This window comes from Pseudophryne corroboree, chromosome 11 (assembly GCF_028390025.1).
Source record: "Pseudophryne corroboree isolate aPseCor3 chromosome 11, aPseCor3.hap2, whole genome shotgun sequence".
NCBI lineage: Eukaryota > Metazoa > Chordata > Amphibia > Anura > Myobatrachidae > Pseudophryne > Pseudophryne corroboree.
In genome coordinates this window covers 242687426-242759514 of record NC_086454.1, presented here as the reverse complement: position 1 = coordinate 242759514, position 72089 = coordinate 242687426, and the positions used below count along the sequence as shown (strand labels likewise).

General features: G+C 43.8%; 1 long non-coding RNA gene across 1 annotated transcript; it reads right to left on the bottom strand.

Annotated features, from left to right (window-relative positions):
* Positions 1-27930: 27930 nt before the first annotated feature.
* On the bottom strand, positions 27931-58773 carry LOC134970132 (uncharacterized). Its single transcript, XR_010189683.1, has 3 exons — positions 58504-58773; positions 54493-54551; positions 27931-28149 (listed from the first exon to the last, which is right to left on the bottom strand). It is a non-coding gene; the product is annotated as an uncharacterized LOC134970132 (long non-coding RNA).
* Between the last annotated feature and the right edge of the window lie 13316 nt (positions 58774-72089).

Below are 72089 nucleotides of genomic sequence, written 5' to 3'. Positions count from 1 at the left end.
ATAATATTGTGAGGTGTGAGGTATTCAGAATAGACTGAAAATGAGTGGAAATTATGGTTTTTGAGGTTAATAATAATATGGGATCAAAATGACCCCCAAATTCTATGATTTAAGCTGTTTTTTAGGGTTTTTTGAAAAAAACACCAGAATCCAAAACACACCCGAATCCGACAAAAAAAATTCGGTGAGGTTTTGCCAAAACGCGGTCGAACCCAAAACACGGCCGCGGAACCGAACCCAAAACCAAAACACAAAACCCGAAAAATTTCAGGCGCTCATCTCTACTTTCTATAGCTTCTATAATGCTTGTCAGGACACGTGTCACAGTTACACTGCTCTGTACTGATATATATATATACAGTAAATGTAATATATATACTATTCTATAGCTTCTATACTGCTTGTCAGGACACATGTTTCACAGTTACACCGCTCTGTACTGATATATATATATATATACACAGTAATAATATATATACTATTCTATAGCTTCTATACTGCTTGTCAGGACACATGTTTCACAGTTACACCGCGCTGTACTGATAGATAGATAGATAGATAGATAGATAGATAGATAGATAGATAGATAGATAGATAGACAGTAATAATATATATACTATTCTATAGCTTCTATACTGCTTGTCAGGACACATGTTTCACAATTACACCGCTCTGTACTGATATATATATATACAGTAATATATATATACTATTCTATAGCTTCTATACTGCTTGTCAGGACACGTGTCACAGATACACCGCTCTGTACTGATATATATATATATATATATATATACACAGTAATATATATACTATTCTATAGCTTCTATACTGCTTGCCAGGACACATGTGTCACAGTTACACTGCTCTGTACTGATATATACAATAATATATATACTTTTCAATAGCTTCTATACTGCTTGTCAGGACACATGTGTCACAGTTACACTGCTCTGTACTGATAATTATATACAATAATATATATACTTTTCTATAGCTTCTATACTGCTTGTCAGGACACATGTGTCACAGTTACACCGCTCTGTACTGATATATATACAGTAATAATATATATACTATTCTATAGCTCTATACTGCTTGTCAGGACACATGTTTCACAGTTACACCGCTTTGTACTGATATATATATATATATACAGTAATATATATATACTATTCTATAGCTTCTAAACTGCTTGTCAGGACACATGTGTCACAGCTACACCGCTCTGTACTGATAGATATATATATATATATATATATACAGTAATATATATACTATTCTATAGCTTCTATACTGCTTGTCAGGACACATGTGTCACAGTTACACCGCTCTGTACTGATATATACAATAATATATATACTTTTCTATAGCTTCTATACTGCTTGTCAGGACACATGTGTCGCAGTTACACTGCTCTGTACTGATATATACAATAATATATATACTTTTCTATAGCTTCTATACTGCTTGTCAGGAAACATGGGTCACAATTACACCGCTCTGTACCGATATATGCAATAATATATATACATTTCTATAGCTTCTAATATTACAGTGCAGCATTTTGGTGACCAACAGTATACATATATAGTACAGCACAGTAGGCCATTGCTATTGATATATTACTGGCATATAATTCCACACATTAAAAAAATGTAGAAAAAAAATGTGGAGGGTAAAATAGGAAAGATCAAGATCCACTTCCACCTCATGCTGAAGCTGCTGCCACTAGTCATGGCCGCGACGATGAAATGCCATCAACGTCGTCTGCCAAGGCCGATGCCCAATGTCATAGTAGAGAGCATGTAAAATCCAAAAAACAAAAGTTCAGTAAAATGACCCAAAAATCTAAATTAAAAGTGTCTGATAAGAACCGTAAACTTGCCAATATGCCATTTACGACACAGAGTGGCAAGGAACGGCTGAGGTCCTGGCCTATGTTCATGGCTAGTGGTTCAGCTTCACATGAGGATGGAAGCACTCATCCTCCCGAAAGAAAAATTAAAAGACTTAAGCTGGCAAAAGCACAGCAAAGAACTGTGCGTTCTTCTAAATCACAAATCCCCAAGGAGAGTCCAATTGTGTCGGTTGCGATGCCTGACCTTTCCAATATTGGACGGGAAGAGATGGCGCGTTCCACCATTTGCACGCCCCCTGCAAGTGCTGGAAGGAGCACCCGCAGTCCAGTTCCTGATAGTCAAATTGAAGATGTCACTGTTGAAGTACAGCAGGATGAGGATATGGGTGTTGGTGGTGCTGAGGAGGATATTGACAAGAAGGATTCTGATGGTGAGGTGGTTTGTTTAAGTCAGGCACCCGGGGATACACCTGTTGTCCATGGGACGAATATGGCCATTGACATGCCTGGTCAAATTACAAAAAAAAAATCACCTCTTCGGTGGGGAATTATTTTAACAGAAATGCGGACGACAGGTGTCAAGCTGTGTGTTGCCTTTGTCAAGCTGTAGTAAGTAGGGGTAAGGACGTTAACCACCTAGGAACATCCTCCCTTATACGTCACCTGGAGCGCATTCGTCAGAATTCATTGACTAGTTCAAAAACTTTGGGTAACAGCGGAAGCAGTCCACTGACAACTAAATCCCTTCTTTCTCTTGTACCCAAGCTCCTGCAAACCACACCACCAACTCCTTCAATGTCAATTTCCTCCTAAGACAGGAACGCCAATAGTCCTGCAGGCCATGTTACTGGCAAGATTGACGAGTTCTCTCCTAACTGGGATTCCTCCGATCGATCCTTGAGTGGAATGCCTACTGCTGCTGTTGCTGCTGGCGCTGCTGTTGTTGCTGCTGGGAGTCGATTGTCATCCCAGAGGGGAAGTCGGAAGACCACTTGTACTATTTCCAGTAAGCAATTGACTGTCCAACAGTCCTTTGCGAGGAAGATGAAATATCACAGCAGTCATCCTGCTGCAAAGCGGATAACTCAGGTCTTGGCAGCTGCGGTGGTGTTAAACGTGTGTCCGGTATCCACCGTTAATTCACAGGGAATTAGAGAATTGATTGATGTACTGTGTATCCGGTACCAAATACCATCTAGGTTCCATTTCTCGAGGCAGGCGATACCGAGAATGTACACAGACGTCAGAAAAAGAGCCACCAGTGTCCTAAAAAATGCAGTTGTACCCAATGTCTACTTAACCACGGACATGTGGACAAGTGGAGGAGGGCAGACTCAGGACTATATGACTGTGACAGCCCACTGGGTAGATGTATTGCCTCCCGCAGCAACAACAGCAGTGGTGGCACCAGTAGCAGCATCTCGCAAACGCCAACTCGTTCCTAGGCAGGCTACGCTTTGTATCACCGCTTTCCATAAGAGGCACAAAGCTGACAACCTCTTACGGAAATTGAGGAACATCATCGCAGAATGGCTTACCCCAATTGGACTCTCCTGGGGATTTGTGAAATCGGACAACGCCACCAATATTGTGCGTGCATTACATGTGGGCAAATTCCAGCACGTCCCATGTTTTGCACATACATTAAATTTGGTGGTGCAGAATTTTTTTAAAAATGACAGGGGCGTGCAAGAGATGCTGTCGGTGGCCCGAAGAATTGTGGGCCACTTTCGGCATTCAGCCACCGCGTGCCGAAGACTGGAGCACCAGCAAACACTCCTGAACCTGCCCCACCATCATCTGAAGCAAGAGGTGGTAACGATATGGAATTCAACCCTCTATATGCTTCAGAGGATGGAGGAGCAGCAAAAGGCCATTCAAGCCTATACATCTGCTACGATATAGGCAAAGGACGGGGAATGCACCTGACTCAAGCGCAGTGGAGAATGATTTCAACGTTGTGCAAGGTTCTGCAACCCTTTGAACTTGCCACACGTGAAGTCAGTTCAGACACTGCCAGCCTGAGTCAGGTCATTCCCCTCATCAGGCTTTTGCAGAAGAAGCTGGAGACATTGAAGGAGGAGCTAAAATGAAGCGATTCCGCTAGGCATGTGGGACTTGTGGATGGAGCCCTTAATTTGCTTAACCAGGATTCACGGGTGGTCAATCTGTTGAAATCAGAACACTACATTTTGGCCACCGTGCTCAATCCTAGGTTTAAAGCCTACGTTGTATCTCTCTTTCCGGCAGACACAAGTCTGCAGAAGTGCAAAGACCTGCTGGTGAGACACTTGTCAAGTCAAGCGGAACGTGACCCGTCAACAGCTCCTCCTTCACATTCTCCCGCAACTGGGGCTGCGAGGAAAAGGCTAAGAATTCCGAGCCCACCCGCTGGCGGTGATGCAGGGCAGTCTGGAGAGAGTGCTGACATCTGGTCCGGACTGAATGACCTGCCAACGATTACTGACATGTCGTCTACTGTCACTGCATATGATTCTGTTACCATTGAAAGAATGGTGGCGGATTATATGAGTGACCGCATCCAAGTAGGCACGTCAGACAGTCCGTACATATACTGGCAGTAAAAAGAGGCAATTTGGAGGCCCTTGCACAAACTGGCTTTATTTTACCTATGTTGCCCCCCCTCCAGTGTGTACTCCAAAAGAGTGTTTAGTGCAGCCGCTCACCTTGTCAGCAATCGGCGTACAAGGTTACTTCCAGAAAATGTGGAGAAGATGATGTTCATCAAAATGAATTATAATCAATTCCTTTGTTGAGACATTCACCAGCAATTGCCTCCAGAAAGTACACAGGGACCTGAGATGGTGGATTCCAGTGGGGACGAATTAATAATCTGTGAGGAGGGGGATGTACACAGTGAAAGGGGTGAGGAATCGGACGATGAGGAGGAGGTGGACATCTTGCCTCTGTAGAGCCAGTTTGTGCATGGAGAGATTGATTGCTTATTTATTGGTGGGGGCCCAAACCAACCAGTCATTTCAGTCACAATCGTGTGGCAGACCCTGTTGCTGAAATGATAGGTTTGTTCAAGTGTGCATGTCCTGTTTATACAACATAAGGGTGGGTGGGAGGGCCCAAGGACAATTCAATCTTGCACCTCTTTTTTCTTTAATTTATCTTTGCATCATGTGATGTTTGGGGCCAATTTTTTTAAGTGCCATCCTGTCTGACACTGCAGTGCCACTTCTAGATGGGCCAGGTGTTTGTGCCGGCCACTTGGGTCGCTTAGCTTAGTCATCCGTCGACCTTGGTGCAAATTTTAGGACTAAAAATAATATTGTGAGGTGTTCAGAATAGACTGGAAATGAGTGGAAATGATGGTTATTGAGGTTAATAATACTATGGGATCAAAATGACCCCCAAATTCTATGATTTAAGCTATTTTTGAGGGGTTTTTGAAAAAAAAACCCGAATCCAAAACACACCCGAATCCGACAAAAAAAATTCACGGAGGTTTTGCCAAAACGCGTTCGAATCCAAAACACGGCCACGGAACCGAATCCAAAACCAAAACACAAAACCCAAAAAATGTCCGGTGCACATCTCTAATTCATACAACTCTGCGTTCACACTATTCTGTCAACACACCCTACCAGAATTTTGCCTACATGCTAACTCCCCATTACAATGTACAGTCGTTACACCCATTCAGCTGTTAGTAGGGATGCGACTGTGTTGCATTTGGGCAGTGCAACCACACACATGGAATGCTCTGTTAATTGATTTTTATTCAACTCTGCATCATTCTCAAATATCCAAATGGAAATCAAGAATACTGTATGGAAGCAAGTGATTGCTATTGCTGACACTAATGTATGTAGTTTAAATTTTTCCAGCAAGGGTAGCTTAAGGGATGGGCTGACAGGGTCGTCACCCAGATTGCTGTATCCTGGAAGGGCAGTGAGCCCGGCCCCTCAGTCTCCACATTGTTCTCTAGGGAAGGAGTCCGTGCAGCTGCTGCCTCTCCATCCCACCCCATAGTTTGTTCCGCCTTCCCTACTGGGCTGTGCAGCTGCTGTCTTTCCTCTTCTCCCTCCTGCCCCCTTGTCTTCCCTCCTGGTCAGTGCAACTGCTGCCTCTCCTTTGCATCTTCCCACCTGTGATTCGTGCTGCCTTCCCCCGCAACATACTGTCTTCTCTTTTGCTACATACTGCCTACTGATTCTCCATACCTCATACACCTTGCTCTGTGCTTCCCCCCATATATCCTACCTTTTTTCCTGGTACTGACTGTCTTTTCCTTACTGCATAGTGCCTCTTCCTTGCTCTGTGCAGTTGCTGCCTCTTCTCTGGTCTGTGGTCAGTGACTGACTGACCTCCTTGGGGTTTTCCTGTGGTGCGCAGCCCCAGTGACATGATGGGCTGCCAAATGAAGACAGGAGCCATGCAGCCTAGATAGCAGTCACGTAGAACATGTAAACTACATGTAGTGCTTCGATTCACTTGCAAGGATGCACAGGTTAGTGGACCAGGACCAAATCGAATTATTTATGGTGAATGTGATAGGCAAAACCAGTGTTGATGGCTGCCAATCATAAAATATGTGGACAAACAGAAGCACAACCCTGTCTGCCACCACATAAGTGAACATAAGGGTGACAGGTAAGCACAATTTATGTACTTGAAATATGTTTACTGAATGACTCAATAAAAAATTTTTTTGTGGCCTAGGGGTGTCGTGAAAAAAATGATGATACTCTAGAGTGCCATGATTCAAGAAAGTTTGGGAAACGCTGGTGTACATAATAGTTACTAAGCTCTAAAGAAAGGAAAAAACTCTAGTTTCACGTCCAGTGTGAAAATATTTCACAGTGCAGGTATTTGCATTCAGTAGTCATCGGCTTGGTGTATAGAATTGTGTGATGCTCATAAACAGTTAACATGATTCACACATGTTATGCTGTGTCGTAAGCTGAGGTCAGTGCGTCCCCAGAATCTTCAGCTCACACACATTGACAGCCCCTAACCTCTAACTGGGCCTTTTTTGGGCTCCTGCGTTGCAAAGCTTTAATTAGGAAGTTTACAATCTATCTTTAAATGCAAGCCCTTGTCGATGATTAGCACGGAGAGCTGAGTAATTCTAGGGCCTCAAAGTAGAGATTTCAAATAAAAGGAAGGAAGAAAACCTATTACAGTCAACAATTAAAGAAACACAAAATGAACATAATTATCATGGTTATTTTTACATTATATGCATGAAATGATATCTAAGAATAAATGGAGCGATTTAGACCTTAATGTGGTGAAAACAAAGTAGTAACAGTAATGTAATGTAAATTTAGCCATAGTAGAATAAATCCCAAAGACCATGTAAAAGGACAAACATTATAATGGACATATTGAATTTACATATTTTGATAAAATCTTGAAGTAGTGTTCATAACAGGTGATGGTCAAAACTATACCAGTGATGTTGCAAATATTTTTATTTTGTGTTTACTATCATTTGATATTTGATGTTGTAAATTTGAGGTGAGCCCTTCCGCATAATCACTAGAGTCCCCTATACCTTGAGATGTTTTAATTATTTCACACACCTTCCAACAAATAGCACCCATCTAAGGGGGTAATTCAGATACAATTAATGTTACTGTAAGTGAGATAACCTCTACAAACCTTTACTAGGGCCTAATTCAGATCTGATCGCAGCAGCAAATTTGTTAGCTAATGGGCAAAACCATGGCCCTCATTCCGAGTTGTTCGCTCGCTAGCTGCTTTTAGCAGCATTGCACACGGACCATTGTTTTTTTAATGCTGGGCAGCGTTGAGCTTCCTCAGGAGGCTCGGATGCTGCCCTGCTCCCTCTGCGCAGCGTGATGTGAAGCGCAGCAGGATGCCCGATCACCGGCTGCATGGATCTCCCGCTGAAGGAAGTGACCCACCCGTCCTCCCAGGTATCATGGTTAGTTATGTGTGCGGGGTGGTGAGGGATGGGGGGGGGGGGGGGGGGCTACACAGTAAACAAACCAATCCCGGGTATCCAGGACCGGGATTGACCATTTTTCAATCCCGATACCCAGGATTGAAAACAATGGGCCGGGATTGGCCACCCTAGGGGAGATGTACTAAGCAGTGATAAAAGTGAAGAAGTGAGCCAGTGGAGAAGATGCACATGGCAACCAATTAGCATTGACATAACATTTATAATTTGCATACTATAAAAGTATATAGAGCAGCTGATGGCTCACTTCTCCACTTTTATAACTGCTTAGTACACGTCCCCCTTAGTGTACTTTGTGAGTAATTCAGAACTATCAGCATTGGTTTCAACCAATATGCATTCTTAGAATTGCAGTCGTTTATTTGCACTTGATTCTAAAGACACTACTAAGAAGTCAAATACAGGTGTAAAATTGTATATATATATATATATATATATCTCCACGTGTTATAATGGCACTCACTGTCCTGCTCGCAGCCACCGGGGTGCCTTCCTCCAATACTATAGCAAAAATCAGCTCTCTGGGATGGATTGCTGCTCCTCTCCTCTATGCATCAAGAACCAGGCGGCACTCCATGGATTTTGGTAAATAAATTGTGTATTCAAAGCATATCAAATAATTAGTACACTATGTCCACTATGTCTGTATTTATTATTTGATATGCTTTGAATGCACAATTTATTTAACAAAATCCGTGGAGTGCCGCCTGGTTCTTGATGCATAGAGGAGAGGAGCAGCAATCCATCCCAGAGAGCTGGTTTTATATATATATATATATATATATATATATATATATATAAAAATAAATTCCCAGGCGAGTTGGCACTCAATAAACCAAAAACAAATACCTCGGTGCTCCATATCCAAACACGTGTACCGTGAAAGCATATATCCATATATATATTTTTTTTTAACAATGTCAAAAATCATTTGTTGGTAAATGTGTAATTTAGACCCTTAAACACAAAATCGATCAAAACAAACATCGGGCCTTATTCAGAAATCGGGCCTTATTCAGACAGCTGTGTTCACATGCCTGGGCCATGTCCATTGGGCCCATCACCATGTGATCACATCCGGGAAGGATGTAGTCACATAGTAATTGACAGCCGCGGGGCGTCAGGGGGTTGCACCGCTGCATTTAGGTGGCGTGGTCTGGACAATGCAGGTGTATTGGGACAGTTTTCAGGGTGGCTGCGTGATGTCACACGCAGCCTCGCTGAGAAAAACGATGGCACCTGACCGCCTGCCATCGCAGCCAGTGGTCGTCCTCAAATTGGTGCATTCGCAATTAAATTGTGAATGCATTGTGGGGCGTTGCAACACACATGCTGGGTGGCCTTGCCCTGTGCTGGGTGTCCCACAGCATGTGAGTAGATAGACTCAGATCTTGCTGTGGAAGCAAGATCTGCATCCATCCTTGCATAACACCCATCGACCAAACATTGACCAAAATCGACTTTTAGTAAATATACCCCCAGGTGTCTCACCTCAGGAGCTAAGTACTGTGCATCTGCACAGCACTATACATCAAAGAAGATGGCTGCAGTCTGTACATGTGCAGTAGCACATCAGGCCAGAGGTTGCACATCCCTGTAGACTCTTGGTCCTAGTTCCCAGCATTTATGCACAGAGAGGAGACATTGTCGGAGCACTCTGCTCCCTAACAGTTAATACAGAACCATAATAACTTGACTCTCTACACATTCTAGAAATCTTGTAATGTAAAATAGTAATATTTTACTTCCATTATCTAAAATACGCAAGAATACTATTAACATAATCCATTTTTCTTAGTTTCTTTAAAATCCTAAAAGCAAAATTACTCAAAGGCATATTTTAACATGATTTTTAAAGTTATGATATCACAATGAAGGGTGATGGTGTACATTAGTATGGTTCAAATGCATATATTTCCTACATATTCCTTTGACCCTTCCAGCTTTATTAATATTAGCCTTTCCTATGATCTTTGTAAACATAACAGCCGATTTATGCCATAAAGGCACAATATAGAGACATTTCTGCAATGCACAGAAAGAAATCTCCATAATTAGAGGGAGTGTTACAAGTTCATTTCCGTGAGGGGGAAAGAAAAGGGAGCTTAAAGACAAGATGTTTAGACATCGCAGCAAGTCCCCTTGTGACCTTCCTCTGATATGTAGCAAAACATTAATCTTCTTGCCAGCAATTATACAGAATACACAGGGATGAAGCTACAGATCAGCCAGTGCGTAATAGTAATTGTATTGTTCTCTTTTATTTATGCCTAAACTGTACCAGTTGGATGAGGTAAGTTGAAGCTTTTTATATGTATTTATTCTCAACTGGCAATACATAAAGGCTGATTATACAAATATCTGTCTATTTCTTAAACACTGTTTCACACCTCTTTACAGTTGCGATCAAAGCGCTTCAACATTTTATTATGAATTAGTGAAATTTCCCTCTCTGCTTTGCATATGAATTATAGGCTTTTTCTTTATTTCAAGTGACAGTGCCTTTTGAACCTAAGAATAACACAAGGTGATACATTTTCCCAGTCGATAAATAAACTTTTTGGCTGGGAACCTGCAGCCCCTCAGCTGCTAAATAGAAAAGGAACAACTAGAGGCAGGTTATAATTAGTACAGTTTTACTCATAAAATTGCAAATGCAAATCATATTGGATTTAATTGTATTTTATCTATGTAATAATTGGGGGCTTTAATCCTTTCTGACCAGACCAATATGAATATTTTCATTGTGTAGCGGTGTCACCAAGAATAATCAGAGACAGACCAAGGTTTTGCAGGGTACTAGGCGACAAATGAAAAGGGCCCCAAAAATAATGTTTTCTGGGTACCTTAATTACAACTTATTCATACCCAGACTCTGAGCCCCCTTGTTCATTACAGACGTTACAAGTACGACTACTTGGCATCTCCATGGTGGTATAACACCATACCTGCAATTGTTGCAGCACCCCAATGCAGCGGCTGGGTATGTTTTGTTGACATTCAAAATGTTGACATGAGAGTGTTGATATGGTCGGAATATCATCATGCATCATGTCAACATGCTTGGCAGGTCAACATTCTATGTCAGTACTGATGAAAGGTCATCATCATTATGTCAACGAAACATTGTCACAAATATAAACCTTACATAAAAAAATTACATTTTAAGTATTGTCATTAAAAGGATATCTAAGAGGCTGTGTAACAGACTTACATAAATTACATAAATTACATAGCTGAAAAATGTTTTTTAAGGTTCAAAGGCCAGTAAATATATTATTATTTAAAATAAACACACCCTGTTATACCTCTCTATTCTCTTTTTATTAAAAGATATTTTCCTATACTATGAAAAAAAATTAATGGTTTTGACGGCTTTGTTGAAATAACCGCTCACTCTGGCAGGTCACTGCCAATTACTGTCTGCATAGTATGATTGCATGCAACAACAGGCTTTGTGAGTGGACAGAATAAAACAGGGGAAATAAAAAAAGAATGGCTTGACTTCATCAAGAGGTGTAGCTAGGTGCCATGGTGCCTGGAGCAAGGGTATGTTTCAGCGCCCCCTCCCCTGTCCTGAATTGGGGGCATGTTACATTTGAAAATAAAAAATATTTTAAAATCCTAAATTGGTGAGAGGGCCGGTTCTAGACCATGTGGAGTTCAGGGCAAAGGTTTCCTTTGGGCACTCCCCATGTTTAAAATAGGGACAGTGCACGCCAAAGGCACACACACAAAAAGAATAGGGGCATGGCTTTATGGGAAAGGGGCATGGCCACAGAATAGTACCAATTCAGATAACACAGCACAGTATTGTCCATCAATCCTATTACACCACACAGTAGTACCCGTTATTCACATTACACCACACAGTTGTGCCCATTATTCACATTACACCACACAGTAGTTTCCGTTATTCACATTACACCACACAGTAGTACCCCTTATACACTTTATGCCATACAGTTCAGACCCTTATACATGTTATGCCACACAAAAGTACCCCTTATACACATTACGCCACACAGTAGAGCCTCTTATACATGTTACTCTTCAGCTTCTAATGCAGAGAGAGGTGCTGCAGCATCAAAGTTGAGAGAGGTGCCATAGCAGCCAGTGCAGATATGGGCACTGCAACAGACAGGGCAGAGAGAGGTGCTGCAGTAGCTGGTACAGAGAGAAGTGCTGCAGCAGCCGGGCCAGAAAGAGGTGCTGCAGCAGCGGGGGGCAGAGAGTGGTACTGCAGGACAGAAGTAACCCTGCTGCACAGCTACAAGCCGACAGTGAGACATATAAAGAGGGTGGCAGAGCTCTGGCATGTGCTGGCTGTCAGTGTCTCCTGCTGTCTCCTCTGGCCTACCCTGTTTCCTATCAAGTCTCCGAGTCTGAGTCATTGTGCACCCCCTCTGCTTCTTCTTCTCCTGCTCTGTGGCTGCCTGTACAGTGGGCCATGGTATAACAGGTGGAGGGAGGGGGGGGGCAGGCAGTATCATGCCCTCTAACTTTTCTGGCACCCAGAGCATGCGCTCCACCACAGCCACCCTCGCTACATCCCTGCCTCCTTTTCCTACCTCTGAAGAACTCCTACAGGATTCAGCAGCCCTGCATAACCAATATGGTGATAGTGAATAATATAATGATAATAAACTCTCTACATGCACTGTAAATTATAAGGATATTATTAATTAGTGAGGAGTGTGGTTACAGTATAAAGGCGCCAACAGGCAGGATGCTATTATACGGGACTCAGATCTCCGCAATGATTTCTAATACCCATCATATTTTCCAGTAGCAGTGCATTATACCAGGTGTCTTATTGAAGAAAAGAGATATATAAATAAAATGATGATGATGACGATGACGACGATGATGATGATGATGATGATGATGATGATGGTCTGCATGGAACAAGCACATTACAGAAGGCAAAGGCATCCCAGTGTCCCAATCTATAGTGGGTCATCATCCCTTGTTATTTGTCAATTGAACTCCCCATGTTCCAGTGAATTTGTGCCTCCATTTATTAAGCACTATATTTATTTTTGTCAAATTATAGTGAACAGTACAACATGTTGCACACAGTGAGCCTATCTCCAATGTACTTCATTACACCTCTGACTGGTGCTGCTTACATAATGAACAACATTGGCCGTTATGAAGTTGCCATATAGCCACTACAGCCCAACAGTCAGTCGTTGGCAAATTGAGACAATTCTGTGTGCACCGATTGGGGAATAGCCAGGACTTTCAACATATTGGACTGTTTCCCTGTCCCGTGGCCTTCTTTTGGAATGCCGCACATACTACCATGAAGTACCATGAGGGTGATTCATCACAGCTTCCAAAGTAGAGAAGTGTAGGTGTCCATAGCACCCAAACAGACACTAGCTATAATTTACATTCTATAAAGTGATTGCTATGATCTGGAAAAGGGGGTGTGCTCTCTTGCCTTGAAGTAGGGACCAGGCTGTCCCGAAACGCGTTGGAGATACCTCGTGGCGCTGCCCACCCCCTGGACGTTTGGTGGACTGTTTTCCTGATTGCCTGGAAGGGAATTCGATCAGAGGATCCACCAGCAGGGTATTTCCTGGAGTACCTTGCCTTTATTTGACATCTGCAGCTCCTCCACCTGCATCGGTAGGATCACATTCCCCCATGGCCTGTTCCCAGTCCACTTGTGTTTTTTTATGTATTGCTTGTTTTTAGACATTGCATGTTAGTATTGTATTAAAGTCAATTTTATTTACCATACCAGTATGTTTCAACATACACTTTCACACCTAGGTATTATCCACATACATAGGTGACCGTAAGAGAGACCAGCGCCATTGTAGAGAGAGCACACCCCCTTTTCCATTTTGCACTTTTGTACTGAGCCCTTAGGGAGCTCTGGCACTCTCCACATGGCCAGCTGTCTCAGTCCTATACAGCGCAGACTTGCTACCCCCGCCTTCCAGTTTGCACTGATTGCTATGATCTGACTGGTTGCTATCAGCAACATCTCTCCTTGTCCTCTTTAGATGGTTTGATACTAGTACTCGGGGTGATGAGGCTGTTAGAATCTGATTGTTTGGTACTTAAACTCTCTCCACTGGGTACTGTGAAAAAATTGATAAGGGCCTAAGGGATTGGGTATGGGTGATCGGCGGTTGGGATACAGCCAGTCACCAAACCGACGCCGGTATCCCGGTGTTGAGATTGCCGGTGGGAAGGGGGGATGATGAGCACAACGAAGCACCTTGCAGGTTTGCTGTGCTCACCGTGTAGTGGGCTTAGTTGCTTGCTGCGCTCACCACCGGTTTTATTCCCACTTTATGGGTGTCGTGGACACCCACGAGTGGTAATAGTCCCTGTTAGTCAGCATGCTGACTGTCGGTCTTTACACTAGGCTGGATTCCGGAGATGGTATGGTGAGCGGCGGTCTCCAGCTGCCGGTCACATAACCGCATCACAGGCCTAAGGATGCCGTGGAATGGGAAGCTGCCCTAACTATACTATAAGTATAATTATAACTAGAGATGTTCATGTTTTGGTTTTGGAAATGGGTTAAATGTGTTTTTTTTGTTTTGGTTCTGGTTTTGCAAAAACACCCTCACTTTTTTGATTTTGGTTTTGGAACCTGTATTTAAAAAAAATACTGCTAAAAACATCTAAAATCATCTACTTTGGGACGGTTTTTGTTCCTATAATATTATTAACCTCAATAACTTTAATTTTCAGTCAATTTAGACCAACTCCCAGCTCACAATATTGTTTTCACCAATATTAGCAGGAGGCTGCAGCAAGCTGGTGCGGAGCAGATTGACACTGCAGCGGAACAAACACATGGCAGTTTATAGCACATCTATGGAACATTACCACACAGCAGTGGCAGAAAAACAGTGGTGCAAGATGGAATTGTCCTTGGGCCCCAATCTCCCGCCCTCATATTGTAAATTAAAACAGACATGCACAGTGTTATGATCCTGTCTGCAACAATCAAGTTCTTGCATTTATTATCGGATTTATCTTGTTGCCTGGCCTGCAGGTCAGGTTAACTGTTTGTCTTGTGAACTGTTGCTGTTGGAGTATGTCAGCTGATTGCATTCACTCCAGTCAGAATGCTCCTTGTCTCATCTGACATTGGCAACCAATCAGAGACTTATGATCCCTATGTGTACCTTGTCTGCATTTTGCCCTAGGCCAGTGCATACGTCATTCTGACTCCTAGCAAGTCACAGTCTGACTCCCTGGCTCCTGAGTGTATTCCACAGTTCCCGGTGATTTAACTATGTCATGCCGTATTCCTGGTCTGCATTGTCTGCATTGTCTGCAGTCAACATGCTTCCCTCTGCTTTTTCCACAATAAAATTACACAGACCTCAGCCATTAATACCTTCAGTAAACCTGTAAACTTCCTGGTCCTCTATCTGCAACAACTACAGCTTGGTGCCTGTGTCTCTCGCTCACTACAGGCCAAAGTTCTGCCTGAGACTCCACCTGTGTCTGCAGCCTGCTATTGAGTACAGTGCTCACCTCAGTCCTCCAACAAGGCTGTTGTAGTGATCCTGAACTTTGCCATGTGATTAACCTCCATGTCCAGCCATTGCACCAGCACCCAGCAGCACAGTCTCTCTCCACCAACATCCAGTGACAGTTTGCTCCTATTCAAGCACATCTATTTCCAGTCACTACAGTGTGGCACCTTATCATGTTTAATCTTGCACTCCTGTATTCCTCAGGGTACACCCAGTGCAGTATCATCCAAGTCTGTCTCCATTCCAGTTCAACCCAGTATCCTGTCAATTCCAAGTTACTACCACAACTGCCAGAACTTCTTGATTTTGTGTCCGCTGACTATCCTGATGGATCTGGACAGGTTAGATCCAATCACACAGTTTAACAAACCAAGAACTTCAATGACAGGGACTGCCACTTTTGTGGCTGAAGTGCTTATTTTTTTTGGAAGGACTACCTCCGATCATTAATGAGGATGTTGATGATGATGGTGTTGGCGATGGAGATTTCATGTGCTTGTTCAAACTGGTAGCTGATACTGGGCTGCTTGTTGTTATTTTACAAATTATTATAATTTTTAAAAAATAAATTTCATGAACTGGCTGCAAATTACGTAGGAGATGCCTAGATGGTTAACGTCACTACCTCTACTAACTTTGGCCTCATAAATGGAACAAATGACTTCACAAATGTTGTCAGGATTTGGGTAAAAATAATTCCACACTCAAGAGGTGGCTTTTTACGTCTTATGCCAAAGCATGACAATGGATTTTGTTTTTATCATGAGCAAGAACTGCTGCCACTTACACAAACAACATCCTAATCATCAACATCCTTTTTAGCATCAGATAGTACACAAATATCCCCCTCATCCTCTTGCACTTCCACACTAGCATTCTCAATTTCTGTTAGGTCATCACCATCTTTACTTATACTGCTCATCCCCACATTTGCAGAGGGTGCAGAAATGGTGGAAGGGGGCTTCTATACGACTCACATATAGCTACCAGGGACACTCCTAGACTTTCCTTAGTGGTTTGTGAACACATAGTTTTTATCTTTAGCCTTAGTGTTTTTCTTGTTTTTTTTTGGCTGAAGTGAATTTGTGCTGTGGCTCTGGTATTCCTGCCAGGATCTGATTCCAAAAGGAGGTAAAATTACATTTTCCTGGTGTTGGTTCTCATGTTTTGGATTTGATATAAGCCCCTTCAGCCATTTAACACAGGACCACTGGAGAGCACACTGGTGTTGTAACTGTCCGCAGTGCAGCCCAGAGCACCTAATACAGGGCAGCATTAACCCTCTATTGGTGCACACTGATGCTGTAACTGCCCATAGTGCAGCCCTACAGGGGCAAGATTAATCCTTTACTGGTGCACCTTGGTGTAAAATCTAAAACAGGCAAATCTGTGGTAAATTTGGGCTGATTCAGTTTTCAGAAAACCGAATCCACATATCTCCAATTATAATACATAACCAAATACAGAAGGAAACAAGAGGACAACTTAAAGAGAAAAATTTCCATATATGATTTTAGAGATATTTGGCTATATTTCTCAGCGGGTTTCAGCGAAAATTTAAAGAGGCACTATCATTCAGTGTACAGTCATGCATGCTTTACACTAAACCAGTACCACTTTACAATTTCATAAATATAGCCCCCCTGTGTTTAGATTTGCTTGCCTGTCCTTTGTAACATCTTCTGGGTGGGATGCACTAATGGAAAAATTAGGTGAAAACTCAATTTTCAGGGTAATACAGCATTTCATGTATGCACTAACCCCCGGCTGCCTGGTTTCCGATGCGGATGGTAATGCCAGCAAAAGCTGGTGTTACCATATAGAAGCCTATGGGCTTTTCTCCTCATTGTATGCTGTAAGAGGGATCTGATTGGATTCCTCCCAGCATGCCCAGCAGCCATCGCGCATATCAGAAGAGCTGTCTTTCGCAATACCAATCACATATGTTACTGCATATGCGATTGGTATCAGTGTGATCTCCGGCGATGTGTGGTGGGATATACACCGCAAAGTTAGTACATCCTGCCCTCTGTGTATACATTTCAGGAGGGAGACTATAAAAAGGTCAGCATTTCACATTTGATTTCAATGCAAAACCTTCTGCATGTATTCATGCAGAAGGGCCCTTGCAGAGATCCTTCTGACACCAATATTAGGTCATTACATAGAACCCCATCTTGTGCTTTGCTGCAGAGTAAATGCTAATAAAATGCTGTCCAAGACAATTGATAAACCCAGTTCTTTCAAAGTATATTGGAGACTTTTGTCTATATAATAAATGATGACTGTTTATAATGGATCAACCGATATGTTGGGGTTAGAAGCCCTTTTACAGAGCTAGGACAACATTCATATCACTTCATTTAGATAAAAGGTTATCAATAAGATAAGCATAGCAAATGTAGAAATGGCCTACACAAGCAGAGCCAAATACAAATGGCCAGATAAAAAAATATAAAAGGGTAAAGGGGGGTACTCACGGGAGAGATGTGTGCTGAGCGATCTTAACACAGACCGCTCAGCACACATCTCTCACCCCGCTCAGCACAGCGCGATGTGCTGAGCGAGGGGGAAAGCCGACGGGGGGGCCGCTCACTTCACACAACGGTGAAGTGAGCGACCCGCTAGATTGAGCCTGCATGCAGCTCAATCTAGCATCGGCGATAGCGATGCGCGGGGCCGCGCATCGCTATCGCTGGAGGGCATACACACGGCAGATCCGTGCTTAAAATCTAAGCAATCTAGCAAGATTGCTTAGATTTTAAGTACGGATCTCTCCGTGTGTACCCCCCTTTAGTCACCGTCGGTGGCAGTGCAACTCCAAAGATTTTTATCGGACGAACATGCTGGATGATTCACCATTATTATTACAAGTTATTTATATAGCACACACATATTCTGCATAACTTTTCAGAGAATATTTTGCCATTTACATCAGTCCCTGCCCCAGTGGAGCTTACAATCTATAGTCCCTACCACATGTACACACATGCACATTACTTTTTGCTTAGAGCAAATTAACCTACCAGTATATTTTTGGAATGTGGAAGGAAACCGGAGTACCCGGAGGAAACCCACGCAAGCACGGGGAGAATATACAAACTCAACAGTGCTGTGAGACAGTAATGCTAATCATTACATCATCTGTGCAGTCCAATGGATCAATATTTTGAGATTGGTTGCACAAATACATAGTACAATTACCGTATCTGAACAATCTACCGATATTAGGCAGATCGCCCAGATGATTATATAATATACAGTATGCCCAGCATTACTCAAGTTACTTTCTGTTTATTAACATGATCTTTATGTTCTGTACAGATGTGTGGTGAGGGAGTTTCAATTAGCTGCGGTAATTTATCGCAGACTAATTTATACCCCAAGGCTATCCAATTAGCCATGAAGTGTGGCCGCCGGCAGCTACTATCAGGCATTTCTTTTTCAGGACCTCAGCAGGCACCGAAACCCCCACCCCCCAAAAATGCCCATTTTTGCCAATTCGGAAGTGTAAATACGTAGGTCCATGAAGTTATCATAGATTCTGTGTTTTTACCCCAAAATTTATATTTTTTCGGGTGCAAAAAATGGGGGCTGATAACCCCCCCCCTCAAAAGAAAAAAACAAAAACCTCCCAGTTCTTGTGCCTGGGGCAAATTGAATTTCTGTCTTGGTGCGCTCTGTAAATTCCCCATGGAACCCAGATACTGAATACTTTGTATACAACCTCTTTTTTGTTCATGGTCCATTTTTGCTGCTTTATACATCTACAGCTCCCATAAATGTCTAAGGGGGCACATGTAATATGATCCGAGTTTGCCGGGGGTGCGTGATGCCGGCCGATGGTTTTGCCTTGTAAACGATTGCCACTTTAAAAAAAGAGTCTGAGATCGGACGGCATCCCGCACCTCTGGCAAATAACTCTAGAGCTTGTCTGCGTAAAGGTGAGAGGTCCATTATCATTGTATAATTGTCTATTGCACTGTTATAATGGTTGTGGTGAACGGAAAGGGGCATAGCTTACTGAGACGTGTGACCTAAACGTTCAGCCCAGTGCATTTTTTAATTGTAATTTAACGTGTATTGTATCTTTCTTAAGCCTAACATGCTTAAAATTTGGCAGTGCCTCAAATTATCCATTGTTAGATTTTCTCTGAGAATCAGCCACTAACTAATTTGTGATGATAATCTATGGCGCGTTGGGTATATGATCCTGGCGGTCGGGATCCCAGCGGTTAGAATACTGATGCCGCCAGAATCCTGGCCGCCAGAATGCAGGCAGGGGACAAGAGCAACAAAGTCGTGGACACCCACTAGTTGTAATAGCCCTGGCGCAGCTGTCAGCATTCTGGTGGGCAGGGATTCTGGTGTTGGTATTCTGACCGTCGGGATCCCGACCACCAGGATCATAACTATATCCCTGTACGGCAGTGGTTCTCATCCTCAACCCGCAAGTTTTCCCAAAAGATCATGTTTTAAGGATTTTGGTCTGTGGAAGCAGGTTGGACCTGGTCTCATGGGAGTAGTACAGGTGGGTATGAGAATGAGAATAAAACATTTTCCAAAATAGATAACTCTCACCTATGTACTGTAAGCTATTATTCCTTTGATTGCTGTCAATGAAAAAGGAAGCTCTCCATTAGAAACATCTGATTTAGGTAAAACTGAAATGGAGTTGCCTAAAAGTGGACAATCCCTTCACATACTTTCTTTTCAAATCTTATCATTGTACAGTATGTAATTAGAAAATATATGACCTTATTGAAAATAAGATTTTACTCACCGGTAAATCTATTTCTCGTAGTCCGTAGTGGATGCTGGGACTCCGTAAGGACCATGGGGAATAGCGGCTCCGCAGGAGACTGGGCACAACTAAAGAAAGCTTTAGGACTACCTGGTGTGCATTGGCTCCTCCCACTATGACCCTCCTCCAGACCTCAGTTAGGATACTGTGCCCGGAAGAGCTGACACAATAAGGAAGGATTTTGAATCCCGGGTAAGACTCATACCAGCCACACCAATCACACCGTATAACTCGTGATACTATACCCAGTTAATAGTATGAAATATAACTGAGCCTCTCAACAGATGGCTCAACAATAACCCTTTAGTTAGGCAATAACTATATACAAGTATTTCAGACAATCCGCACTTGGGTTGGGCGCCCAGCATCCACTACGGACTGCGAGAAATAGATTTACCGGTGAGTAAAATCTTATTTTCTCTGACGTCCTAAGTGGATGCTGGGACTCCGTAAGGACCATGGGGATTATACCAAAGCTTCCAAACGGGCGGGAGAGTGTGGATGACTCTGCAGCACCGAATGAGCAAACTCTAGGTCCTCCTCAGCCAGGGTATCAAACTTGTAGACTCTTGCAAAAGTGTTTGAACCCGACCAAGTAACAGCTCGGCAAAGTTGTAGAGCCGAGACCCCTCGGGCAGCCGCCCAAGAAGAGCCCACTTTCCTCGTGGAATGGGCTTTTACAGATCTAGGGTGCGGCAGTCCAGCCGCAGAATGTGCAAGTTGAATCGTGCTACAGATCCAGCGAGCAATAGTCTGCTTAGAAGCAGGAGCACCCAGCTTGTTGGGTGCATACAGGATAAATAGCGAGTCAGTTTTCCTGACTCCAGCCGTCCTGGAAACATATATTTTTCAGGGCCCTGACTACGTCCAGTAACTTGGAATCCTCCAAGTCCCAAGTAGCCGCAGGCACCACAATAGGTTGGTTCACATGAAAAACTGATACCACCTTAGGAAGGAATTGGGAACGAGTCCTCAATTCCGCCCTATCCATATAAAAAAAATAGATAAGGGCTTTTGTATGATAAAGCCGCTAATTCTGATACACGCCTGGCCGACGCCAAGGCCAACAGCATGACCACTTTCCACGTGAGGTATTTTAGCTCCACGGATTTAAGTGGCTCAACCCAATGCGACTTCAGGAAATCCAACACCACGTTGAGATCCCACGGTGCCACTGGAGGCACAAACGGGGGCTGACTATGCAGCACTCCCTTAACAAAAGTCTGAACTTCAGGTAGTGAAGTCAGTTCTATTTTGGAAGAAAATCGATAGAGCCGAAATCTGGACCTTAATGGAACCCAATTTTAGGCCCATAGTCACCCCTGACTGTAGGAAGAGCAGAAATCGACCTAGCTGAAATTCCTCCGTTGGGCCTTCCTGGCCTCACAGCACGCAACATATTTCCGCCATATGCGGTGATAATGGTTTGCGCTCACTTCTTTCCTAGCTTTAATTAGCGTAGGGATAACTTCCTCCGGAATGCCCTTTTCCTTCAGGATCCGGCGTTCAACCGCCATGCCGTTAAACGCAGCCGCGGTACGTCTTGGAACAGACAGGCCCCCTGCTGCAGCAGGTCCTGTCTGAGCGGCAGAGGCCATGGGTCCTCTGAGATCATTTCTTGGAGTTCTGGGTACCAAGCTCTTCTTGGCCAATCCGGAACAATGAGTATAGTTCTTACTCCTCTCCTTATTATTCTCATTACCCTGGGTATGAGAGGCAGCGAAGGGAACACATACACCGACTGGTACACCCACGGTGTTACCAGAGTGTCCACAGCTGTCGCCTGAGGGTCCCTTGACCTGGCGCAATATCTTTTTAGCTTTTTGTTGAGGCGGGACGCCATCATGTCCACTTGTGGCCTTTCCCAACGGTGTACCATCATTTGGAAGACTTCTGGATGAAGTCCCCACTCTCCCGGGTGGAGGTCGTGTCTGCTGAGAAAGTCTGCTTCCCAGTTCTCCACTCCGGGAATGAACACTGCTGACAGTGCTAACACATGATTTTCCGCCCATCGGAGAATCCTTGTGGCTTCTGCCATCGCCATCCTGCTTCTTGTGCCGCCCTGTCGGTTTACATGAGCGACCGCCGTGATGTTGTCTGACTGGATCAGCACCGGCCGGTGTTGAAGCAGGGGTCTAACCTGACTGAGGGCATTGTAAATGGCCCTTAGTTCCAGAATATTTTTGTGTAGGGAAGTCTCCTGACTTGTCCATAGTCCTTGGAAGTTTCTTCCCTGTGTGACTGCCCCCCAGCCTCGAAGGCTGGCATCTGTGGTCACCAGGACCTAGTCCTGTATGCCGAATCTGCGGCCCTCTAGAAGATGAGCATTCTGCAGCCACCACAACAGCGACACCCTGGCCCTTGGAGACAGGGTTATCCGCCGATGCATCTGAAGATGCGACCCGGACCACTTGTCCAACAGATCCCACTGGAAGATCCTTGCATGGGACCTGGCGAATGGAATTTCTTCGTAAGAAGCTACCATCTTTCCCAGGGCTCGCGTGCATTGATGCACCGACACCTGTATTTGTATTAGGAGGTCTCTGTCTAGAGACGACAACTCCTTGGACTTCTCCTCCGGGAGAAACCCTTTTTATCCTGTCCTGTGTCCAGAACCATACCCAGGAACAGTAGACGCGTCGTAGGAACCAGCTGCGACTTTGGAAGATTCAGAATCCAGCCGTGCTGTTGTAGCACTTCCCGAGATAGTGCTACTCCGACGAACAACTGCTCCCTGGACCTCACCTTTATAAGGAGATCGTCCAAGTACGGGATAATTATTTCGGCCATTACTTTGGTAAATACCCTCGGTGCCGGGGACAGACCAACGGCAACGTCTGGAATTGGTAATGACAATCCTGTACCACAATTTTGAGGTACTCCTGGTGAGGAGGGTAAATAGGGACATGCAGGTAAGCATCCTTGATGTCCAGTGATACCATGAAATTCTCCAGGCTTGCACTAATCGCCCTGAGCGATTCCATTTTGAACTTGAACCTTCGTATATAAGTGTTCAAGGATTTCAATTTTAGAATGGGTCTCACCGAACCGTCTGGTTTCGGTACCACAAACATTTTGGAATAGTAACCCCGGCCTTGTTGAAGGAGGGGTACCTTGATTTCACCTGCTGGAAGTACAGCTTGTGAATTGCCGCCAGTACTACCTCCCTTTCTCCGAGGGCAGCAGGCAAGGCTGATGTGAGGTAACGGCGAGGGGGAGTCACCTCGAACTCCAGCTTGTATCCCTGTGATACTACTTGCAGAACCTAGGGATCCACCTGTGGGCAAGCCCACTGGTCCCTGAAGTTCCCGAGACGCGCCCCCACCACACCTGTCTCCACCTGTGGATCCCCAGCGTCATGCGGTGGACTCAGAGGAAGCAGGGGAAGATTTTTGATCCTTGGAACTGGCTGTCTGGTGCAGCTTTTTCCTTCTTCCCTTGTCTCTGTGCAGAAAGGAAGCGCCTTTGACCCGCTTGCTTTTCTGAAGCCGAAAGGACTGTACCTGAAAATACGGTGCTTTCTTAGGCTGTGAGGAAACCTGAGGTAAAAATTTTTCTTCCCAGCTGTTGCTGTGGATACGAGGTCCCAGAGACCATCCCCAAACAATTCCTCACCCTTATAAGGCAGAATCTCCATGTGCCTTTTAAAGGCAGCATCACCTGTCCACTGCCGGGTCTCTAATACCCTCCTGGCAGAATGGACATTGCATTAATTCTGGATGCCAGCCGGCAAATATCCCTCTGTGCATCCCTCATATATAAGACGAAGTCTTTAATATGCTCTATGTTAGCACCATATTCTCCCTGTCTAGGGTATTAATATTATCTGACAGGGTATCAGACCATGCTGCAGCAGCACTATTTATGCTGAGGCAATTGCAGGTCTCAGTATAGTACCTGAGTGTGTATATACAGACTTCAGGATAGCCTCCTGCTTTTTATCAGCAGGCTCCTTCAAAGTGGCCGTATCCCAAGACGGCAGTGCCACCTTTTTTGACAAACGTGTGAGCGCCTTATCCACCCTAGGGGATATCTCCCAACGTGACCTATCCTCTGGCGGGAAAGGGTACGCCAGCAGTAACTTTTTAGAAATTACCATTATCTTATCGGGGGAACCCACGCTCTTTACACACTTCATTCACTCATCTGATGGGGGAACAAAACACTGGCTGCTTTTTCTCCCCAAACATAAAACCCCTTTTATGTGGTACTCGGGTTCATGTCAGAAATGTGTAACACATTTTTCATTGCCGAGATCATGCAACGGATGTTCCTAGTGGATTGTGTATATGTCTCAACCTCGTCGACACTGGAGTCAGACTCCGTGTCGACATCTGTGTCTGCCATCTGAGGTAACGGGCGTTTTTTGAGCCCCTGATGGCCTTTGAGACGCCTGGGCAGGCGCGGGCTGAGAAGCCGGCTGTCCCACAGCTGTTTCGTCATCCAGCCTTTTATGTAAGGAGTTGACATTGTCGGTTAATACCTTCCACCTATCCATCCACTTTGGTGTCGGCCCCACAGGGGGCAACATCCCATTTATCGGCCTCTGCTCCGCCTCCACGTAACCTTCCTCATCCAACCTGTCGACACAGCCGTACCGACACACCGCACACACACAGGGAATGCTCTGACTGAGGACAGGACCCCACAAAGTCCTTTGGGGAGACAGAGAGAGAGTATGCCAGCACACACCAGAGCGCTATATAATACAGGGATTAACACTATAACTGAGTGATTTTTCCCCCAATAGCTGCTTGTATACACATATTGCGCCTAAATTTAGTGCCCCCCCTCTCTTTTTAACCCTTTGAGCCTGAAAACTACAGGGGAGAGCCTGGGGAGCTGTCTTCCAGCTGCACTGTGAAGAAAAAATGGCGCCAGTGTGCTGAGGGAGATAGCCCCGCCCCTTTTTCGACTGACTTTTCTCCCGCTTTTTTCATGGATTCTGGCAGGGGTAATTTATCACATATATAGCCCTGGGACTATATATTGTGATGATTTGCCAGCCAAGGTGTATTATATTGCCCTCAGGGCGCCCACCCCCCCAGCGCCCTGCACCCATCAGTGACCGGAGTGTGAGGTGTGCATGAGGAGCAATGGCGCACAGCTGCAGTGCTGTGCGCTACCTTGGTGAAGACCGAAGTCTTCTGCCGCCGATTTTCCGGAACACTTCTTGCTTCTGGCTCTGTAAGGGGGCCGGCGGCGCGGCTCCGGGACCGAACGATCGAGGTCGGGTCCTGTGTTCGATCCCTCTGGAGCTAATGGTGTCCAGTAGCCTAAGAAGCCCAAGCTACCACCAGTTAGGTAGGTTCGCTTCTTCTCCCCTTAGTCCCTCGCTGCAGTGAGTCTGTTGCCAGCAGATCTCACTGTAAAATAAAAAACCTAAAATATACTTTCTTTCTAGGAGCTCAGGAGAGCCCCTAGTGTGCATCCAGCTCAGCCGGGCACAAGATTCTAACTGAGGTCTGGAGGAGGGTCATAGTGGGAGGAGCCAGTGCACACCAGGTAGTCCTAAAGCTTTCTTTAGTTGTGCCCAGTCTCCTGCGGAGCCGCTATTCCCCATGGTCCTTACGGAGTCCCAGCATCCACTTAGGACGTCAGAGAAAATATATGATTGTCACTATTTGTCATACTAGAGACTGAAATGATGAATATATTTTGGTTTACAGTATGTGCTATGTGCAAGTCATTGCTCTCCAAAGTCCTATTCACGCTAATCTCTGCAAGTAATAGGCCTCCCACGGATCCCTGTTTCAGGAAGTTCCTGACTGTATAAATGAATTAGATCTTTCTAATTTAAGTGGACACACACTGTTCAAAACACAGCAAGGGCATGTCTCTCCCTTTGAAGTTGACCTGGTCAGTAATGGTCCCATTAAGTTTCACTGTGGATGATCTTTTGTATGAAATAGCATTATTTCCTTTAAAGATGTCATGGCTAATACAGATGACAAAAGTCCCACGTCTGGGAAACTCTAAGCTTACATTTACTGTTTGAAAAAGTTGCTTTTAAAGTATGTTTTGTATTATACAAATTATGTTTTGTTAAACATTCATTAGAGGCATAAACCACCTACAGTATCATTTTGTGGGTGTAATGACAGAGGTCAGACATTGTTGACATTACCTATTTGGAATTGTGCCATTGGGTTTGATAGTAAATTCCGGAGGTCGGGATGCTGACGGTTACATGACCGACCATGACATCCCGACTTTTAGAATGCCGACAAAGGATGGAGTAATCAATTTACCCCTCACCTGTCCCCTACCCTAAACCCCCTGGGGTGGCAGCTAGGGCTAAGAACACAGGGTGTGTTGGCTATTGCTAATCACAGGGGGTGGAAGCTAGGGCTAAGGACACAGCTGATGGCGGCTATGGCTACCCCCCTGTGGTGCCGAAACCCCCCCTTCCCCGGGCCCTGACCCCAATACTCTCCATTTAGATGCTGTTGGTCGGGGTTCCGGCACCGGGATTCTGCACAATGTTGGGATTCCGGGGTCCACCGCACCGGGACGCTGACTGCATCCTATGCCACTCTTGATTAAGGAAAATCATACTCTGCTGTCTCTGGGAACATGTGACATGTCTTGTTACCTTACTTATTGAACCACCCTCGTACAAGCAAAGTTGTCTATAACAACCAATCAGCTTTTAGCTAGCATTTATTAAATACATTTTATAAAATAAAATGCAGAAACCTGATTGGTAATTAAAGACAACTTTAGCTATCTGCTTCACTCTTTGGAAGATTTGATACATATCCTCATTTGGCTCTATAGGGAGATGTATCACATTTTATTTCATTTTAGAGAGCTGTAAAGTGAAGTCACCCAAAGCATCCAATCAGCTTCCAGCTGTCATTTATCTAGCACAGCTGATGGCATGACAGTTAGCAGTTGGTTGGGGTTCCAAACACTGGATGACAGGGTGTAGTTAGAAGTCAGTAGGTCGACCCCATATGGTTGACATACAATAGGTCGACAGGTTCAAAGGGTCAACATGACAATGGTTAACAAAACAAATGGTCAACAAAAGTTTACTCTTTCAACTTTTGCTTCATTTACCATCCACATGGACTAGGAATAATAACCTGTGGCGAGCACAGCGGAAGTAGAGTGAGCCACCTTGCCTGAAGCATGGTGAGCAAAGCATGCCTCATGAGGGGACACGGTGCACTAATCATGGTCACATATGTTACAACATACAAAATGACACCCCAAAAATGTAAAAAACTTTTTCTGTGTCAACCATTTGCATGTTGATCTTTTGACCCTGTTAACCTTTTGTACCTGTTGACCTTAGACACTGTTGACATTTTGACCCTGTTGAGCTTTTGCATGTCAACCATATGGGGTCAACCTATTACTTTTTACTGTAGATTTATTGATCCACATCCGATTAGTTGCTATGGGCAACTTTCCACTTTTTTCTCTTTATCATTTTATCTCTCTCTATTGTTTGCTACAACTCCCCCTGTGTCCCATTTGAGCATGGAAACTTCATAACAAATGAATACATTTTATAAAAATAAGTGAATTATGTGTTAATGATAAGATGCATAAGAATTGAGGAAGTTCCGCAGATGAACTACAGTATTGTGAGCTTACCACTGAATCAGCTCTTGCAGTATTTGAATTATGTTTCATCCTTGCGGTGCATCTTAAATGTACTCTTAACATTAGGTACTGTTACATCCAGTAGTTAAACAAGTACTGACTTAACGATATAAAATCCTGAAATTAAGCAAAAGAATGAGCAACATCTCCATTTTTTATTTTGGCATGATTCATGGTCAAAGCAGGAGTCCGCTCTCATATATTCAACCTTCAGGCAAAAAATAACTCTTTTAGGCTGCCCAACCTGAGATGTATCCAAGAACTAGTGTTCTAGAGTGTACAGGCATAGAGCATGCTGATTTGGTGGTGTGCCGCCATTTGTACTTTTGGAGACATAATCAGTCTCCTGTTGCTCTCAGTAGGGGAGCAGAGTTTTCCTCTTTCGTGCCTGAAATAAAAATAGTTTTGTACAAATTCAACTCTTTTTTTCAGCTTCTCATCCCTTGATTTGCATGGCAGAGTTGAGAAAAGAAGTTTGATTTACGTTGCATAAGGGTGTGTGTGTGTGTGTGTGTGTGTGTGTGTGTGTGTGTGTGTGTGTGTGTGTGTGTGTGTGTGTGTGTGTGTGTGTGTGTGCTTTTGCATATTTTCCGTATCTATTAAGGGACAGACTTCATTTATATGTTAATATCTGTCGGCACTCGGCACCCTGACTAAACATACAGAACTATCTCATGGGAAGCTGATTTGTTTTTGTCAGTTTGGCTATACTTCAACATCTCAATGGTAGCAATAATCTTGATTAGCAAAACAATTGGGGGCCTGAAGGACCCTGCCGATCTTATACGAAAAGATCTCAGGTTACAGTTTATTAATGTGACACATTTAGAGGCCAGACAACCGTTTTGAGAAAAAGTTTATTTTTCACAGAACATTTTTTTTCCAAGGAACAAAAGAAGCTAATTTCATTTCAGAAATAATTTTTCAAGTAATTGCACATGACCCTAGCAGTGGTTTTATAGACTATGTTTTAGATTATTATTATTATTATTATTATTATTATTATTAATATTACTAATAAATGAAATATAATAATAAAATTATAATAAAACAATATATTTTATGGAGCATTTAACTAAAATTTAAAAGTAAAAAAAAAATTAAAAAGTTAAAAAATGTGGCCCTAATTTTCCCTTGTAATGGGTAATTAATCATTGAAATAAAAACAGAAAAATACTTACTTCACACAAAATTGCAAACACAGTAATGTGAGCAGTGTATACTATTAAAATATTGAAACTATTTTGACAGTTGTAGACTTTCCAAGAAAATACCTACTTTTAAGCTTTTTTTAATCAGAAGATTTGGGAATTTTTTACTTTAGTTGCTCATTGATTATTGTTTAAGCTGCTTAAAACTTTTACTTTAGAAGTCTCCTATTTTCAGCATTAAAAATACAATCTAGGTTAACCTAGGTTAACAAAGACACCTCCAGTGTGAAGAATTTAATAAACTGCAAAAGTGCAAAGCCCTCACTCACTCACTGACTCATCACTCATTTTCTTTTCCCGATATGTTAGGAATCTGAAATGTAACATACTGTAGGTATTCTTAAGGTGGGAAATAGGAAAACTATGTAATTATAATTTTAATAAACCTGCCTAAGGGGATAAAAAGGGGGTTGACATAATTACATCATTACCGATGCGTGGCTTGTGTTGCGTGAATGATAACGTCCAAATGGACAATCGGATCAGAATTTGGATTGCACCTCCAGTGTGTAGAATTTAATAAACTACAAAAATGTTCCTGTCACTTTTTACCGTATCTGCTATGGGTGCTCCTCGGGTAACACCAAGAACCAAGGATTAATATTTACTTACATTAAGACGTCTCAGATTTATAACTCAATAGATTTACTAAATTTTTAACTCTCATTTATATTTACAACCGTGAAAATCAGAAACTCCTGTGCGAAAAACGGGTAGAACAGCTAGTAAATTTGAAAGAATGGTGTTGGACCATGTTGAGTGGTCTGCTGGTAGACTATCTTTAAATTGTAATCATTTGCATATAGGGAAAACAGATATCTGGAGGATGCTATTCTTAAGCCCAGTACTCACGGGCCGATCAAGGAGAGATGCGTGCTGAGCGAACCGCTCAGCACACATCTCTCCTGCCGCTCAGCACAGCGCGATCTGTGCTGAGCGTGCGGGGGGAGACGGGGGGGCCGCTCACTTCACCCAGCGGGTGAAGTGAGCGACCCGCTAGATTGGCCTGCATGCAGGCCAATCTAGCAGCGGCGATAGCGATGTGCGGGGCCGCGCATCGCTATCGCCGAGGGGGCTACACACGGAGCGATCCTGCCGATATTCTAAGCAATCTAGTCAGATTGCTTAGAATATCGCTCCGTGAGTACCCCCCTTTACTGTGCTACATTATAGTCCTTGGGTCTGATTCAGAGATGCACATCTCCAATGGTGGGAAGACTGTGCATGTGCAGCCCTCCATCTGCAAGTCCCCTGATAGTGTCTCCCAGCCACAGCTTGATTGACAAGCTACGGCATTTTAAAGGCATAGAGGGGGCGGGTAAGATGAGCAAGGACTCATCTGTATATGTATGGCTATTATATTCTGATTAAAACAATATTTCCCAAACTAAGGGCCCGATTTAGATCTGATCGCTGTTGTGCCAATTCCTACCTTGGCCGATTATCGAATGACTGCGCATGCATATGCACTTCAATGCACACGCGTGATGCCAAACAGCGACAGAATGGTGCAAAAATTTTGATTGCTTGGCGTACACAAGGTTATTGACAGGAAGCGGACATTTGGGGGTGGTAACTGGCCATTTTCTGTGAGTGTCAGGAAAAACGCAGGTGTTTGCAAGCATTTTCTGGGAGGGTGTGTGACGTCAGCTCTGGCCCCGATCAGCCTGTGTCTATCACACTGTAGGAGTAAGTCAAGGGCTACGCAGAGACTTTACTGTATGGAAAAATCATTCGATGGTGAGTTGCGAACGGATTTGGAGATGTCCGCTGCACAACATACACATGCATTCGCACACTTGCACGGGGCGGGTTTTCACTCTCTATGGGCAGATGGGCAGAGGCTATCTGATTGCAGACTGCTGCAAAAACGCAGAGGAGCGATCAGGTCTGAATTAAGCCCTTAGGGGTCTATTCATGAAACAGTGAAAACTGTGGAGAAGTTAGCCTGTGGAGAAGAACCAATCAGCACTGAAGTAACATTTATAACTTGCATACTATACAATTGTACAGAGCAGCTGATTGGTTGACATTCTCCACTGACTCACTTCTCCACACTTTTCATTGCTTCATGAATAGACCCCTAAGTCCTCAAGGCAGCCTAAATCCGGGTACACACTGAAGCTATGTCGGGACGATTTGCCATTTCATGACAACAAATCGGCTACTTCGCTCAGTGTGTACGGGTGATTTGCATGCTCCCACGGTCATAAGCGGTGGAGGTTCTTCGGATCTGATGCTTGGCCAACCGGACATCTGTTGCTAGAGATCATGTCATGCAAATGAAGGATGGAACAGTGATCGTTCTGCCATTCATTAAATCTTTCCAGTGTGTATGGGCAATCAGGCTCAAGGGAAGTTATCCCTTAAATTGGACAGATTGCCTGTCGCTCCAGTGATTAACAGTCCAGGTGTTAAGACCAACAATGATTGTGCACAGATGGTATAATAAAACTGACTGAGGTACTAATTAAGTCACCTATGCTTAAGCATGGTTATCCTTAAAACCTGGAAAGTTAGGGTGCCTTCAGGGCCATTGGATTGAAGTTCAGCATTCAGGGGGGCATTCAGGTGCGATTGTTATCCCTATTCCTTTTGTAATGATTTGCCATATGCAGTTGCAATTATATGCTAATTTGGGCAGAAGCTAACCTGTGCAAAAGAATAGCCACTGCAATCGCATCATTTGCGTATGGCGCCTCATGATTGCAGAAACATCGCTAACATCGTCACACATCGGGTCGCCACACAGGGCCTGAGTACCTCTGTAGACGCGCAGGCTGAGCCGCACTCCCAGGACGCTCAGGCCTCTCCAGTAACAAGTATGATCACTGCTGCTAATGCATGCACGCCTAGAAAACACTGTCTGAATGGCCATGACATGCCTGCTTACACCTGACCACTCCCCGTTACCACCCCCAAACGCTGTCTTCCTGTCACTCATTTTACGACTCCTTACTAGGTGTGAACGCAAAAGCAGTTCACTCACTACACACGTGCACTGCAGCTCATACGCATGTGCAGTAAGAAAACATTGACCAATGTGCATACTGTAGCCACTTTGCGACTGCACCTGAATGAGCCTCATTGTGCCTATTTGGCTTTAAGACTTTTTGTGCCATTGGGGGTCATTCCGAGTTGTTCGCTGGTTGCCGATTTTCGCTATGCTGCGATTTGTTGCAAATTGCGCATGCGCAAGGCACGCAGGGCGCATGCGCTTAGTTATTTAACACAAAACTTAGTAGTTTTGCTGTGGCTTCTGCGGCGCTTTTCAGTCGCACTGCTGTTCGGTAAATGATTGACAGGAAAGGGGCGTTTCTGGGCGGCAACTCAGCATTTTCCCGGCATTTGCAAAAAAACGCAGGCGTGTCAGTGAAAAACGCGGGAGTGTCTGGAGATACGGGGGAGTGGCTGGCCGAACGCAGGGCCTGTTTGTGACGTCAAACCAGGAACTAAACGGACTGACGTGATTGCAATCTGTGAGTAGGTCCGGAGCTACTCAGAAACTGTAGGGAATTATTTAGTAGCAGTTTTGCTAATTTTTCATTCGCAATTCTACTAAGCTAAAATACACTCCCAGAGGATGGCGGCCTAGCGTGTACAATGCTTCTAAAAGCAGCTAGCGAGCGAACAACTCGGAATGATCCCCCATTGAGAGCATTTTAACTGATTGCATTTCAGAGTGGTATGGAAACAGCACCCTGTCAAATAACAAGGCAATCTAAAGTGTGGCTAAAGCAGCTGAACTGGTTATCGCTCAGGACTGAGGACATTTACCTTAAATCAGCTTGGAGATGCAGAACAAAATATTAGGCAGAAAAGACATCAAAGTCATGATTTATTTGAATTGTTAACATCAACTAGGCGATTTAAAAATATTAGAATGCATACTAATAGATTGAAAAGTAGTGTTTACCTGTCTCTTATAGCTAGCTTGAACTCATGAGTGGTTCTATCATGTCAGTGTGTATTTTCCATTTGGATCTTAGCTGGATTAGTACATGTCTGTTGTCACTGAATTATTATGCTGTGCCTCCTGATGAAGGCCCCTTGTGGGCTGAAAACGTTTGAGAAGCTGAGTATAATGTTTTGATTCTACAATGAATAACATTTTTCTTGTGAAAGTCTGGAGAGTGCCCCCTTGGGAACAATTTCTATAGTTTGATACCTTGGTATTTGGTGGACCCGCCATTCATTGAAAGTTACTTGATGATGTGAGTGCAACCTTACTGTATGTGTATATATATATATATATATATATATTTGCTGTGTCCAGCACTCAAAATATTACAGTCTCTTACCCCGGTGTCCAAGTCCAAAGTGGTGCATCCACTACTATACCAAACGAAAGGGACGGCACTCAGAGGATTTTAGTGAAAATGCTTGTATTCAAAAAGTCATCTTAATTACATCATCATCGACGTTTCGGTGTTCATCTCACCGTCTTCAGGATGTACATGCAATATAATCACCATAAATGACTGTCAAAGTCAGAAAAATATCATGATGCACACTGCCATATTTGCACCTCATATGTGTCCTCGCTGCGCATGCGTGCGCTCTCCCGTGCGTGCGCATACCCGCTGTTATGTGCACCCGCAGGCGCACGGTATGCGCATTTACGGTAGAGTTTATGTGCGCCTAGCGTGCGACTCAATCGTTACATATTTTCACCATATAATGTATTTTGTAGATTATGGTCCCTTTGATAGAATCTGAAAGTTTAGTTAATGTAGCATGTTCATGGACAAGGAGATCCCTCTTTGTTTGATACGAAGGGTCAGACAAGGGTTATACAGTGGTGTTTAGTATCCATCGGAAGAGTATTTAATTAGCAATATTCCGGTGTTGGTTTGAAGCGGATTAATCGCTCGTGCGAATAGTTATGGACATAAGAAGTTTATGGACTTTTACTATATTTGCACTTTATTATCCATGCGGCGGGAAACCTAGTTTCCCACCCACCTGAGCAGTTGGAAATAGTCACAGCCCACCTGTATGAATCAACCTATGACCTTTTGTTATAATGCGAAGAGGAATTCCTGTGTCCAATGAACAATAAGAATATAGGACCATTGAACTGTATTATGTGTAGGGTATAAAAGGACAAGCCGATCTGGGCCAGCTCGCTATTCTCTTCAACGGTTCTCATTGCTGATAATCGGGAGCTGGATATCCAGAGGCGCATGCGATTGTTTCCCTAGAGCGTAAGTTTTCTCCGCAATCATATTGTTTTTCTTGTTATTGTGAGCCATATCTCTCTCTCTCTCTCTCTGCTCTTTCTCTCTCGTTCCTCTTATATAGTTATTGTACTACTATTGTATTTCATGTGTAGTTATCTGGTTAGGTAGTCTATGTTATATTGGTAGTGTATGACTTGTATTGTATTATTCTTTTAGAACGTTCATTCATTTCCTTAAAAGGCGTTAGACCCTTAGACCGGTATTGTGTGTTCATTATATTGCAGTGGGTAATAGGCGCGTCTCTATCGCTCAAACAGCTTTAGTGTAAACCCGTTTACACAGTGTTGCATTCTCATCTTATCACTACGCAAGGATTTACAGTATAAGTACATTGTTTATGGTATAGTTATAAAGGTTTAACATTGTGAGCGTCTGCGCCGCTGGTGATCTCCTCGTGGTCCCGAGCGTCCGCTACGCTAATAGCGAACCATTACGTTAGTCGGCAGCCAATAGCGTGCCTGCCTGCGATCTCTTGGCCGTAAGCGAACGAGCGTCTCGACTACGGCTAAGCGATTGTTACGCAACGTGCGTACCCTTACGGTATACCATACGTAAATAGCGTACAGTTTTCTTAGACCTCTTAAAGGGTTTTAAGTAAGATAAGTATTCAGCTTTAACAATTGGGGGCTCATCCGTCCTTCACATATCTGCACTAGGTAATTTCAGCAGACATTATCCATCAGCAAAGGGCGGGAGGTCATATTCCTCGTAGTGCTGTCTGGATAAGCGTCTGCTTCGCTTAGTAAAGGGTGCTGAAGGAATCCGGAACCGGAGGTAAGAACAACACGCTAGTGTCTTTTAAAACTTTTATTTCTGTCTTGCGTACGCACGCACGCATATATCTGCATTTCTTTTCATTTGTGTATTTTCATATCACTCTCCTGTTTGCCATTTCACAATTGTTAACGGGCTAAGAAAGATTTGTTGCTATCAGTAGTTAAAAAGTAAAGGTAATACATTTAAGGGGTAATTTGTAAAGCACGCACACAGCTTTGCCTAAGATACAAGGAGAGACTTGTGTGGTGCTCGGTGGATGATCGAGGATCACCTACATTGATAAACGTGTTAATTGTGTTACGGTGGATACCTGCCTTGCGTACACGTGTCTCTAACAAAAGACTGAGACTCGCGCACGCAACCCAAAGGCCGACGCACGCAGCGTATATTACGCAACGGAGCGTCTGGGTACGCCCACGTAACAAATCACACGATAGTGTTATTTTTTTCAGGCAAAAAGGTGGCAACGCGATAAATAGCACAAGTCAATTTTAGTGTCTGAAATTTAATTTAATAGATCCTTCTCTAAATTCACGACTCATCTGGTCTAAAGGAATGAAATTTCTGCGCAGAAATAGAAATAGAAAACGTGAAAAGTGTACATGTGGTGAGTGAGTGTTTGCATATATAAGTTTATACAATTTTTTGAGGTTGAACCACAAGAAGTCGAGTTCTCGCAGGGTACATACATGTAAGTGACGTGCATGGTGGCTAGGGAGGCATCCCTTGTTAAACATAAAATCTGAGCATTAGAGTATAGCAGACCAGGAGGTCATACTGTAGCACAGACCAGGAGGTCCAGAACAGACCAGGAGGTCCAGGTACAGCAGACAAGGTAGTCCGCTATAAATAGAGAAAAGAGCACAACCCAGGGGGTTGGTGCAGAACCCATATAGGCCATTAAAGCTCATGCTGAAGGAATTCGCAGCCGCAATTTTCGATTCCACTGGTCGCTCCGCACATAAGATTAGTTGCTTATGTGCAGACTGATTGTACAGCACGTAATTGTGTGCATTAGTTAGTAATTAGACCCAGTACCATTTGCGTACGAAAAGGGATCATAAACGCTATTTGTACATTATAACGTGATTTGTGTAATTTTTTTTTATTTTAAGGGAAGTTCGTTGGTCACTCAGGGACTATCCAGCAACCAATAGTTACTGGAAAGAGTAAGTGCTCTGCGGATCACCCTCACATGTTCCAGTAAATAGCGGTTCAGGTCGCAGGGGCCCTGTGTCGAGTACGCCAGCGCTAAGGCAGTGTGTGGGCGTATTGGTCGGCGTGGGCGAGTGAGTGGGGTACTCGGTAAACCGCCACCGTCGGCCTATCTTGAACATCTTGGTTTTTGTAAGGGTTCGCTGAAGCTAAAGCAACACCTGCAAGTTATGGGGGCCAGTTGTTCAGGTAGGGGGCGATCAACCTCGGTTCGGGTTGATTCAGTAAACCGACCAATCGGGTCGGCAAGGTACGTAATGTGTGAAAAATACGGTTCACACACAGAGGTTTTATGTGATGAATGGGAAAGAATGACTGTACATGACGGGGAGAAATTCCCAAGAGTAGGCAGCTTTAGCCCAGATGTGTTACTAAATCTAAGGAGAAGGATATGTCTCATTAAATCAACAAAGAGACGGATCAAACATTATGATTATATGCAGTTATGGCAACAGGAGGGTGAAATACAGAGAGGATTGGCTCAGGCGGCGGGATCTAACCCTATCAGGAAACTGATAGCCACGGCACCGCTGCCACCATATATATCAGGAGAGAAATTGGTTGCGGAGAATGACGCATCAGGGGGTAACAAACAGGCACTTAGCAACTGTATAAATGTTAAGGATAATGTTAATAAGTTAACTAATGCAAGTATTAACCCGTGCAAGTTGTACCCTGTTCTAAACTTTCCCCAGGAGTGTGATCAAGAGGACGAAGCATCAACAATATCGGCGCTCTCTCTAGCAGCCACCATATCAGAGACAACAGTAGGCACGGCCCAACCCTTAAGATTAGTAACAAAGGCCCCTAGCGGAGGGACAGGTGAGGTCGTATCAACGGGTAAGTACGGCACCTTACACTATGCTGAAACCATTTCACCGCAGGCTGTAGAATCTAATCAGAATGATGTTATTAAACTTGCTCCTGTTCCCAATGGGAAAACGGACACCACAGGAGTCACTCCTATCATAAACATTGCCATGTACAGCCCGTTTTCCCGAATGGAATTAAGAACCATAGTGTCTGAATTCCCTGATCCTAGGAAAGATCTAGTTGCTAGCCAGAAATACATCAGAGACCTAGGGAACACTGTAGAGCCCAATAACAAAGACTGGCAGATATTGCTGAGGGCATGTTTACCCTCCAATGTCGACTCAGCTCAATTTTTAGCTGACTGTGGATTAGACCATGATGTACCCCTTTCAGATGTGTACAATCAAGACAATGTAAAAAGAATAAATTTACAGTTAAAAGAGTATTTTCCAGCTGTAGTTAAGTGGAACAAAATTTTCTCCATTAAACAAAAGGAGTCAGAAACAGCTGCTGAATATTTTCACAGGGCATTACTAGATATGGCTAAATACACAGGCATAGAGGACATTAAAACCAACATAAATCATAGAGAAGTAGCAGTATCTGTGCTAATGGATGGTTTAAAAGAAGCATTAAAGACAAGGGTACAGACCACACAACCATGTTGGCGAGGTCTGTCGGTGGCTACTTTGAGAGAGGCAGCTGTTGATCACGATCGGAATATCACCAGACACAGGGAGTCACAAAGTGATAAGTTAATGGCCGTAAGTATACAGGCCCTGACCACAAGGCAGCCTTTGTATAGATCACCAAACCCTGTGGGTAAGTCAAATGTGGTAACCTGTTATTCCTGTCATAGAGAGGGACACTTTGCACGAGACTGTAAATCGAGAAATACACAAAAGTCTTATCAACCCCCTAGACAACGACACGACACACGACATTGGGATCAGGGTCCGCAGAAACGGACTTATGAGCCACATGCAGGGGAAACAAAAAGATACCCCCCGAACAGAGACTGGCAAGCCTCTGGTAGTTCCCAGTTAACTCCCTCTCAAGTAGTCGCTGCCAGCGGGATTCAGGGAGGTCACCATACCCCAGTGTTTTTCAACCGCTGTGCCGCGGCACACTGGTGTGCCGCCAGCGGTTGTCATATGTGCCGCCGCAGTCAGAGAGACCTGCTGCTCCGGTCCTGGCTGCTGCCGTCTTCACTGCATGACGTGACTGTGGAAGAGCTGCCTGAGCTGCATAATAGTGATACAATACACTTATAGTATCACTATCGGGTTGCAGAGGCAGCTCTTCTGCGGCCCGGCCTGTGACCCTTATGACGTGGTGTGACTCATAGGTCACAAACACCACGTCGCCATCCCGCCCGTGCTGCTCCGCTCCTCCCTCTCTTACCGCTGAGGGTGAAAAGGACTTTAAAAGGTTTGGGCCAATGCTTTTCTTTTTACTATAGAGCCAGTGCTTTTTTACTATGGGGGACAGTGTGTGTGCTTTTTTACTATGGTGGACAGTGTGTGTGTGGTGGCATTATTACAGGGGGACAGTGTGTGTGTGTGGTGGCATTATTACAGGGGGACAGTGTGTGTGTGGTGGCATTATTACAGGGGGACAGTGTGTGTGTGGTGGCATTATTACTACTACAGGGGGACAGTGTGTATGTGGTGGCATTATTACAGGGGGACATTGTGTGTGGTAGCATTATTACAGTGGGACATTGTGTGTGTGTGTGTGTGTGTGTGTGTGTGTGTGGCATTATTACTACAGGGGGACAGTGTGTGTGTGGTGGCATTATTACTACAGGGGGACAGTGTGTGTGTGTGGTGGCATTATTACAGGGGGACATTGTGTGTGTGGTGGCATTATTACTACAGGGGGATAGTGTGTGTGGTGGCATTATTACTACAGGCGGTCAGTGTGTGTGTGGTGGCATTATTATAGGTGGCAATGTGTGGGATTACTGTGGCAGACAGTGTGTTCAAATACTGTGGGGGCCAGTGCATTATTTTAAATACTGTTGGGGACAATGTGTGTGTTTTTTCCCCCTTGTGGACCAATAAATGTTTGTTTTATTTCCCCGTGTGTGTGTTGTTTTTCCGTGGTGTGCCTTGGCAATTTTCAGATCTTGTGCGGTGTGCCGCGAATTGAAAAAGGTTGAAAATCACTGCCATACCCAATAGGGGTGTGGCCACACCTGTAATCTGCAGCCAGTAAAAATGATTGCAAGTCTTGGAAGTGAACCCAAAATTGCAATTAATGTAGCTGGTAAATCATTAAACTTTCTTGTAGATACGGGGGCGGCCAAATCAGTGATAAATTCGACAGTGGGCATGAGAACCACTGGTAAGACAATTCCAGCCATGGGAGTAACGGGAGTAGTCCAGCACTACCCTGTTAGCAAACCAGCCGAGATTACAGTAGGGCCTTTGCACACCAAGCATTCCTTTTTGCTGGCGGCATCGGCACCGACTAATCTCCTGGGAAGAGATTTATTGTGTAAAATGGGGTGCATCATTTATTGTACTCCTGAGGGTGTATTCTTAGACATACCTGAGAATCACGCTCAGGAAGTACGAGACATGTTAGACTCCCCATCAAAATTAATGTCCCACACTGTTATGTTAAATAGGAATCCATCCCAGGTAGAAGAAATGACATCCCAAATACCAGAGTCACTGTGGACTAAAGATGGACAAGACACTGGATTAATGGCAAACGTAGCTCCAGTAGTTGTGCAAGTAAAAGATGGTAGGATAGCTCCAAAAATCCCACAATACCCTCTGAAGCCAGAGGTGGAGTTAGGAGTTTACCCAGTAATAGAGCGCTTGCTACAACAGGGCATTTTGGTAAGAACATCCAGCACTGCCAATAGTCCCATCTTCCCTGTGAAAAAGAGTGGGGGGAGGGGTTACAGGCTAGTGCAGGATCTAAGGGGGATTAACAAAATAGTTGAGAGTCAGTTCCCCGTAGTGCCAAATCCAGCTGTCATCCTTATGCAGATCCCTCCCACTGCGAAATTTTTCACTGTTATTGACCTCTGCTCCGCTTTCTTTTCGGTACCCCTGCATCCTGACAGCCAATATTTGTTTGCATTTACATACAGAGGAGTCCAATACACATGGACTCGATTACCACAAGGTTTCATAGATAGTCCAAGTATATTTTCCCAGGCTTTGCATGATTGTTTACAGTCTTTCCAACCAGAGAGTGGATCAGTATTGATACAGTATGTGGATGATTTACTACTGTGTTCAGATTCATTGGAAGCGTCCCTGAAGGATACGAAACAGCTCCTGTTTCATCTTTCAGACACAGGACACAAGGTTTCCAAAGACAAGTTGCAATTATGCCAAACTAAAGTAAAATATTTGGGACACTGTCTAACACAAGGACTGAGACACCTGACCGCTGATAGAATTCAAGCAATTAGAGACATGACTCTGCCACAAACCCAGCAACAGATCAGAACGTTTTTAGGAATGTGTGGGTATTGCCGTAACTGGATCCCAGGGTTTTCCATTCTAGCGTTACCTTTGCAGGAGATGGTCTCCTCAAACAAACCTGATCGGATTTCGCATACAGACGAATCCGAGATGGCATTTGAGAGACTTAAACAGTGCCTAACGCAGGCGCCAGCATTAGGTATGCCAGACTATGGGAAACCCTTTGAGCTGTACGGAACAGAAAGTGCTGGATGCGCGGCAGGCGTCCTTACCCAAAAGCACGGTGATGCCAGCAGGCCGGTAGCATACTACAGCGCTCAGCTAGATACGGTAGCGCGATCCCTCCCCACATGTTTGCGAAGCGTTGCTGCTATAGCATTGCTAGTAACGAAAAGCGAAGATGTAGTGCTAGGTCACAACCTCACAATTCATACACCACATGCAGTGTCAGCCTTGCTAAATTCTGCCCAAACCAGACACGTCTCATCAGCGCGGTTTACAAGATGGGAATTGGCACTAATGGCCCCCGTAAACATCACCATAAGGAGATGCAGTGCATTAAATCCTGCAACATATCTCCCAGGTGTGCCTGGACAGGCACAAAGGGTGGAGGATGAGAGTGGTGGGGAAGGAGGATTTAATACAAAGGATGACACACATGATTGTATGGAATATTTGACCCAAAATTTCACGGCAAGGCCTGACATCAGTGACAACCCACTAGAAGATGTAGACTTTACTTTCTACACTGACGGTAGTTGTCACAGACAGTCAGACTCGGGAGACTTGTGTACTGGATACGCAGTCGTAGATGACCAAGGCACCATAGAAGCAGAACCGCTAGGCCCACCTCACTCAGCCCAGGTTGCTGAACTGGTCCCCTAACCAGAGCATGTGAATTGGCTAAGGACAAGTCAGCCAATATCTACACCGATCCTAGATACGCCTTCGGGGTAGTTCAAGATTTCGGAGCCCTATGGCGCCTCAGAAATTTCATGACGGCAGCTGGTACACCGATAGCGCATGCAGCTCACATCAAAAGGCTTCTAACAGCGATACAGGAACCCGACAGAGTGGCTGTTATCAAGTGTAAAGCACACACATATAGCCAGGACCCAATATCACTTGGTAACAGCCGAGCAGATGAAGCTGCTAAGTTAGCAGCCGGTACACCCAGACAGACAGACACCACACAATTGATGGTATTCAATACCATCAACACACAGAAGTTGTGTGAGATGCAAAATTTGTGTTCCACACAGGAAAAGGCAGTCTGGAAGGCAAAAGGATATGGCCAGGAGTCCTCAGGACTCTGGACAGATGGACAGGGTAAACCAGTGGCCCCCAGAGCATATCTTCCATGTTTAGCTGAGGCAGCACACGGGCTGACTCATCTGGGCAAGGAGGGAATGTGTAAGTTGGTAAGAGCATATTGGTGCGCCCCAGGATTTTCATCTCATGCAGGTAAAAGAGCAATGTCATGCCTTACCTGTTTGAGAAAGAATATCGGAAAGGCAATACCAACAGAACCATCTCATATCCCACCTACAGGCGGCCCTTTCCAGGTAATACAGATTGACTTTATACAATTACCCCCTTGTCGAAATTTGAAATATGTACTTGTTTGTATAGATGTATTCTCAAATTGGGTCGAAGCATTTCCTGCGGCCACAAATACCGCTATGTTTACTGCTAAGAAAATTGTGCAGGAATTTGTATGTAGATATGGTATCCCTAGAATAATCGAAAGTGATAGGGGTACCCATTTTACAGGTGATGTCTTTCAAGGAATGTGTAAGTTGATGGGAATTGATAGCAAGCTGCACACTCCATACCGTCCACAGGCGAGTGCGAAGGTGGAAAGAGTGAACAGCACTATTAAAAATAAACTGAGCAAAGTTATGGCAGAAACAGGATTGACATGGCCAGAAGCTTTACCCATTGTACTATACAGCATCAGAACCACTCCCAGGTCCCCTCTTAATCTGTCTCCCTTTGAAATCTTGTTTGGTCGACAACCGCATGTTATGATTAACCCTCAGGATGATTTGAAGTGTAACAATGAAGTGACTGTAAAATACTTGATTAACATGAGTAAACAGCTAAGGAATCAAAATGATAATTTGAAGTTGGTGATTCCTGATTTACCAGATAGTAATTGTCATGACATTGAACCTGGGGATTATGTAATGATACGGAATTTTCTACGCTCAGGTTGCCTTATTGACAGATGGGAAGGACCATATCAAGTCTTATTGACTAGCACTACAGCATTGAAGGTTGCCGAGAGAGAGACTTGGGTTCATTCGTCCCATTGTAAGAAGGTTGCTGATCCAGAGAGGTCCCGTGATAAGGAACAGACGGTAGAGGAAGTTGTATCACTGGAGTGTCTGTTCCAGGAGGACTGAGGCGGCACCCGAGCATTGAAAATCACAAGATCGAAAGCAGTTGTCGATTCCCTGTTCCCTTTTATTGTTTTTCTCCACTTCCCATCCCATCTCCCTCAATTATTTCTTTCCCCCTTCTCATTTTTCTCCATTTCCTCCTCTAAGATGGACTTGCCCCAAGAGACTGTGATCCAGATTTTCCTGTTGACCATGATGTTGACCAGAGCAGTCTGTTCCGGCGAGAGTACCATGGAGGTCGAGAGAGGTTCTGGAATGGGTTCTGATGACAAAGGTGGAGGCGTAGTTTTCCAAGATCAACTTAACCAACAAGTAAAGGCGAGTATCAGAAAACGATCCGATAGCATTAACAATAGAAGGAATTGTGAAGGATTGTTAGCTGAAGAAAACTGTATCTGTAGACTCTGTGACAATGTAGTTGAGGATGGGTGCATCAAGAAATGCCAATCCAGTTTTAATATCCACATGGACCGGCATCCATTGAGTGACTATCACTCCTTAGTGGGTAGTGTGTTAAATCAAACAGATTGTTGGGTATGCTCTCAAGTACCTCAAGGTCATAGCAAATCAGGACTAGTACCATTTCCTTTAACGGTAGGGGAGGTACTTGAGCTAAAGGGTGGGAGACCGGTGGACAGGAGGTTTAATATCTCCAGTCCTCCTAGTTTGAAGCTCCACCAATATCATGTGGATAAGTCCCTAATATGTTTTAACATTTCCAATCCCCGAAAGCCGGGAAATTGGGAAGTGTCATGGAGTAACCAAACCATGACCTTTTCATATAGAGCAGATAGAATGCCTACAGATACAGAGCTTATACGCCACATAGCCAGTAGAGAAAAATCTTTCCGATATAGGTATACCCTAGGAAGTAGGATTACGAGAGTTGGAGAGGTATCACCAGGATACTGTGCACATATCGTACAAACTGATACGTGTACTAGACAGATGGGAGAATTAGGGTTAGGAGATTTCACATGGAAGATGTGTAATATGGTTATGTCCTACTCCGTCCCATATGTTCTCCCCGATGATGCATATTTCATATGCGGGAGGAAGGCGTATAAGTGGCTTGCCCCAAACTCAGAAGGGTTGTGTTATATTGGAAAAGTACTGCCTGAGGTAATGACTGTATCACATACTAAAATGAAAGATATTCACCGCAGTGTCCAAGCTCCTTATACTCACACTCATTACGAGCACGTAGTTAAACGGCACCTGATAGAAAGAACAGAGCATCCGGCCTCTGACATGATCCATGAATCCACCGGGATTCAGGTTCTACTCGCGTTAGACATCACTCGCACCGCCAGAGGAGTGTTGAATTATAAATACATATCTGCGCTCGCAAATTTGTTAGACAATATCACTGAAATGTATGACGACACTTTTAGGTATACCGGAAGGGAGCTTCAAGCTTATAAAACAGAACTGGTTCAGCATAGAATGGTTCTCAATTATCTCACGGCAGTGACAGGTGGATATTGTGTCACACTGGCAACGCAGTACGGCGTGAAATGCTGCACATATATTACGAATAGTACCGAGGATCCGGTCGAGGTCATAGACCAAAAGATGGATGACATTCTCCAATTAAAGTGGGAATTTCGCAGGAGACACAATCTCACCCTTGCTGCTGTGGGTAATGAGCTGACTGGTTGGGTGTCATGGTTGAACCCACGAAATTGGTTCTCTGGTTTAGGAGAATGGGCTCAAGGAGTCATAATGGATGTTGGGAAGTTTCTCCTATGTATCTTAGGTGTTGTCATATCGATTGGCTTGATATTTAGATGCGGTCAGGCTTTAATGAAGTGCAAACGTAGTACCAGGGTAATGAGTCTAAGGAGTGAGGAAATTGTAATTCCAATGGATTTGATCTATGACCCAACGGTAGAGACAATGATGTGATGAAAATGCGATTATACGGTCCGTTTCTTTCACCTGTTTTTCCGTTTTCTCCAAGGTAAAAAGACCCACTTGGACGAGGAATTTGATGATGACAACAGATGGATTAAAGAAGAAGTTTTGACAACCTTATACACAGATATTTGATGAACTATGCCATAGACCCCCAGTTTCCCTAGAAATTTTTAATTCACGCTAGCCCAACACTTTTGTAAGTCTATGGACATTGACAAAGCTTTTTGCCCGCACTTTCTGGCAAAAGCCCAAAGAAGACTGCATTCAACAGACACCAGACAAGACTTCAACCGACAAATGTTCATTAACCTGACATAGAATACCACTGCATTTACCATAATTGTTTCTTATCTTCATCTCTACAACCTTCAGGTAAAGCACACACATAGTCGATAGGGAATACCGGCACAGATATCAGCATTCACATATTCCCCCATTCATGTATCATCAACTAAAATGTGCTCCCCCATTTTGTTGCAACCAAAAGCCGAAGAGAGCTCGGTAAAGTTTGACAGCCCATCCACAGACCCTTAATACGGGATAAGAAGGAATTCAAATGTATACTTCGCAATACCTCGAAGCTTGATTTAAGACACGTACGGCACGATGATACATGACCCCCCAAACATGGATTCATACACACATGCTTCTACTATCTCACTAGGTCATACCCTTTTCCTACCTTCTCCTCTCCTCCCCTACCCAACCATAGAAATATTTACATATGACATATATTTTTCTCGTTTTGAAATGTTTTAGAAAGTGGCAGTTATTGGTGACTGCCAAAGGGTGGACTGTCAAAGTCAGAAAAATATCATGATGCACACTGCCATATTTGCACCTCATATGTGTCCTCGCTGCGCATGCGTGCGCTCTCCCGTGCGTGCGCATACCCGCTGTTATGTGCACCCGCAGGCGCACGGTATGCGCATTTACGGTAGAGTTTATGTGCGCCTAGCGTGCGACTCAATCGTTACATATTTTCACCATATAATGTATTTTGTAGATTATGGTCCCTTTGATAGAATCTGAAAGTTTAGTTAATGTAGCATGTTCATGGACAAGGAGATCCCTCTTTGTTTGATACGAAGGGTCAGACAAGGGTTATACAGTGGTGTTTAGTATCCATCGGAAGAGTATTTAATTAGCAATATTCCGGTGTTGGTTTGAAGCGGATTAATCGCTCGTGCGAATAGTTATGGACATAAGAAGTTTATGGACTTTTACTATATTTGCACTTTATTATCCATGCGGCGGGAAACCTAGTTTCCCACCCACCTGAGCAGTTGGAAATAGTCACAGCCCACCTGTATGAATCAACCTATGACCTTTTGTTATAATGCGAAGAGGAATTCCTGTGTCCAATGAACAATAAGAATATAGGACCATTGTACTGTATTATGTGTAGGGTATAAAAGGACAAGCCGATCTGGGCCAGCTCGCTATTCTCTTCAACGGTTCTCATTGCTGATAATCGGGAGCTGGATATCCAGAGGCGCATGCGATTGTTTCCCTAGAGCGTAAGTTTTCTCCGCAATCATATTGTTTTTCTTGTTATTGTGAGCCATATCTCTCTCTCTCTCTTCTCTTTCTCTCTCGTTCCTCTTATATAGTTATTGTACTACTATTGTATTTCATGTGTAGTTATCTGGTTAGGTAGTCTATGTTATATTGGTAGTGTATGACTTGTATTGTATTATTCTTTTTGAACGTTCATTCATTTCCTTAAAAGGCGTTAGACCCTTAGACCGGTATTGTGTGTTCATTATATTGCAGTGGGTAATAGGAGCGTCTCTATCGCTCAAACAGCTTTAGTGTAAACCCGTTTACACAGTGTTGCATTCTCATCTTATCACTACGCAAGGATTTACAGTATAAGTACATTGTTTATGGTATAGTTATAAAGGTTTAACATTGTGAGCGTCTGCGCCGCTGGTGATCTCCTCGTGGTCCCGAGCGTCCGCTACGCTAATAGCGAACCATTACGTTAGTCGGCAGCCAATAGCGTGCCTGCCTGCGATCTCTTGGCCGTAAGCGAACGTGACGCTCGAGCGTCTCGACTACGGCTAAGCGATTGTTACGCAACGTGCGTACCCTTACGGTATACCATACGTAAATAGCGTACAGTGTTCTTAGACCTCTTAAAGGGTTTTAAGTAAGATAAGTATTCAGCTTTAACATGACAGACAGACATACAGTGCTAACTTACCCTACTTATATACCACATAAACCAACGAACTGCACGTGCGGAGGCGGGACCCGGCCAGCGGCTCCATGGCGCGCAGAGGTGACGTGACCCTCGCTCCCGGAAGTCTACGGGCAACCAGAGATCACGCCCCACACAACGTCGTCACGTTGCCATGGAGACTCTAGACGCGCCTGACTCGGATAGAGGAGACGCTTTAGCATCCCCAGGACTACCGAGAAAGCCGGTGTCAGAGCTCCGGCAGTCTGCACACACTAAATTAAATCACGCACTTTAAAAAAACATACTGATCCTACTAAGTCAGATATGTTATTAAAAACAAATGCATTTCGGAAAACATAGTGTGCTAAACATAATATGGGGATATTATATAGGGTAACATCGAAAACCAATGCCATTCCGATGTGACCCACAGTGATTTAATTTAGTGTGTGCAGACCGCCGGAGCTCTGACACCGGCTTTCTGACACCCTTGCATGCATATTGGAACTAAGTGACTTTGCATACTTGATTTGATACACGGTTTTCCTAACATCTATACACGTTGTGGTATACATCATGGCACATGGAGGAATGCCCCCCCCCCCCCCCACAGTTCCTTTGGGGGAAATTATGAGCTATACAGATGAGCAGATTAACAACATTCTGTTTATAGAAGATCCACAATATGCTACTGCAATAGACACATGTGATGAATTGTACCAAACGCTGTATAAATACAAAAGACGTGAGACTGATTACACTATGCACGGCCTGACCCTGTCAGATTATTACAGGGACAAATATATACCACGTGTCAATCACACTTCTGTGAAATCAAACTGTCCACTTAGGAAGCAACACTGATTGACAATCAATTTCACACGCTGTTGTGCAAATGGAATAGACAACAGGTGGAAATTATAGGCAATTAGCAAGACACCCCCAATAAAGGAGTTGTTCTGCAGGTGGTGACCACAGACCACAGACCACTTCTCAGCTCCTATGCTTTCTGGCTGATGTTTTGGTCACTTTTGAAAGCTGGCGGTGCTTTCACTCTAGTGGTAGCATGAGATGGAGTCTACAACCCACACAAGTGGCTCAGGTAGTGCAGCACTTCCAGGATGGCACATCAATGCGAGCTGTGGCAAGAAGGTTTGCTGTGTCTGTCTGCGTAGTGTCCAGAGCATGGAGGTGCTACCAGGAGACAGGCCAGTACATCAGGAGACGTGGAGGAGGCCGTAGGAGGGCAACAACCCAGCAGCAGGACCACTACCTCCGCCTTTGTGCAAGGAGGAACAGGAGGAGCACTGCCAGAGCCCTGCAAAATGACCTCCAGCAAGCCACAAATGTGCATGTGTCTACTCAAACGATCAGAAACAGACTCCATGAGGGTGGTATGAGGGCCCGACGTCCATAGGTGGGGGTTGTGCTTACAGCCCAACACTGTGCAGGACGTTTGGCATTTGCCAGAGAACACCAAGATTGGCAAATTCGCCACTGGCGCCCTGTGCTCTTCACAGATGAAAGCAGGTTCTCACTGAGCACGTGACAGACGTGACAGAGTCTGGAGATGCCAAGGAGAACGTTCTGCCGCCTGCAACATCCTCCAGCATGACCGGTTTGGCAGTGGGTCAGTAATGGTGTGGGGTGGCATTTCTTTGGGGGGCCGCACAGCCCTCCATGTGCTCACCAGAGGTAGCCTGACTGCCATTAGGTACCGAGATGAGATCCTCAGACCCCTTGTGAGACCCTATGCTGGTGCGGTTGGCCCTGGGTTCCTCCTAATGCAAGACAATGCTAGACCTCATGTGGCTGGAGTGTGTCAGCAGTTCCTGCAAGACGAAGGCATTGATGCTATGGACTGGCCCGTCCGTTCCCCAGACCTGAATCCAATTGAGCACATCTGGGACATCACGTCTCGCTCCATCCACCAATGCCACAGACTGTTAAGGAGTTGGCATATGCTTTAGTCCAGGTCTGGGAGGAGATCCCTCAGGAGACCATCCGCCACCTCATCAGGAGCATGTTCAGGCATTGTAGGGAGGTCATACAGGCACGTGGAGGCCACACACACACTACTGAGCCTGATTTTGACTTGTTTTAAGGATATTACATCAAAGTTGGATCAGCCTGTAGTGTGTTTTTCCACTTTAATTTTGAGTGTGACTCCAAATCCAGACCTTCGTGGGTTAATAAATTTGATTTCCATTGATAATTTTTGTGTGATTTTGTTGTCAGCACATTCAATTATGTAAAGAACAAAGTATTTAATAAGAATATTTCATTCATTGAGATCTAGGATGTGTTATTTTAGTGTTCCCTTTATTTTTTTGAGCAGTGTATGTATATATATATATATATATATATATATATCAGGTTTCTGTACTGTGACAATAAATGGCAATTGATTGATTACTTCAAACAAGTAGAGATTTTGGAAACTATCAATGTTCCTGAAACAATGTTTAGGGCTAAACAAAATTTGGTGACCAATGTTAAAATTATTGATACTGCCAATATTGTATTTCTCAATGTCCCATCCTTACAGGTAACGTGCAATTGCCTAAAGTTTAGGAGCAGCATGTCTAGTAAAGCAGAGGTACTGCAGACAGGGCAAGCGGGGGGAGCTGGCCAGGACATATGAATATACATGTGCAGTTGTATATAACATATGTCCTGGCTTCCTTTCTTGGGATTCAGCAGCCGCCGCAGCATGGAACACCCTACTCAACATGTCAATCGACATTTAGCCTGACCCGGACTCCCATTGGCTGGTTTCACAGGAGACTGTGGCTGGTTTCACAGGAGTCCGTGGGCTAAATGTGTTCCATGCTCATGCAGCTGCTGATTCCGGTTGAAGGAAGCCAGGACATATGTTACATACAACTTCACATGTATGTTCATATGTGCTGGCCAGCTCCCCCTGCACACTTTGGACAGCGCTGCAGCTGAGGTGTAGTAGCAGTGCCTTTAGTGGGTGTGGTCATTTTGTGGAGGTGTGGCCATTCCCCCATAACCAATAAAGCAGCCTCCTTGGACCCAACACAGCTCAGCACACAGCAACGTGTGCTGGGGAGAGAGAGGCAATGGTCACTGGCAGGTGAGAAGTGTGTGGGCAGTGGGAGATGGACTCTAGCCCCTGCCAGCCTTTCCAACTAGCCTGGGCCTGGGTAACAGTGACGTGCAGTCAGGGTAGGCAGGAGAGGTAAAGCCTTACCTGTCATACTCCAGTATATTCCAGAGTTTTGACTATAAAAATTATTCGAACAATACAAAGAAGATATTTATAACTTCTGAATATCATCTTTGTATTATTCATATTAGGGATGTGCGCCGACCCAAATCTCGGGTTTTGGGTTCTTGTTTTGGATCTGTATCTCCTTTGTGTTTTGGATCTGTGTTTGATTAGGATCTGTATTTTTTTTTTAATCATAAAAATAGCTAAAATCACAGAATTTGGGGGTGTTTTTGTTCCTAAAGTATTATTAACCTCAATAGCATTAATGTCCACTCATTTCCGGTCAAGTTTGACCACCTCACAGCTCACAATATTGTTTTCATCCAGTTTAGGCCAAAAGGTTGCACCGAGGTAGCTGGATGACTAAGCTAAGCGACAGCAGTAGGCACTTAATCTTCCAACATCTAGGAAAACAGAATGGCACTGCAGTGGCAGACAGGGTGGCAGTTTAATAAATGATACAAATGTTTGTTGTCTACACAAGTAGACAGTCAGCAATTCTCCAAACAGCACATAGGGCCTAATTCAGACCTGATCGTAGATGTGCTAAATTTAGCACATCTACTATCAGTTACACAGACATGCGGGGGGGACACCCAGAACAGGGCTAGTCCGCCCCGCATGTCAGGCCCTAACCCCCCGCACAAGTACAAAAGCATCACACAGCAGTGGTGCTTTTGTACTTCATGAGTAGCTCCCTACCGGCGCAGCTCCAGCGTGCAGGCAGGGAGCTACCCGTCGCTATCCAGGTCGCAGCGGCTGCGCGTTATGTCATGCAGCAACTGCGGCCCTCCCCCCAAAAAATGGTGGCCAAACACCGCCGGCACACCCCCTCCCGCCAAGCAACTGCCTCTGCCTGTCAATCAGCAGAGGCGATCGAAGGGCTGAGATGGCCGTTGGCTGTCTGGCATGCGCCAGCGCACTGCAGCGCATGCGCAGTTCAGACCTAATTGGCTCCTGTGCGGAAATGCACAGCAGCGATCAGGTCTGAATTAGGCCCATGATGCAAAGAAAAGAGGTACAAGATGAAATTGTCCTTGGGCCCACCCACCCACCCACTAGGAATAGTAATTAAACACTGTGGTTTAATTTCACTAGCAGTGTTGCACAATACGTTTATGAATAGGAAATAAAATATATTACTGTGGTACCACCTTCACCCACGGTGTCATACAATATGTGTGTGCATCAGAAATAGTAATCGAACACTGCAGTTGACCTTCGCCAACAGTGTTGCACAATACGTGTATGAGTATGAAATAATAATATACTGCAGTCTGACCAACAGTGTCCCAGTACTTATGAATATAAAATAAAAATGGTATAGTACATTGGGGTACAGCACAAACAAAAAACATTTTTTTTTAATAATTATATTTTTAGGCTTTTTGTTTTTAGCTTTTTTTACTTTAATTTTACAAGTTGATGTTTTCCAGGTCTTCTCACAGAATCACAAGTGAATTAATTAGCTCCACCTGTGGATGTTTTAAAATGTGTCAGTGAGTAATGACTACACCTGTGCTCCTGCTAGGTGACCTGGAAAACATGAGCTGTGTGGGGTCCTTAGGATCAAGTTTGAGAACCACTGTATTATTCTAATAATTTTATAGTCAAAACTCACCACCATATCATATATATGTGTGTCTGGCTGTGATACTAGCCAATGCCTCCCCTACTATTGACCTCATCGCACCTCTCTGGTAATTAGTACCTGCTCCCTTCCCACTCAACACCCTTGACTGCAGATCTACATACAAAGCATAGAGTCCTAACAAACTCAAACTTTATTTTTTTCCACACCTTCTTCCAACCCCTCTGTTCTATCAGTTGCCCGAGTTAGCCAGAGGTGCGGATTCACAGCTGTAATCAGATGGGTTTTTTAAAGCGGCAATCGCGTACAAGGAAAAACCATGCCTTGTACGTGATTGTCGCTTTAAAAAACCATCCGAGTCAGCCGAGAACCTGCACCTCTGGCCAACACAGACTTCATTACATCTGGCCCATAGGGGTAAATTTACTAAGATGGGAGTTCTATTTAAGATGGAATGTTGCCCATAGCAACCAATCAGATTCTACTTCTCATTAATCTAGCACCTTCTAGAAGATAATAATTGGAATCTGATTGGTTGCTATGGGCAACATCCCATCTTAAATAGAACTCGCATCTTAGTAAATTTACCCCATAGAGTCTGTACTGCCTTCCTACCAGTGCAAATTATGTCCACTTTCCCTACAAAATACAGGTAAAGTGGTGATAGAGTAAGTTGTTCCACCATTGCCCTGTGTTCTAGTTCTATGATTTTTTTTGTGCCTTAAAAATAAAAGATAATAATAATAATAATAATAATAATAATAATAATAATAATAATGTTAAGACACTAATGAACTCACTCCCACAAAAAATTTTTATTGTGTTGGAAAGTAATAACAAGACCCATGACCTATAACCATGGCCATAGGAAGCTGGGTTGTGGCTGTAACAAGTGCTGCTCCATGCCCTGCTCTCCTCTTTCATGGCCTCTGAGCATTGCACTCAGTGGGTAAGAGGGGGCACAGTGGGCTCTCATCTGCATGACTGTGGACATATGTACAAAACATTATGAGACAGGGTCTCTGTACAAGACTGACCACACTCCTTGGGCCCCCTGCTCTCCCAAAAATTGCAGACCTGGGCCCCAGTACTTTTTCCTCACCCAGGAGAGCATAATGGGGGTCTGAAGAGAGTCGTTTTCATTACTGGAACATTACTACAAAATTTTCTATAGTTCCCAGTGTTCAAACACTGTTTGTCAGTAGAGAGGTTATAATTTATAAGACCTATAGCAGTCTGCCTTTCCTTTAAAGCTTTACAGACTTAGGATGGGATGTACAGTACTAATGAGAAAATGTGATCAAAACTTCAAAAACTGCGTTTTCAGAGGTTTGACCGCATTTCCCGTTTGTACAAAGCTCCATAAATTTTTGCTTGTACCCTATAGACAATGCCATGTATATATGGCATAGTCTAATAGAAGCCCATAGGCTTCTAATTGCATATTTCTCTGAGTGGTATCCAATAGGATCACTTTCAGTGTCCCCTGTGGCTCGCGCATGTGCAGAAGGACTCCCGGGTCATAAACTGCAAAAGACAGCTCTTATTGGAACAGCTGTTCTTTGCTATTTTAATTGCAGTTGTACATTTCTAATGGCATTATTCACGCCACTAAGCATGCAATACGTGGTGTAATGTATTGCATTCAAAATGCGATGCATGAAATATCCTGCCCTTAGAGGAACTCTGATGCCTTCAGGTCTTCAACTATAGGTGGTAAAGGCTTATCAATCTAAGGTATAATTTAGGTTTAGAGATGGACAGGACGCTAATACCCCTTCTTCCACTGCTGCAATAAATCAGGTCTTAGCCAGGTCTACCTGTGTCGCGGGTCAGTAGAAAAGGGTCCCTGAAAAATAACAGTACTGGGTCCAGTTACCTGGGAACAGTTAATGGGTCCAGTTGCCTGGGAATCCAACCTGGGTAGCTACCAGTGCCGGACCTGGGAAGGCCCAGTGCAAACTGGTGACCCAGGTCATCCAACCTTTGTCCCGTTAAATCCATGGCTCACCGGTGCTCGGAGATGATGTCATCTCCAAGTGCCAGCAGAGGGAAGACCTGCCACTAACCTGGATCCAGCCTGCAGTGTGAACAAAGTTTCAAGCCGCTGTGACACAAAATAAAACCCGTGTTCAATTACCCAGGTCGAAACTGAGTTTTGGGTGGAAAAGGGGTATAAGTAGAAGATATACAGTATCAGATGTATAAGGTGAATTTTGGATACCAAATGACAGATGAGCATAGCCAAGACTGACAGACAGGAGCTTGTAACCAAGCAGACAGATATTATAATAATTGCTTTCAAATCTATCTATCTATCTATCTATCTATCTATCTATCTATCTATCTATCTATCTATCTATCTATGGACACATTCTGGAGAAAAGTGCTAAATATATACAATTATTATCATCTATCTTCTATATAGCGATCTGTCTGTCTGTCTGTCTGTCTGTCTATCTGTCTGTTGTGACTGTACAATGACAAATCCTTACAAAATAATATGGTCATGAGAAGATGACAAAACATTGATTGAGTTCAAAACATCAGGTGAGTATAAGGCACATAGTTTAGTCATAGATTAATAATCCAAAGTACAAATAGTTCTTAACAAATTGGAAAAACATACTGACCATATTAACAAACTGAGGATCAAAGTTCCAATAGAATTTGTCACTTACATTTTTTTGCAGTGATACACAACAGTGGACTTTGGACTACTCATGTGTACTCAGCAGAACTATGAATAACAAAATGTACAATTAATACATTAAAAATATTAACAGAATAGAATGCAGGAGGGAAGTGGGAATAGATAAGTCACAATCATGTTTGTCTCAGACATTATTCATATGCCACATATATGCACGTTTGTCATAAAAAATTGTACTTATTTAGACACAAATATAAACTGTACATACTGGAGAGAATATACAAAGTTGCACTGCAATTTTTTTTTACCCAGCTACATGGTAAATTCAGAAACAAAAAACACTACTTTTAAAAATGGAAATTCGTTTTTGATAAGTAGATTCTAAAAATGTATTTTCCTATTTAACATAACAAAGAAGTGTTTGGCACCAAAATGAAAGGGTGTAAAAAGTATTCACTAAACAATATATATATATATATATATATATATATATATATATAATTCATTTTCCCTTTTTAATTTAATAAATGTAAGTGGAACATCTGTGTGAAGATATCATGCCTGGATGGTATCGGGATCCCGGCGCTTGGTATGCCGGCGGTCAAAATGTGGAGAATCTGACACCAGCATTGGATCCCGGCGTCGGTCTAGTATCCCAGCGTCGGTATTCCAACTGCCAGCATCCCGACTGCTGGTATACTGACCAGATCCGTAAGCATCTATGTAGTATTCCCAGAGAGGTGACACCCCCTCCAAAGGACTGTCTATGGTGAATAGAAGATGTCCTCTAAGAGGGAGCGCTCTGTACCATATTCTTAGACACGTGAGTAATTAGAGACATGGGGCTAGATTTACTAAGCAGCAGCTTTTCATAGATTCCTGATGGTATAGATTGTTAGATTTCAAATGGCAATAATAAGAAATGGAAAACCTAACGTGCTATATTATTATCAAATTATTGTCATTTTAAATCCTATGGTCAAAACCTCAGTGCCCATTATGCAGGGAAGTTATGGGTACTGGAAAGAATGTCTTGGTGCAATACAGCCAGACAAGAGTGCTATAATATACTGTATGGTGTAATTCAGACCTGATTGCTGCTGTGCGTTTTCGCACAGCGGGCAATCAGATCTGAACTGTGCATGCATATGCACCACAATGCACCGGCGCATCGGACGATTGCACCAGGCATTGGTGCCTAGCTACGGGATGGTGTGAAAAAAGCGATCGCATGGGTGATTGCAAGGTGATTGACAGGATGAGGCTGTTTGTGGGTGGCAAGTGACCGTTTTACAGGAGTGTTCGGAAAAAAGCAGGCGGGCTCAGGCGTTTACCCTTTGCGTTTGCCCTTTGCTAAGTACTTGGTTAAACGAGGAAGTGGTCCGAGAGAGACTAAGTAAAACTAAGATAAATAAATCTCCTGGGCTGGATGGACTACACCCCAGGGTTCTTATGGAACGTAACTCAGAGCTATCAAGGCCCCTATATTTGATTTTCAGTAAGTCAATTACATCAGGAATTACAGTATACCAAAGGACTTGCGTACAGCAGAGGTAGTCCCAATATTTAAAAAGGTAATTAAAACTCATCCCGGCAACTATAGACCGGTAAGTTTGACATCAATAGTGGGGAAAATACTGGAAGGTATATTAAGGGATAGTATACTAGAGTACTTAGATACCTCCAAGGTTATTAATAGGCACCAACATGGTTTTGTGAAGGACAGGTCATGTCAAAGTAACTTAATAAGCTTCTACGAGAAAGTGAGTGATAATATTGATCAGGGTAAAGCAGTGGATGTGATCTTTTTGAACTTTGCTAAGGCCTTTGACACAGTGCCACATAAGAGACTAATTTTCAAATTGAAAGAGCTTGGGGTGGAAAACACTGTTTGTAATTGGGTAAGTAATTGGCTGTACAACAGAAAACAGCGAGAGGTGATAAATGGGATGTTTTCTGAATGGGCCTCAGTGCTTAGTGGAATACTGCAGTGTTCAGTACTCGGGCCATTGCTGTTTAACATATTCATTAATGACCTGGGATTGGGCCTAGAAAGCACAGTGTCAATTTTCACAGACGACACTAAACTGTGTCAAGTAATTAATTCAGACAAGGATGTTGAGTCTCTGCGGAATGATTTATCCAGACTGGAGGTCTGGGCAGACAAATGGAGAATGAGTTTCAATTTACAAAAATTAAAATTTATTCACTTTGGGACTAAGAATAATCGGGCAGCCTATGAATTAAATGGGGAAAATGTAGGGATAACCGTAGTTGAAAAGGATTTGGGAGTGCTCATCGATAATAGACTTAGTAGCAGTACGCAATGTCAAAATGCAGCAACAAAAGCAAATAAAGTGTAAGCATGCATAACACGGGGAATGGAGACAAGGGATGAGAGTGTAATCCTGCCACTGTATAAATCTTTGGTACGGCCACACCTGGAATACTGTGTACAATTCTGGGCACCACACTATAAAAAAGATATCTTGGAACTCAAAAGGGTTCAGAGGCGAGCCACCAAACTGGTTAAGGGGTTAGAGGCACTGAATTATGAGGAAAGACTAACAAGGTTAGAATTGTTTACACTGGAAATGAGGAGACTGAGAGGGGACATTATTAACATTTATAAATACATTAAGGGACAATACAAGGACTTATCAGACAAACTGTTTATCAAAAAAACGCTACACAGGACACAAGGACACCCCCTGAGGTTAGAAGAAAAAAAAATTCATACACAACGGAGGAAAGGGTTCTTCACAGTAAGAACAGTAAAGATCTGGAATTCCCTAACAGAGGAGGTAGTAATGGTGGACTCACTAAATAAGTTCAGAAATGGATTAGATAAATTCCTAACTGATAGAAATATCCAAGGCTACAGCATCTAAGTGATATATATTATATAATACAGGTTGAACTCTGTCTTTTTTCAACCTCACCAACTATGTAACTATGTAACTATGTGTGGAGTTAGGGTGTCTGATGTCAGCTCCTGCCCCAATTACCAGGAAACCATTGCAGCGGCTGAGTAAGTCCTGGGCTGAGCAGAGACTGCAGAAACTGATGTTTGTGCAGCTCTGCTACAAATGCGATCGCACACGTGCACACACCATATACTTACCATCCCCCTGTAGGCGACAACTATCTGATCGCAAGGATGCAGAAAACGTACCCTAGCGATCAGGTTTGAATTACCCCCATAGTTAGGAGGGCCACATCAAAGAGGGTAGTCAGTTGAGCTATGATCGCTGGACCCAGAACAAGTCATGATGATACACTAGAGGATATGCACTATTTGTGATGTATGTGTATTGCCAGTCACAACACTGTTCACATCTTTAGGTGTAATCACCTCTGTCCACATGGTTGCACCTCTGGTCGCAAATACTGGATCAAATTCTGCTATAGGTTTGGTTGCCTGCATCAGAGCAAATGCAAACTGCACATCTGGTTGTGATGCATACAGTACATCACAATTTCACTCCAACCTGGCAAGTATTTGGATCCTATATCAGGATATATCAGCACATGTCAGCGAGTAAATACATACATAGTTGTTTAGGGAGGAAGCAATCTGCTACCCCATGAAATGTTGTGATATACAGATGATGCCTCTGCTCCTATTATTTTTACCCTTTGTGTTTAAACACCCCTTCCAGGGCAGTTTCTAGCCAATTTGGTTCCCAGTGCGAGATTTAAAAATGCCCCTTCCCCCCATTGACATAATAAAATGCACCCACCCACCCCCCTCCATAGACATAAAAAAAATACAAATCCGCACTCGTCGAAGGCGCGCACATGCTCCCGGCAAGGGGCAGGGCCTTGTTAAAATGGGCATGGTCTCACCTGAAAAGACTACCTTACAACCCAGTTTTTGACCCTGCACCAACAGATCATGGCCACCACATGGTAAAATAATAAATTCCACCATATTAAGCCCCACACAGTAATGCCCCCTGCACCATATTATGCCACACACCGCAATACCCTTAATACATTATTCCCTACAGTAAACTTCTAATTACTTTTAAATTACCTGCTTATAGCCAAGGGTTTCATGCGCTGGGTGTCATGCTGATTGCCAGGGGTTTCATGCTCTGGGTTCCATGCTGGTTCAAAGTGTTTTCATGCTCTGGGATGGGTGTCATGCATTGCCAGGGCTGTGTAATGCCAGTTGCCAGGGCTGTGTAATGTCAGTTGCCCTGGCTGTGTAATGCCAGTTGCCAGGGTTGTGTAATGCCAGTTGCCAGGGCAGTGTAATGTCAGTTGTCCTGGCTGTGTAATGCCAGTTGCCAGGGCTGTGTAATGCCAGTTGCCAGGGCTGTGTAATGTCAGTTGCCCTGGCTGTGTAATGCCAGTTGCCAGGGCTGTGTAATGCCAGTTGCCAGGGTTGTGTAATGCCAGTTGCCAGGGCTGTGTAATGTCAGTTGCCCTGGCTGTGTAATGCCAGTTGCCAGGGTTGTGTAATGCCAGTTGCCCTGGCTGTGTAATGCCAGTTGCCAGGGTTGTGTAATGCCAGTTGCCAGGGCTGTGTAATGCCAGTTGCCAGGGCTGTGTAGTGCTCTTTAGGGGTGTTTACCAAATTCCGGTAGGAAGTTCATCACTTGTGCTCCACTTTTGGTGACATGTTTCAATGTCACTGTTTCAAGAACGGCATCCAGATAAGGCGATACCATGATTATTTGTTTGCTGGGAACAGAACTACCATCACTTTGGTGAAGGTTCTTGAAGAAGTGGACAGTCCGAATGATAGATACATGAACTGCAGGGGGAAACCAAGCATGAAGTATCTATGAACCTGGTGATGCTGAGCTATAGAATGTGGAGATACTGTGCACATATTAGGGAAGCCTCCTTCCTTTATAGCCTGGACATTGGACTGTACTCAGGGAGATGCCCGCCAGCAGCAGGGAGATGCCCATCAGCATCTACCTCTTCTGCTCGCCGATTGCTCAGTCTCTGAGTCCTGGTGCTCCCCCTTCTCACCGTCATTAGTACTCCACTCGGGGGCGGAGTTTCACGTAATGTCGTGTTTGCATTGTCATGATATCATGACGCAGACGCATCATTACACGAAACTCCGCCCCGAGCGGAGTAGTAATGAAGGGGAGGAGGGGGAGCACCAGGAGCCACCAAAAGAGCAGCAAGGAGTGCCCCGTGCGACGGCACGCCTCGGGCGCCGCAAATAAAACAGCGCTGACCTCTTCCCCTATCACATCTATATAACACCAACATATGCAGGGCTGGCTCCTGTTTGCTCACCTTAACCTGCCGCCCTGCAATATATAGATTATAGGCTCCACTGGGGCAGGGACTGATGTGAATGGCCAAATATTCTCTGTAAAGCGCTACGGAATATGTGTGCGTTATATAAATAACTGGTAATAATAAATGAATTACCCAGGGATGGGAATACTGCGCTAACTGCTTCCTTTTTGGGGTTTTTGTCGTTGTTGGGCAATTCTTGATCTACGCTGGACACTGCTTTGTGTGAGTAATAGAATGTGGGTGGTTTCCAGGATATTGCCACTTGAGTTACTTCGCTGCAACTAATGCCCATGTTACAATGTATAATGTTTATTTACTCTTGTAATTCTGTATCTGTAGAAGACACCCAAATATTGGCAAGTAAACATGGTTAGTTTGTACCATAATTCAGCTAAAGTACAGAAGATGCTATAAATTTATCTGCTAAGCACAGCTGTGTTCTGGCAGGCACTACACAAGGTTAGTAGCCCAATAAGACATATTACACAGTAGATTAAGTGTTTGGGGGGGTTGCAAATTTCATGTAACTGAGTGAAAAACTAACAACATTACTCAGAGGCAAGAGAAAGATTAAAGAGATTGTAAAAAAAATGTATTATTTTTTCGCTTGGCTCGGTCTACTAAGTAGCAATGATATATCTCTATGGGTTGTAGAAATACAGAGAAACATATTGCAGTGGCCAGTTGCAAAGACCCTGAAGGACCAAATCCATCTATGTAATGCATGTTATCTAAAGGTTAAGCTGAATTGTTGTAAACAGAATTTCTTTCAGCTTGTCCCATCAGACTATTCTGTGCTCTCACATACAAATAAACACATCAAAGAATGATACTGTACGTAAGAGGGTGGGTAAAATGTTGCACAGCGAACGTGTATGCTAACCAGTGACTAGTCCAGTTTGCTCCAGTGTTAAAAAAATTAAATGGTCATTTTAGTCTAGGCCATGTCAGTCCTACTTTTGTGAACTCTTGGTAACTTAAATTGCCATAATAGACCCAAATGATCTATTTTGTAAATACAGGTAGCTACTGTACCTCTCCTTCAACACTGGTTATATATACTCTGCAATTAGACTATATCTAACATTGTCTGCATCTTCAGGGTAACTTTGGATCTCCAATCTGGAAAATCCTGGTGGGGAGACTACAGTATCTGCCAGAGTTTGAAGGGTAAGAGATGCAATTCACAATCATGGTCTCACTTTTTGCTATGAGACACAAACACAGTAAAAAAAAAAAAAAAAAAATTTTTAGATTGGAAATACAGCTAGAGGTTTGATGCCCTGCAATGTCTCAAATAAACAATACATAGTATTGGGGGGAGATGCACTAAGCAGTGAAAAGAGGGGAGAGGTTAGCCAGTGGATATGTTGCCCATGGCAACCAATCAACTGCTCTGTATAATCTTATAGTATGCAAATGATAAATGTTACTTCAATGCTGATTGGTTGCCATGGGCAACTTCTCCACCGGCTCACTTCTCCACTCTTATTACTGCTTAGTACATCTCCCGTTTGAAAAATGACAGAAGCTGATTTGTTGGTATTTTTATCTCTATGCACTTTTCAGGCTCCAAGACTTAGGGGGTCATTCCGAGTTGCTCGCTCGTTGCCGTTTTTCGCTATACTGCGATTAGTCGCTTACTGTGCATGCGCAAGGCTCGCAGAGCGCATGCGCTTAGTTATTTTACACAAAAGTTAGGTATTTTACTCACGGCATAACAAAGCTTTTTCATCGCTGTGCAGATCGTAGTGTGATTGACAGGAAGTGGGTGTTTCTGGGCGGAAACTGGCCGTTTTATGGGAGTGTGCGGAAAAATGCAGGCGTTCGAGTACCAAAACGCAGGAGTGGCTGGAGAAACGGGGGAGTGGTTAGGCAAACGCTGGGTGTGTTTGTGACGTCAAACCAGGAACGAAAAGGACTGAGCTGGTCGCAATGGCTGAGTAAGTCTGGAGCTACTCAGAAACTGCTAAGAAATTTCTATTCGCAATTCTGCTAATCTTTCGTTCGCACTTCTGCTAAGCTAAGATACACACCCAGAGGGCGGCGGCTTAGCGTGTGCAATGCTGCTAAAAGCAGCTAGCGAGCGAACAACTCGGAATCACCCCCTTAGTACATCTGCCCCTAAGCATCTCAGTTTGTAACCAGTTCAGCGGCAGGCCCCCAACATTCCCATTATAAGCCCAGGAGATGGACCATCTCTGTGCTTCTGAATAGCCACCTCCCATTCATCGCCCAGGAAAAGCATTTCCAATACATTTCTCAGACTGTACGTCTCAATTGCTACTGTGACTTTGTGCATACACACAGTTAGGTACAGGCACTGTGAAACTTATTAGCTATTAAGACATCAGCCATTTGAGAAAATACTTGCATTTCTTGTGAGCAAATTTTAGCATTAATTGATGATGATAATAATAATTATAATTATTATTATTATTACTAATAATAATAAAGGGTAAAATGATAATACTTCTAATTGAAAATTGATGCAAAGAAGCACTTAAACTGCAGTTTTGCACTTTCATTGCTGAGCATTACTCTTTTATCCTTTAGCAAGCCCGCAATAGTTTATAATAATTGTTCCTCTATGGTTCTTATGCAGTAGACCAATTGGACTAGAGGTAGGCATCCTGTAGCTCTCCAACTGGTATGGAAATCCAAATCCCGGTGAGTGACTGTCAGGGCATGTTAGGATTCATAGTTTCATAACAGCTAGGATTTCACATGTTGCTTAAGTCTACACTGGACTATATAAATGGAACAAATAAAAAAAATACTATTTGTCCTTTTTTTTTTTAGTTTTGTTTAATTTACTCTATTGCTTGCTTTGCTCAATTTTCATGAACTCAGAAATTGTTTTGAACAGATTTTAGTTAATCATACATGCAATATTGTGCAACCATTTACAATTATTATGCTTTGCTCCTGTTTCCTACCTGTTTTGATCCAGATGAATAAATTACTGGCCAAAAAAACAATAAATTCATACACACAGTTCATAAAATGGTACAGTTAACAGAGGTCTGGGACATCAGCTGGAGGGTTTTGAAATGGGATAGTCAGTATCAACACTATTTTGTCTTAGTTGTAGATGTAGCCATGGACAGGAGGACACAGAAGACAGGGCAGTATTCAAAGTAGCCTATTAGTGAGCTAGATAAGTGATTATGGACCTTATTTAGAGATAGAAACATATAATTTGACGGCAGATAAGAACCACCTGGCCCAACTAGTCTGTCCTTTTTTTATACTTTAAGGAAATCTCATCCTTTTTCAACCTTAGATCTTAGTAAGGATATTCATATGCCTATCTCAAGCATGTTTAAGTTGCTCTACAATCTTAGCCTCTACCACCTCTGATGGGAGCCTATTCCACTTGTCCACTACCCTTTCTGTGAAGTAATTTTTCCTTAAATTTCCCCTGATCCTGCCTCGCTCCAGTTTCAGTGCATGTCCTTGAGTTCTAATACTTCTCTTCCTTTGAAGAATGTTTCCCTCCTGAACTTTAAGACCCTTGGTGTATTTGAAAGTTTCTATCATGTCTCCCCTTTCCCTTCTCTGCTCCAAACTATACATGTTAAGATCTTTTAGCCTTTCCGGGTAAGTTTTGTGATGTAGGCCGTTCACCATTTTAGTTGCCCTCCTTTATACACTCTCTAATGTATTTATATAATTCTGCAGATATGACCTCCAGAACTGGACACAGTATTCCAGATGAGGCCGTACCAATGACCTATACAGTGGCATTATTACTTCTTTCTTTCTGCTGCTGACTCCTCTCCCAATGCAGCCAAGCATCTGACTAGCCTTCCACATTGCTTTGTTACATTGCTTACCTGCCTTTAAGTCACCTGAAATAGTGACTCCTAGATCCCTTTCCTCCTCAGCAGTTTCCAGTATAGTGCCATTAATACTATAGTTAGCCTTTGGATTTTTGAGACCCAAGTGCATGATTTTGCATTTTTGGCATTAAACCAATTAAACCAGTAATTACCATGCTCTTGACCATTCCTCTAGTCTACCTAGGTCATCAATCATTTGATTTACTCCTCCCGGTGTGTCTACCCTGTTGTATATCTTTATATCATCTGCAAAAAGGCATACTTTCCCTTCAATACCATTTGCAATATCACCAACAAAGATCTTATAGAGAACTGGTCCAAGTACAGATCCCTGGGGTACTCCATTTACTACAACTGTCTGTTTCCTATCCTGCAACCAGGTCCTTATCCATCTATACATATATCACTATATTTTATACATCACTATATTCAGTGCACAGTAACTTTTCAGACACCCTGTGCTGCGAAACACAAAGGGTTAATAATAGTGTAGGTTATAAGTAAACTGAAGCAGCACAAGTCTGGAGATGTGAAGACTACTATAAGTTTTCTGTAGCGATACCCCAGTAAAGACCCATGTGGTGGTGGTGTTTTAATTCTTTGTTTCATTTTGTGGCCTATACATCTCCGGAATTAAAGGAAAGGCTATTGCTTGAAACAGCTATAGGTGTAATGTGTTATTGGTAAATATTGTGAAGTAGTAGTCTAGACAGAAGAACAATAAACATTACCATCTGCTGAACAGTGTTCCAGATTCAGGTAAGTGATTGTCCATATGGCTTTCTTCTGATATCTACACTACCTGTTACTTGGTGGTAGTGTAGTTACACAACATTGATTTGAGATTTCACAAGGCGGCCCACAGATGGTATAACCATCACCAATTTACAGAATTTACTAAGTATTCTATTCAAGTACCCAGTATCCTCAACTGTAAATGTAGATTTTTTTTTGTGTAGAAAGGTTTGTCTGAGGGTTGTCCTCCCAGGGGGCAGGAATTTAATGCTAGTCAAGTATTACACCTGGTTGTTGGGCGTATGATGTGTCAGCTGGCACCCGAAAGCAGTCTGCTTCCATCAGCCCTTATGGCCAGAGAGGCGGAAAGTGGATGGGAAGGGACGTTCTAAGATCAGCATTCACATGCGGCCAATGCACACACGCCAGTAAGTGCATATACACATGTTAGGAGGTGTATCTACTGCACCTGTTACAGGGCAGGTTCAGACACTAGCGGGTGATGAGAACATGATGCAAATTAGTTGCATATGCGGCAGATGTGGAAGTGTATGCTGGGCCTGTCCGAAGTCACGTCTGTGAGCAGGAATAAGTACCCTGAACAGCACATAACAATACTTACTACTGCAGGGCCGGCTGCAGGTTCAGCAACTTCCCACTGTGGGCCAGCAACTTCTACATATCCCATAGTGCAGCCAGGTGAGAGGGAGAGAGGCGGCACACCCAGCAACCCTTATGTACACTTTGGTGCCATAGAAAAGCCCCTCCCCTTCCTCTCTGTTACACTCATCCATGCTCTTGCCGCTAGTTACCGGTACTTCCCTGGAAGGACACTCACAGAGCCGCACTATCACAATGAGAGCCCAGGGCAATGTAACACCACTACTGTCACATAGGGAGAGTGACCTGCCTACAGTACCGTATGATACTGCTGGAACCCTTAGGGTGGATCACCATCACAGCCAATAGGAGCACAAACACCAACAACCTGCGGTAAGTGTGCAGATTACTACATGTCCTAATGGACTGCCACCATCCTGATCTCTGTCCCCGATTAGGGGCTGGTGGGGAGTTCCTGTCCATAGGGGGTCATGACAATATCTCTATGTGGGTGCCTGGAGAACCCACCTAAACGTAGCTGTCAGCTGAGTGATGCCATGTAGCAGTGTGAGAGCCTATGCTGTAAGGTCACCCATAGCCATTTGTGCGTCTGTCCTTGCACCTCACATACTGCCCCCTACAACTGGAATCACGGCCTCTCGTCATTATATGTGACCAGAGGAGCAGCCCGATCCTTCTCATACCCAACAGTCTGACATCTATTTTCCCCAACATATTACAGAACAGTGAGCTGCAACAGGAACGTCTCACACCCAGAACAGCCGCCGTGCATAGTCTATGATCTCCCATTCTGTCCGGCAATGTGATAGATGTCAGTCTGGTATAAGTCACATTATAGAAGAGCGACCATCACTGACCTGCACTGGACTCTGGGAGGAATTGCTGCAGCCCCCGATGATCCCCAGCATCCAGCTCTACACTGGCCTCAGTTCCTGGGCTGATCTCAGATTAACACAGATCCCTGCCTACGCAGCCAGATCTGCGTTCATCTCCTTACATGCTGGGGGCCCCCAGCACAGGGCAAGGCCACCCAGCATGTGTGAGGCCGCCTCCCGATGCGTCCACAAGTAGATTGCAGACGCATTGGAACTAAGGTTGACCGTGCTGTCAGGCAGTCTGCCGCCATTTTTTTTCCATTGGTGCAGCTGTGTGTCACGTTACGCAACCACCCCTAAAAAAGTCCCGGACCACCCCCCTTTGCCCCCCCCCCTCCACACCGCGATGACACCACGTGATGACAGCCACTCTCAATCATACTGCAGCCACATCCTTCCTGGATGCGGTCACAATGTGTAAGGGCGCGCCCACGCACAGTGGGTTGTGCGTGTGCACAGATCACCTGGATGTGGCCACTGCGTGCGAACGCAAGGCTGCGTCCAGGTCTGAATAATCCCCTATAGCTACACAATTCATGGTACAGGATTCAAATGTTCCTATCTTCTTTGTATTTTTCTTCTTTTTATTTATATTGGCTTTTTTTTATCAATAACAGATTTTTTTTCTAGTAATACAGACGTCAGTGTTCTATAGATTGGGAAGGGCTAGGGTAGTATGACCCTATCAAAAAATACTTGTTTGATACTTGAGCCATAAAGTGACTAAAACCTACAGTACTACAATATATTTTACACAATGGAGGCACTTCCACTATCACTACTCATACAGATGGGTCCACATTTATCTTGACCTTTAATAGGATTAACTGAGACTGGCCAGTCGGACTTAATCCCCTGCTGTAATGACTTAATCCCCTGCTGTATTGTTCTCTGTATTGTATTGCAGCTGAGAACAATAGATGAATGATTTATGCTAATAAATCATGTTGTGCCTAGGAGCAGAAAACTTGTCAAGATAACCGTGGACCCATCTGTATGTCACAAATGCTTATTGTATTCTTCTATATCATAGAAACATAGAATTTGACATTAGGTAAAAACTATTTGACCTATCTTATGTACCCCTTGGTCGTAGAATTGGTGTTCTCAATTATTCCACAGTTATTTATTAATCTTTTTTTTTTTTTGTAATATTGTTTATCTTCATCTAGATTTAAACTTCTAGCATTACCATAGACTTTTTTTTTTGTATGAGGCCTGCATGCAGGGGCCGAACTCCCAGATGCAATGGAGACACCTGTGTGGGTTTCCCCCCCATAAGCATAACCAGTCCCGGGTTCTTTGAGCTGGTCCTGGTTCTAAAAATACAGGGGCTAATGTGTGTGACCCCAATCTATTTTAAGAACCAGCACCGGGCTCTTGGACCCAACACTGCTCCACTAGCTAGAGAGCTAATACCACAGCTTGGGGACATGCAGTACACTGTGGCCGTATCATTACACCCCCCCCCCCCCAACTAGTCAGCTCTGGCAGGGTACCCTGGGGGAATTGGTACCCCTTCAATAAAGGTGTGTCCCCCTCCATGCACCCAAGGCCAGAACTGATGCATGCTATTTTTTTTATATTTTATTTACAGGGGTCCCTTTGTAAATGCTGATTTACTTAAGGACTAAAAGCAATACTTTAATACACTCAATACACTTTAAAATCGAGCCGCTGCGGCCGCTGTATTCAATCCTTAACCTATGTACTTTTTACTCAGTTAGCGTACAAAGGCCTGTACCGTGCACGCACTTTGCGTACACACGCCGCGACGGACGTACAAAGTACACGCAGTGCATACACACACACCGACATGCTGAGAGCACAATGCAGCTTCATGTGTGGCTGAAATACATTTAATACCTTAGCAGGAAAAGAGACACGACACCAATTGTATTTAAGATGTTGGGATCCGACCCACCAACATATAATTGCTGAAAGGGCGTTACAACAGATATACAATTACAATAAGAGAAAAGAGGCTACAATACAATGGTACATACGTTTTGTTTCGCCAGCGCCACACGGTCCGGTGCTCAGTCAATCTGCAAGATAACCTTCAGAGAGAGAAAGTGACTGGCTAGGCAGCTTAGCTTTTATGCAGTTGGTAAAAACACAATACAATAGAAACTGTAACCTCTTCATCCATAGGTCAAAGGGCTGGTCATTTACAGAACAGGAGGGGTCATAGGTTGGTTTGAATAGGTGGGCAATGTCTGGTCCAGGTGCACTTGCAGTTGGTCTCCACTGGGTTCTCGCCGAAATATCAGAGTACAGTAAATACAGTATAATAGTAATATTCTGTTCCTGCGCATAATTATGCGCAGGAACGTGCTATCTTCTGCAAACTGCTACCGGAATGTTGCCCTTAAAATACCCTACAGTTGGATACCAAACACCACCTCATAACCTGATGCTGTCCCCTCATATCCTGTAAAGGTGAATCCCTTTGTTGTTGTACCATTTAAACAAGTATAACTTGCTGGTGTGGTGCGTATGGGCTATGTGTACATTGTGCACTATGTGGATTAAATATGAGATATGTCTTTGTGGCTTTTCCATGCGAGTACAAATGCTATCATAATTACCCATACCACGCGCTAATACGCAGGACCGCGTGAGCGGTCATACGCAACTTGCGAATATGTGCACGCACGGCAGAACAAGTACGCACACGGAGGCCATTTGTGTGGTATTTGTACATGATGTGTGTACTGTAATATTTTCCGACTTCGACACCTTCAATTCCCTGCATGAAGGTATCTGTGGATCTCCAAGTACCAGCATGCGGGGAGGCTTGCTGGGACCTGTAGTTCTTCTGTAAAACACAATATTATTTTACAAACTAAAACTTGAAAACGATCAACTGGGCACCTACAGCCCAGGAGTGTCGAGGATAGTCCCAGGCTTCAGCCCTAGCCTTGGGTGCCTATAGGGGTGGTTTCCTTTATTGGGGGGTGTCACCACTCCCCCAGGGTTCCCCCGGCCAGGGGTGACTAGTTGAGTGGCTAATGCTACAGTGGTCACTAATATAAGCGTGTCCCCAGGCTGTGGCATTACCTCCCTGGCTGTGGAGCCTGTTGCTGGTACAAAACATACAGGGTACCCCTACGTCTTTTTTCTTATTTTTTGTTTGAACCAGGACCAGTCCATGAGCCTGGTGTTGGAACATACAGGGGAACCTCACACATTTTTTTCCCCCTGTATTTTTAGAACCAGGACTAGCTCAAAGAGCCCGAGGCTGGTTATGCCAATGTGGAGACCACACACAGTTTTTTTTCACTATTTTTTTTAACTCTGCTTTGAACAGATAAAGCGGTCTATTCACTTTACTCTAGTTTTATTGTAACCCAATCCTTTCTTAGTATCCTTACTATAATATGCCATGGGCTAAATCTGCTTTGAACATATAAAGCGGTCTATTCAGGAAGCAGTGAAAAGAGTGAAGAAGTGAGCCCATGGAGAAGTTACTCATGGCATCCAATCAGCTGCTCCGTACAATTGTATAGAATGCAAATTATAACTGTTACTTCAATGCTGATTGGTTGCCATGGGCAACTTCTCCACTGGATCACTTCTCTGCCCTTTTCACTGCTTCATGGATAGACCCTTTAAACAGAGAAGTACTGCACAGGTCTCACTGATCTGTGCAATTTCCTATACAGGAGAGTTTGGCTGCCGGCAAACATGGCAGCCAAACATCAGCACATACACCATCAGAAAATACGATTAACTAAAACAGGGAACACTAAATTCCTGAGTTTTAGTTTTAAAAAAGCACCCTGTGTTTGATCTCAGTCAAACACGGGTGAAGTATGGAGCTTAGTAAATTCACCTGATATCACACTGCCCTTAATCACAGTCACAGTAGCCCTTAATCACACTGCAGCCTGCCCCACACCATCTCCCTCTGGCGTTCTGTGTGAAATGGCACCTGAACCATGAGGGAGAGACATTTATTGAATCCAAAACACAGAAGATCTGACACCGGGAGGATAATGTTTTTGCCTAATTTTCCAATCTGAGCTTGATGGGAAATACCGAGCCATGGCTCAGAAGAAACAGGAAGATCAAGTGAATTTGGTTTCCAAACAAACTGAACCGCACATCCCTATGTATTTCATGACAAGGTCAAAGATGTATGAAGGAGTTGAAAAATGATTTAATGAGGGCTTTAATGGGGAAGAGTACAGTAATGTGGAGTTAGTGTAGGGATTTGCAGAGTGGGGCAGATGATACGGAGTGGTTAGGAAGAGGAAGTAAATTCCTTTCAATTTGAACACAATTTTTTGTAATTTAGATGTAGTCAAGTATATTCATTTTTTCTATAAAGAAAGGTAGCAGTACTCATTGATATTAGATTTATAGTACCTTATACCCTTTTCACACCAAATGTATAACCCAGGTTATTGCAGGGGCAACCTGAGTCTAGGCTTGGTGTGAAAGAGTCTATCCGGATGTTGCAACCAGAGTTGAACCGGGCACCGACCTAGGTAGCCTGTGGTGTGAATTATGTGATACAGGTCCTCTCACCTGGGTCATGCTAAAACTATAGAGAGTCGGATCACCAGAGCTTGGAGATGATGTCACCTTCAAGTTGCAGCAAAGGGTAGACCTGGCAATAACCCAGGTCCAACCTGAAGTGTGGTCATGGTTTCAGGCAACAGTAACTCGGCTTGAAACCGTGTTCAGTAACTCAGGTCAGACACTGTTTTTTTGTGTGAAAGGGGTATTACAATCTGTAGAGGTGTTGGCAAATGCTTATTTTATTTATTTCTGAAATTATTTTACAGATTCTTTCCTGTTTCTAGAACTAATTTGTAAGGGGTCCATCCAATTAGGTGCAAGTTTTTGAATGTGAGTTTGTCTCATGAAACTTATATACATCATGCCAGTTTGCAGAACTTGTGGCAAGGTTGCGCACATTTTCTACACTAAGTGACCTGGGTGAAGTAGATGAAAAAGTGGGAAAACCATCTTGGACTCCCTAAAACTGACAACTGAGATTTCAGAAACTGCAATAAATGCATATGCGTCTTAGCCGCATCATGGACACGTACAGAGATGCAAAAAAGCGGCAATACAGAGAATCAAGAAAACATAAATTTTTTAGAGACGTAGAACAGTGGGATCCTGGACACACAGGGGTTCCATCATTCTAACCAGCTAAGTCCTAGCAGCAGACGTCACCGTAGGACAGTCCATAATGTGGAGTAGTAACATCTACCCAGTGTCATGGCTCTTAGAGGCTCTCAATGCAACTTCATCCAGATTGGGCTCCATGAAATCAGCATCACCTGTCCCACATATTTTTAATCCCATTTTGGAGAAATTCACATTGAAAATTGACATGTCTTTAACAGCCAAAATCGGCTATGTAAAACCCCTCCGCGTGATTATTCATTGGTAGGTGTGTGTCTGATGTTCTGCACTGTGTCCCAACATTTTTTACCTTAACGACTTGCCTGGCATTATCGCATCAGATACGGCCATGCCTGCAAGTGCTCTATCTGACCTGGTCACACAGGATGCGACCAGTCAGATAGAGAGTGTTAGCAGCGGTAGGGAAGAGAAACTTCCCTCTGCTGCTGCTGTCAAAGGGACCAGAAGGTCTCTCTGCCTCCCCGCACTCTCCCCTAGTGCTGCCGATCACTGCTGAATGGTCAGCACGGCAGAATCTCCCCCCCCCCCCTCCAGCGGCTGCAGACAATGGCAGCCGCTGGGGAGTGTAAATTAACCCTCCCAAGCCACCCCCAGACCACCCCTGTATACCTGGAGGCTGTCCCGGCTTTCAAAATGAAAGCCGCTATGATCGCGATGTCCCCGATGTTCCGATGCTCACAATGTTTCCTATCGATGTTTCGATGTTTTAAAGAAAATCTATTTTTTATTTTAAAAAAATTTCTTTTTTTTTTAACTAAAATCATTTGGCATAGGGTTAAATTCATGTTCTTCCCCTAATTCACTCATAAAAAGCCTCGACAATTTTGGAACGTTTTTTGGCGAAATAAGTCGTCAGTTAAGTGGTTAAAATAAAAATAATTCATACCATTTCACTTGCTGAGAAAGTGCACACAAGAAAATGGGAATTTATTTTGAAAAAGAAATGTGAATGCGAAAATGAATTTCAATTGAAAGTCTCAGTGCAAGTTTGCAATGATAACGGCTCGCAGGACCCAACTCGCACCTAATTAAATTGACCCCTAAAAATTTTAAACATGGCGAAGAAAAAGTGCCTTCACTGTGTGCCCAAGAGTAACCACATAAGAGCACTT